Source organism: Syngnathus typhle, linkage group LG7, assembly GCF_033458585.1.
Source record: "Syngnathus typhle isolate RoL2023-S1 ecotype Sweden linkage group LG7, RoL_Styp_1.0, whole genome shotgun sequence".
Classification (NCBI taxonomy): Eukaryota; Metazoa; Chordata; class Actinopteri; order Syngnathiformes; family Syngnathidae; genus Syngnathus; species Syngnathus typhle.
The window spans coordinates 7227143-7299231 of record NC_083744.1 but is presented as its reverse complement, the minus strand read 5'-3'; the positions used below and the strand labels follow the sequence as shown (position 1 = coordinate 7299231).

Genomic DNA, 72089 nt, shown 5'->3' with positions numbered 1-72089 from the left:
TTTACATTTTCAAATGATCACATACAAAATTCTTGGTAAATCAAAAGCCCCTTCACTGGTGAACTATTCTTGGAAACGGCCAGAGGACTCCTCATGAGGTCCTTAGGGGGTACCTGATGCCTGCGGGCACCATGTTGGTGACCCTGAATTAGATGACAGCTAGCTTGCTACCTCACCAGACACATCCAACCCAGTGCCAGTATGTGTGATTTAAATATCAGACGGTGCAGGCTAATAACAATGGCTCCATTATGCAAGCAGCTGTTCTGTTCAGACAGAGAGAGAGAGACAAATTCAAGCAATGGCACTGTAAATTGTTGCCTCCCCACGGTCTTACACCAATTACGCGGTGGCTGAAATGCCTTCCCTCTCCTCCGGTGACCTGGCGCGCTCATTGTCATGCTAAACTACTTTTCATCTGCTAACGACCCCAGTGTCTGAATATGTATGGCAAGGCCAGCGGCTATAATGGAAATGGCTTCCTTTTGCCTGATTGTCTACCATATCACTGCTCAGTCTCGCACACACACCAGCACCTGTACAGGTGTGCGTTGATGCCGAGCTCTCATTCGGCGATGGCATCAGCTAACAAATACGAGCGTAACAGAGCCGCTCTGATATGCAAAGCGACCACTTCACTGCACCTGGCATCCAGACGCTACTTGTCCTAATTTGCTCCCTGTTTAAATGAAATAGGAAAACACTCATACGGAACAATACTTTGTTTTGTCTGCCTGCCTTGATAATAATGACCCCCCACCCCGCCGCAATATTTTTCTGGGGATGTGGCCTTGTGTGTTTGTGATAAACAAAGGGTTGTGTTCATGCAGAGGAGTGGTTACAGCTGTGAGTGAAAACTCAACATGCATAATGATGACTATCCAACTGTTGCATTTAGGAAACCTCGATATGAACCTTGTACAGGCAATGTGTGAAACCTATTTCCCAAAATGATACTGAGCTCGCTGTTTTGAATATTGCTGGATTGTGATATAACAGTGAGGTGAATATGCACCGTACTGCTCGTTCATTAAGTTTCTCTGCCCATGACTTTGTAGACAGGCAGGGTGACATGATGAAGGAATGGGGTCAAAATACAAAAAGTCCTGCCTAGCTACAAAAACAGATATGCTCGAACCTCATTGAATAAAGTACATAAGCAGAAAAGTATATTGACATAGTAAATCAATAAAAGAAACATTTTAAGCATATATCTATACCTACACACCAAATCAATAAAGAAGACATAACTAGACATTTTTGATAGGGGGTAATGACAAAGGTTTTTATAACTTTATGATCTGATATGTATTTCTGAGCACTTTGAAATAACAAATGTTTTTGGATATATTGCCTGAATAGCTTAATGACCCTTAAGGAACTGTTTAATGCATGCCTGATGATTCTCGAAATCACGGACACTGCCCAAGTCGTCTAAAAATGTTCAGTACTTGATTTTATCTTATGTTTTGACTAATGCCAGTTTTCGATGACTACTGAACGTTCTGGACAGAGGGAAATATTTTGCCCAACAAAGAAAAGATATGATTGAAATCATGATTAAACTAAGAATACGATGACGTAAGCAAGTACATGGAGTATCAAAAGAACAAACAAACAAAAACATGTTAAGTGGTGAGTACAAACTTTGCATAGTCAGGGAACAATAATAAATTGATGATGTCACAGCCAAAAGCTCACATAATTCCGTACAAAATGACAAAATTGAAAGAATGATGAATGGATGAGGTGCGACAGTGTATGTGCAAGAATGGAGGAGAATGTTTCCAGGAAGGTCACTTGGAGATAAAACCAGCAGTTGCCAGAGGGAGACAGCCAAGAACCCGGCCAAAGATGATCGTCAAGGCTGAAAGACGGAAGGAAAACAACAGCCCCCACACATACGAATCGCCCATAATCAGCACCCAACCCCACGGAACCAGCTCTCACCGAACCAGCACCCACTCCCATGGAATCAAACTCTACTGCGAATCACCCCAAATACTCATCATCCATCAAACTCGGCCCACACCGGCATGTGCAACTGAATATAAGCTGACCAAAGAACCTTGAACGTTGCCTTTTCTGAATGGAGACTTTCTGCTCTTGAAAGGCCCAGCGCTGTATTGTACTTTCCTGAAAACAGAGCTTTCTTAACAAGAATTGTGATTGAACTCAACCAACCTGTGTAAGTCCAATTTCTGCTTCAGTGTCTTAGCATTTTCCTAAATCTGAAGAAATCAAACGAGCACGCAGTGAGTAAATTGGATAACAGGTGATTGGCAATGGCTTTTGCCGTGAGGCGCAGATAGCGCGTTCCCTAAATTATGGACAAAATCCAACAGTGACACAACACCAACGGCTAAATAGAGCTCAAGTGTTAGCACATACGTATTAACATTAGCTTCGCTTCTGATCATCGAGACATCCTAAAATGTTCAGCAAAGTTGTTGACAAGGTGTGTTTGTATTTGACAATGTGCCCATTTGCAAGTGACCAATCTGCTGATCTGCACATTTTCATGAAGTCTAATTTGGTGGCATTTGTGATGAACTGCTTCTACAGTTGAAAAGTTCACTTAACTCAGTTCGTGTAGTGAGGTTTGATGAATGACTTTATAAATCTGTTCAACTTTTGTGGCACTCCAACTTCATTATACACCACTGTTATCTTCTGTCAGCTTTAAAATGCAACTTCATCATTTCGGTAGGTTACATAAGATCCCTTTGTCACTGCATTAACTCAGCACTATCTAATACATGCAATAATTAATCACTGGCTGACAGTTCTAATTCCTGCTATGACTGTGTGTGTAATAGGTATGAAATTATTATGATGAGACATTCAATTTATGCACGAGAGGGTAGGGTTGGAAACAACCTTCACTGTCATGGCTGTTTGTGAGCTTGCATAGGCTTTAAAAAAAAGCAAGTGCAGAGAAATGACACATCGCCATGACAACAGAGGAGTAGGACACATGCCATTCCATTTGAAAGGAAGGGAAAGGTATGCTGCTTATTCATCCTGTAATATACAAAAATGGTACAAAAGTACTTACATTCAGTTTTTAATTAGAATTACAGCGAATGATAACAAGTAGATGACAGATGTAATGTGCTGACGAAAATGTGGAATTTGATAAAAGTATTAAGTTAAGTCTTTTGAGTATAAGCTAAAAGTAAAGACTCAAACATTTCTATCAGCACCAGAGTAAATATGCTTTTCTTCTTTTCATAGTGCTTGTATTGAAAAGGAAAAAAAAAAGCTGGTTAGCATTGGCTCAGGCTTTTATGTTATCAAAAGAGCATGTTCCCAAAGTGTTGCCAACATTGTGAACTGACAAAGGTAAGAAAAAATATATACTAAGAGAAAAAAATAACCTTCTCAAAGGGTGTGCTGGAACCTATCCCAGGTGACTTCAGGTAATTCCTGGACCCTACACATATGAATACTATAGAGTAAAGCATGACCCTTGTTTCAAAATATATCATACATGTTTAAGGATAATTGCTACAACATATTGAATGACTATGTGGTGCTGAAATATGATAGTACATGGTGTTTTGGTATCTGTCCGTCCGATCATTTATTTATTTGTGGTTACACTTTTTATGAGTTTTGGGGATGTGGGTAAAACAGTGCTCAGTAGCGCTTGTGTGCGTCTGGTATGACTTTCCCCCTCCGTCGCTGTCAAAGAACTTCATTCAAATCTGCTGTTATCCAGTATTGTTGTAATCATTCAAATTTGGCAGTGTGTCAAATTTACAACACATTGAATTTCACAGGGACTTCACCTTCCCACCAATCCTAACGAGTGCACGTGTGTTGGATATGTGTGTTGGGTACACGCGCTGAACATTCGCACTAATTCATTTTATCAGGCCGTGCCTAATTTACCGCAAACTCAAGTCCTTTCCTCGCTCGTTTTGTTCTTAATTTTTGATTCCACTTCAATGACCTCCTGAACAATTCTGCCTGAACTTTGATTACTTGTTGCTCATTTGCATATTTATTCTTTTAAGTCGATACATCCTTACTTTTTCCTCCTTTTGTATTGAAGTTGGACATAAATGAACAGCAGCAGCCATTGTGAGTCAGACAATTGGAGCTTTAGTGTGAGATCCTTGATACAATTTACCAAGTCTGTGCAAACTGATTTTTTTTGAGGAAAGAAAAATGTCAAGCCACATGTCATCAGGGCCTGCTGGCAAAAAGATTGCACACAGGCAAACTAGTGACACCCAGTGGATATTCACGAGTTATGTGGGGCTTGTGGAGGATTGTTACTACTACCACTGTCCAGCCAACCCATCTTCTGACCCTCTTCCTCTTCCAGCTGCCTTCTCTTAATGTTGATGATGAATTGTTAATTTGTTATTGTGTTGTGCAGAGTACAGTACATTGTTTATTTGATATAATACTTTATGGTGTCTTGTCTTATTTTGTTTACAGTATATTATAACTGAAACATCAAGTCAAAACTTTTCTTGTGTTTGTGGAATCTGAATTAAACTTGAGAATCCATCTGTTCTTATGAAGTAAGGGCACAGTTTGACAACATCACATGACCAAAGCTAGAAAAAACATGAGCGGTGATTTGTTTCTGTGAGGTCATTTTCAGTCAACAGAAAATGGCTAAATCGTCACCTACTGAAATGGCCAAGATGACGTGGATTTTGCTCATTAAATCATATTCCACAAAGGTAATATTAATCAAAATGCCGTGCCCAGACTACTAGGGGGTGAATCGAATATATTATTGTACAGAAATCTTTTGACTTGATTTCCACTTCAATATTTGTAAATTTGCCAATGGGCAACTTGATCCCCCCCCCCCCCTAAAACAAAGAACTAAAAAGGCTATGTACAGTACAATACTATTATTTTTATACTAATAATAATTATCAACATTAATTTCAGGAAATATTTGGGGGATATTAAGCATTCGCTGCAGGAATAAACAATTAACCAGCATACCAAAAAACAGATACACACAGACATTTTTGCAGGATCTTCTGTGATCATCAAACCGCAAGTGAAGAGTTAAATGCAGGCCTTGCGGTGTGGAAACAGATTGAATTCAAGATGACAAGAAAAAGATTGCAGGTCATGCCATCTTGCCTCAAAAAAGCGGGGGATACACAGACAAATTTGAGCGTTTGCAAAGAAATCCAGCTAAATTATTGGATGTGTCTGACAGATGACCCTGAGCAGCTATCTTGTGATGCCTTGATTGTGTTTCAATTCGTCTTTTTCCTTTGAAATATATGACATTGATTTATTGGAGTCCCACATAAGAGAACAAAATATTTTGTGAAATTAATAAGAGAAATAGTGCTCTGCTATAGTCAAAAACATGACCGAAAAATACAAGGCAATAACAGTTATATAGAAGGTACATACCGTAATTTTCGGACTATAAGTCGCGTTCTTTTTTCATCGTTTGGGTGGGGGGGCGGCTTATACTCAGGAGCGACTTATATACATATATATGTTTTTTTTTCACTTTTTTGGGCATTTTATGGCTGGTGCGACCTATACTCCGGTGCGACTTATAGTCCGAAAATTACGATACTTGTTTTCTTTGCAGATGTTTGTAACATTGTATGTCTAGAAATGTTGTTGTACGATTTGTGCTAATACAATACCATACCATACAATACAATAATATGATAATAAATTAGCACCAAAACACCAATGTTAGTTTCGTAAGCCTGTCCAAAACTTGCTAGGTTCAGATACCACTGTAGTGCTTTGCTGCCATCATGTGGCATACGTAGGCAACTACAAACTTTTTGTGGTATTCGGGGATTTTCAGTTCGGTTCACTTTGCCTGGATTCCTTGCAAATATTTTGACAAAAGGGAACTATGTGCAAAATGGCCACAAGGAACACAATCAGCTGTCACTCAGTGATAAACGACACCCTGGATGATTAAAGTGGCCTACCAGTGGTTAACCCGCCTTTGAAGACCATTGCTCCAGGGGAACCAGGCGACCCCAGAAACCAATTTGCCCTCCTATTGTGACACCTCACAATCTGGGCGATGACGTTAAAGCGGCTGCGAAGAGGTGGAGCATTCAAGAGGGAAATTTGTCCGCTCTGTTTTGCCAACATCAAGACTGAGGACAGAAAAAACAATTTGAAAGCCAAAAGAAAACGATTTAAATTTACAGCTAAACAGTAGGAGAGCAGCAGAAAGGGAAATAAAGGATGAAAGAGTGGATTTATTGGCTATGATTATGACTGTTTCGCATGTAGGCGGCGGTAGCTCGGACCTTGGAGACCAAAGAGGTGAAAGTTTAAATGCGGCGGTTGTAAACCAAAAATAGGAAACATTAATGGTGCCGTGTTATGCACTTATTTTCTCATGCAACTGAGACATGGCTCACCCCATTCCGTCTACTGCAGAACCAATGCTGAGTACAGATGTGATTAAAATGTCAACAAGGGAGGTGACTACATGTTGATCCCTGAGTTTAAAAAGGAAGTGCAAATTGCAAAGCTCAGGAAAGCTCCCATAAAAACCTAGAATGTATTTTCATTGATGGTGACAGCACTTCATCGGCAAGCTAATCTAAGACTGATATGGCTTGAGTGTTTAAAACCGAAATTACAGTAAGTGCTTAGGTGATTGTTGTATAGTTTTCGATGGCATCTAGCTGGAACTGCATTAAAGCGTTAAAACTCTTTTAACTTGATAACGTCGAACAACAACTGTATAACCGCTGACCATCGACGGTGCTGTGGTAGAGAGAGTGAGCAGCGCCAGGTTCCTGGGGGTGCACATCAGTGAGGATCTCTCCTGGTCCACCAACACCGCATCACTGGCGAAGAAGGCCCAGCGCCGCCTGTACTTCCTGCGGAAACTCAGGCGAGCGAGCGCTCCTCCGGCCGTCATGACTACATTTTACCGTGGCACCATCGAGAGCGTCCTCTCCAGCTGTATTGCTGTTTGGGGTGGCGGCTGCGCTGACTACAATTTGAAGGCCCTGCAGCGCATAGTGAACACGGCTGGTAAGATTATTGGTGCAAGGGTTTCAAACTCAAGGCCCGGGGGGCCATATCCGGCCCGCCACATTATTTTATGTGGCTCGCAAAGGCAAATCATGTGTGCCGACCCAATGTTTCTTATCAAAATATCAAAACTGTCAATTGTCTTCCTTTTAATAACAGTGAGATATAGCAATATCTTTTGTCACAATCCCACTTTCAAAATAAATGAGAAAATTATTGAATTGAAATTCTGTTGTGTGTATGTGATAGTATGAGGGGTCATCCATTTCCATTTAAGTCATTAATGGCCCCACGAGGGAAACCATAACTACGCTGTGGCCCTCAATAAAAATGAGTTTGACACCCCTGCTTTAACATATGCTCATAGCTTTATATGACCACAATTTGCAATGCCAGTCAAAATGGCTTTTAGCTCGTATCCATATCGCCCTTGCTTGTAACCCCGCTCTGATAGTGGCCATATGACTTAATTGTCCTCAGCTAAAAATTACAAGAGTAATTAAGTTAGTGCGACCTTCTCATGTGGAAAAAAAGTTGGTGGCAAATTACTGGTTAAAACTGCAACTCAGGCACAGCTGTCACCTCAATATTGTTTGTGCGGTTTTACAGACAATTGGCAAATATGGACCCCCATGGAGCCATTTACAAGCTTTTGCAAAAAGAATCTTCAAACTCAAGTGGATCACCTTGATAATCTTGATTTGTTACGTGAGGTGAATCGACCGGTCGATTGGGGCGAACGTGGAGCAGCGACAGCGTTAATGTGCCGCCGTTCCTGTTTTCAATTTCACACTCAATAACTTCCATGTGGCAGCGTTTAATTGGCACATCAACAGGGGACTGTTTGAATCTGGAGGTCTGCGTGAGCATATCGTCAATGCCAAGGCAACATTTTGTACGCAGACCCATGCACTGTGAGGCGGACGTGCTAACCAGTCGATCACCATGCTGCCCTTTAATCATATATTTTTATTTCCTTATTTACAATAACTTAATCAATGAAACTTTTAATAAGTTACTGAATCATTCACAATTTTTGGGATTTTTTTTTAAATTAAAGTACAGCTAACTAAATGAAACAAATGTCAACGTAATGAACAGAGGGGCTGTGTGCTTCAGTGCATGCATGTGCACGTCTTAGTGACTCACAATGCTCCCCCCCTCAAAGAAGTTCATAAGACACTTTAATGACAAAAGTGACTTCTTTTTATGATGCTTCGCCCTCTCAAGCACACTTAGTAAGCTCTTAAAAGCAACATCAATTGGCTTCAGAGAGCAGAACATCTTTTTAACAAAGTCCACATCTGGAAATGGAAACAACAAAGTCAAACCGCTCCAGACCCGTGACACCATATTTGGTTAAAAGTCTTGAAAAAAACTGAAGTTCTTGTGCTGGATGTATTGTGGATCACAGTGTTTTGTCATGCACCCATTTTAGGCTGAAGCCCTCAAAACACACAAAAAAACTCAAATCTCAAATCATCTTAACCGATAAAATGAATGGAAATGCCAATAATCTCTTTCTGCCCTCTTTCAGTAAGCAGCAGTAAGATAAGTTGTTATTCCGACAAAGATGAAGAATATACTATGTATATGACTGCAAGTATTGTCTGTCTGCATGTGTTGCTGCACTGTTTGTGTTTATCTGTTGTTTAAAGCCTTATAACATTGCTATATAGATATTGAGCCTGTCAATGGTGGTGGCAATGAAGACTTTTTTTATGACGACTGCTCACTATCTGACAGAGTTTTTATTCCGACACGAGTTGAATTCACTGCCACCATAAAATACTTGTACATATTTTTTGCTAACAAACAAACGAACTAATATTTCCTAAAACATACAAAAATTTGTAAACCAGGTCACCAATATCTCAAGGGAGGGTGTCGAATAAATGGAAGGTGGGTGAAAAATGGCCTCCAGACTGTACGTAGTTTGTGTGAGCAAAGAGTGATACACTGAAAATGTGTAGAGCTTTACTTTACAAAGGACCAACGATGTTAGCGGGGGTCGAAAGTGGCATGCGAGCCTCAGGGAGGATCAGCGCTGCCCCCATCCATCAACGTCAAGCACTTGACACCATTTTGGGGCCTTCTGCTCCAACTTGTATTATCATCATCATAGCAAATGACAAAAACACGTGCATCTTTGTCATGTGCTGTGTTTTTCAAATGCACGAAATGAAAATCTAATCAAAAAATAAATTCAAGAGCCAATTGGGATCTAATGTAAAGCCATCAGGACCAAAGTAATGTATTCTCTCGAGCATTCGTTTTCTGAATGAGGTGCAGATGTTTGATGCTCTTTGGAGAGAGTCCAGTCCGATGACTATTACAGTAATCAAGTCTACTGGCGATAGAAACATGGGGGGGGGGGCTTCTTCTGGTTTGCTTGGCATGGGCAAAGAGTTGGACAGCCTGCCATCTGTGTCAGACAGGAGGCTGGCGCACCATTCTCGGAATATCCAGAGTGCGCCACCATCTCCAGGCAGACAAGCAGATTCTGTGACAGGCTGTTGTTGGAAATTCTTCCACTCCCACGCCAAGTGACTTTATAATGAAGATAAGCGTTATAGAAAATGAAAAGATGAAAACAGAGCCTTGGATTAAGCACACAAAAACACATAACACGCACACATAACCATTCGCAGGCGGGTTCGAGTGGTGAGATGAAAGCAGGTGTCACATGGAATGATGTGCTACATGAACCATTACAAGAGAACGTCAACAAAGGAGGCCAACCGGGTCAGTTGAAGACATTAGGATCACTGGATTCATTCAGGTGTCAAAAGAACACACGCATGTGACAAATTATTTTCAGGGCCTTGAAAGTATGCAAATGTGTGTGGATATAAGCGCAAGAGCAGGAAGCCAATCAACTGAAATCCATTCCACCCTAATATGATTTATTACTGCTGCACGGCCAAACTGAAATCAACTTCATTTCCAGCAAATGCCACACGGCACAGGCCCCAAGATGTGTCGGGTTTCCTCTTTGCTGACAGCCGGCGTTGTTTACTCGCACCCCACGGGACAGTGGGATTTCGAGGAAGACTCCTGAAGTTAAAACGTGAATGAGGAATGTGAACGCAAACACCACCGTCAGCCTGTTATTTGTGTAACCTCAGCGGGGGGAGGCACGATGCAGAGACATTTGATATATGAATGAACAGAAATAGGTGTATTCATAATGTGTTTCAATAAAAGGCGCCAAGGTACGTCCAGCTGACCTGAACTGAAAACAATGACCGAAGCATCTGTTTGGAGGTGCACCACCAGATATGTCAATCCAAAGCAAGAAAGAAAAAACATTCATCCATTTCCACAAAAATAGATTTTACACAAATTTTTTCCTCAATCAAGGGGTCACCAGTTGCCCATCTCTGCTCGACAATATTCTGGTATCTTTTCAAATCAAAAATATTAAAACGAAGTCTACACCATTGCCAGGACTGAAATGTAAGAACTAGCAGCTCAGCTTGTTTGCACGTCATGCCCTCAAATAAAGCACCCACAAATAGTTGAGTGTCGGTTTCCTGTTATTATGCGGGACAAAAGGTTGCGAAACTCGGAAAATATCATGCGCCCGTCTCATCTGTGACACATGTAACCTAGGAAACAGGAAGTGGGGCGCAATTACAAAAACGCAACAACAGAGAAATACACCAGGGAGCCTCACAAAAAAAAAAAAAAAAAAAAAAAAAAGTTTTGTGTTTTATGTAAAAGGCTTGTTATTTTTACATCTGCATGATTGTGGTAGTGGTGACTCATAAATTGGTTTATCTTTTATGATGGTGGAAACAATTAAAACACATATATGCACAAATACACACATTGTTGATGATTGATGACTGGCCTCAGGCTGCCCCTCTGTCTGAACTTCCTGGTTTTAAAATCCCGTTTCCTGCGTGGGTCAATTTAGTGTTTAGCGATGTGATTAAGTCATCCAGATGAGGTCACAATGCACTCTGGGGTCTTCACGCAGGTAAGAGAGGTTAAAGTAGAGTCCTCGGGTGTCTGGCTTGCTTGGTTAGGGAGATGGGGTTACTGATGCATTGGCCCAGGAGAAATTAAAATTAAAACTTGTCTCCAAATTTCCACGTCTTGCCGGGCGTTGTTATGAATTATGGCAATCACAAGGAATACAACTAATCTCAATTGAGGCTAATTAGAATCAGGGAAGGTGGTTGACTTTTGAGATGCCACCATGTTAGATGATCTTGCGCTGAATATCACAGCACACCTTTGAGGGGGCGGATCAGATCCGGCTATGGATATAATGTTATCATCGGGCCGTGAGAAAGCACCGCTATTGGACCAGCTGGGAACGTTGCCGTTTGAACTTTCAGGGCGAGAACGTGCTCAAGCTCAATTCCAGACACGTGAAGGTTGCCTAGGAGGTTTTCAAAGCAGCAAAGGTTAAAGTCTATCAGTTCATAACAAGAGGCCCGTGTTTATGCCTCCTCAGAGAGAAACTCACATGCAATTATAAAAATACTTTCATGAGTATCTTGGGAGTCACTTATGGAAATTGTGCCTCTTTCTGTGGCGTCCTCCTGAAACATAATGCTACATCATATGGAGCCTGTTTGCGTGCTAATTGAGTTTTGTACTTTGACAAGCATATGGTCTTAATTTCAGTTGCGCTGCTCCCATCTAATGAGCAATCCCAGGTGGAAGGAAAATATAAAACTCTTTGGATTTACAAGCAGATCCAACTTGTCAGTAGTGACCTGGGATTCCGAAAGGTTAAACACGTAGACGAGCGCAAACTCCACCAAGGACCATTAGTACAGATGAAAAGCAGATACGAGGGTTTTCTTTATCTGGATTTACATCGCTATGTTGTCTTTCGATCCATTCGAGTTAGACCTCCTTTACATTGACGAGAACATTCTTTTAAGGAGCTAGGCTAAATGTTCAGACGAGTATCAGTTTCACTCTTTTCCTGTTATTATCCACTATATTCCACTGAACACGCATTAAGTATTTATTAATTAGGTTTTGTATTAAATATGAAATATCCTTTATCAACCATGGAGAAAGTCATTATTTTCATAACTCCTGTTTCAAAAGTGTTATTTTGAGCTACAGCTAAGTTTTGCACCGATGACTCACCTGACTAATGACTTATTTTTTGGACTGAAAACTAGTCCTCAATCAAATAATAATTAAAGTATGATAGCCATTCTTTGTTCGGAGCACGTTTACACAGGCATTCCTAAAATTTGAAGAAATCTTATCTAGAGGTCAGACTAAGGTTGAAGACATTCTGATTGCACCTGGTTGTCATTTCACATTAGCGCAGAGTTCCAAACAAATGTTCCAACTGGAAACAATGCAAATATAAATGGCAGCTGGGGGGAGAAACATGTAAAGGACAAAAAATGACAAAATATGTGAATATGAGCATCTGAGGGTCCCGAACCAAAACTATGCGGGGGGTTCCACTAAAGTCGACAATTTGGCGCCTCTAGAAATACCCTTTCCGTCTTTTAGGAGGCTTGTGTGCTCGTTGTGGTTTACTCTCTACAAATAATGTCGCCGCTTGTTGCCATTGTAACAAAGATAAACCCTCTGATGGTATTTGTGAATTGGCAAATTTGTGACCACAGACCGCAAATAAGCAGTGGTTTTCTGTCGACTCAAATTGCTTGCGCTAGCGAAAGTGAGCTACATTGAAGACGACTGGCCGACCAGCAGTTGCTGGATTTTGTTTACATTACTGCTGTTTGTTCATTTTATTCAACATATTTCAACTTTCCAAAAAGCAACTTTGGAAGCATGGCCTGCCACTGGAGATGTTGAGTCTGTTCTCTACAGGCAAGTATTGAATCAGTCCTATGAGGCTGTGATAATTATTTTTTTACCAGCCTGTGTGGAAGAGCGAGAGTAATGTGAAACACTCTTCCATATAGTTAACACAATGACCCACTACATTTAAAAGAGCCATGCGCAGTCCACAAAACATCAAGTAATGCGAATAAGTGCTTCCTGCTTCCCCGCCATGTGGTCCCTGGAGGTTAATAAGCACCACACTTGACTGACACTTACACTGCTAGCCTACGCTATTGCGTAGCGCCACTTGCACTCCACAGTGACTCATTGTACCAATCGCTCCCAATTTCCTGCTAGGCTGAAGCACAGCGAACTGTGTGCCATTTTCCACAGCCTCGTTAGAAACTAATGGAGATGAGGGGGTTTTTATGGGTCAAGTCTGGACCAGGTACCACAAATGCGTACACATTCAAGTCACCCACCTTGCCGTCTACTATGCTGGTCCCCAACAAAACCCCTTTAGAAAAAGGCTCAACTTTAATCCAAATGCTTTATTGTGGCGGGGTGTTTCCAATTAGCTGAAATTCGGCCTTACAGTCTTGGATTTCACTGAACCACATCAAGCTTGGATCATGACAATGGCACTACTCTACTTGAGTTGATGCTAAAGTTCCACAATAACAGTACATGTTGCCAATTCCGCACAATTTGTTTTCAAGTATTTAAGCGAGTCATGATATCTGTGAATAAGCACAACCAGAAAACCTGACTTCAAAACACACCTGATGTTGAAGATTTGGAAAAGGCAGTCAGGCTTTATGCATGACGAAAACTGACGGATTTAATGTCTCGCAGTCCCCACAGAGATTCTCGACGTTTTCCACTGTTTTCAGATCCACCATTTTCAGAATACAGTTTTGAGTAGTGAAGTAAAGAAATTTAGAACAAAGAATGGATGGGAAAAAAAATTAGGAATAAGGAGCATGGTTGTTAGATTTTAACAATTAAATAAAATGAAAGACCATAGTTTGGTCTAACCCTAACCCTCAGAAGCAGTAGTTTATCAAGAACTCCATCTTGTCTCCTTTCCTTTCTCGCATTGTCTCGTGCTCTTTCTGCTCCAGCGAGCGCACTCACGAGCTGAGGCCAATACACAGGACGCGGCCGGAATTCACTGCGATTTGTTTAGCGAGCGCAGAGAGCCGGCGCACCGAAAACGCACACTCCCGCCGTATCCCTTCCGCTCACGTTAACGTCGACATGCATGAGACATGTAAAGAAAACATGTCGGTTGACTGGACACGTGCCCATTACAATGTCGCCTGTCCCGCCTGCTTAAACTCTCCTTAAATCTTGTTTTTACTTTCTCGGCTGACCACACTTTCTCCCTCACAGGAAAGAAGGCCAACCGCAATTTATTCAAACCAGTCAAAACCTGATTCCATGTTCCTGAGAGACCTGTCGCAATGTTAGGGGGGAAGTCAGGCGACCTCAGTTGTGCACCCTCTCTGACTTTACAGCGCTTGAGGACCTCCAATATGACTTTTGAAAACCTTCCAAGAATAAACCTCCAAAGTGAGAATTCGCTCCTGCCATCTTTGACCACCTGATATTTAACAGCTCCAATGTTCGTCAAATGTTCAATTCCGCGCTCATATTTAATATATTCATGAGAATATTATTTATTCATTATATATCATTTTTAATCATGCTAATTGTGTTGTACGTTTGCTTTTTTCCTGCGTTTTGTTACTGCTCCCGATTTTTTAAAGAGCACTATAGATAAAGTTGAGAAATATACGATGCAGCAATTATTTATATAAAGTGTCCAAATTTCCAAGGCACCAAAATATGGTCTTTCAGTCTCTCTCCATGTGGTTTAAATCTCATATATGAACATATAATTTCACAGCAAATCTGTGTCACATCCCTGTTGGGTGGGCTAATATTTTATCTAAGGCTGTTTTTTTCATCTTCCAGCCTACTGCAGAATAAATGCAAACTGCACATTCTCCTTGTCTCTTCCACTCATGGACCAGGATTGCAATCCTACATGGTCTTAAAATTCTAGTCTAATCTACTACTCTGCTTCAGGAGTGGTTTTAGTCTTCAGTGTTCAATTTGAGTCCTGTTTCAAACAATGTGATCTCCTTGGAACATTTCTGTTGTTGATTTTTAAATGTGCGGGACTAGAGGCTGGTTTGGACATTGACCGAATCTTGGCATCTTTGATTTACGTGGTGGAGATCTCCATCCATTGCTGTACCTGCCTCAGCAAGTCATGTTATGTAAAAGTAGCCAAATCATTTGTTGTTAGCATCGTAATATCTCTTCGCCAACCTCTCTCCAATCGGATGCACCGTCTGATGTCTCAGTCATGCCGCTCCCGAACCACAAACACTGATCTTGGGGGTTGCGTACACCCTAATCCTGACCCTAACTGTAAAGTGGCTTTTCACACTCCACTTAGGAAGTTAGAGCAAAGGACCTGTTTTTAAAATAATGCACGTTAAAGCCTGCTATCTAGCTGAAAGTTTCCATCCATCCATTTTCAATACCACCTCTCCAAACGGGGGTGGTGGCCGTGCTGGAGCCTATCCCAGCAGTCATCGGGCAGTAGGCGGGGGACACCCTGAACTGGTTGCCAGCCAATGGCAGGGCACACAGAGACGAACAACCATCCGCAACTTCCGGGCAATTTGGAGTGCTCAATCAGCCTACAAGGCATGTTTTTCGGATGTGGGAGGAAACCAGAGTGCCCGGAGAAAACCCACGCAGGCACGGGGAGAACATGCAAACTTCACACAGGGAGGACCGGAGGTGGAATCGAACCCTCACCCTCCTAAATGTGAGGCAAACGTGCTAACCATTGCACCACTGTGCACGCTGAAACTTTCAATCGTGGAATATTAGTGGAAATAGAGATTGTTACTGTAGGATTGGATATATTTACGCAGCGAGAACAGCTGGTGAAGGCGGGACAGGTTGCCGTGATAAAACCACACAGCTGCCCTTCATCAACACTCGGACAGACACACAGAAATCCAACTGGACATGTAAGGAGGCTGTTAAATATGTTCAAAGTTGTCCCGCGGGTCCAATTAATACGTCGTCCTCCTCCTCGGTCCTCCTTCAGAAGCGTAGCCGATGTTATCAAGATGAGACCCACGTTGTGTTTATTTCAGCAGAGAGGAATGTGAGGGTCCGTTAGAACCGCAGATAGATGTCAGCACAACTATTTAGTCTGCACGCCCTGCCAAAAGAAATGAACGCCTCAGACTGGAGCTGCAGGAAAGTATCTTTACGACTGAGGCGTGTTTTTTGGCTGTGAAATTCAAATTCTTTCGTTTGCTGAACTTTTATGTGGATGAAGCGACTCTGGAGTTTTTCTAAGGTAGGAGGGAACGGGACATTTTCCTTAAAATAACATTTATTTTTATAAGTGAAGACAAGATAAGAGAGCAGTCCATTTCCTCAGGCAGACCTTGATTGGTTCTTTCCTCCTTGCTCCTGCAAACAGGAGATTAGGGAAAGTGTTCCGTCTTCTCTTTTGGGATTACCTGACAATTTAATAGCATTTTAATGACATTCCCAACATTTGGGGCTCTTTTTTTGGGTGCTGTCGATTTTCTTGGTACAAACATGAAGTTTAGCGGGCAGGAGGATACCTACAAACATGTCTCAAGAAGCCACATCTGAAAAGACATAGCAAGTCAGCTATTTTGCTTTGAAGTGTTAAAATTTTGTCCATATCCAAAATTCCAGAGGGAACTGTGCCATGGTTCCTTGAGATACAAGAGACCCAACTTATGAATATTTTTCAGATAGGAGCAGTTGTTCAGCTATTTTTTTATGCTTTGACTTATGAGCTCAAATTTGAGATACAAGTACGTTATAGTGGCAGTGAACTCAACAACTCATTGTTCCATTTACTTCCATTTGTAAAGATGGCTTTGAGTCACAAGCGTAGTCCCAAAACATTTAAACTCCTACCTCGAGACAGCACTGTATTTGTATTTGGTTACTTTCCAACATGGATTGAGTGTGTATTGGGGCATACATTAATATTATAAAGCAGCAGTATGCGAGTGTGAGCCAAGTTGTAAATAAATAAATGATCACACGCTTGCGCAGACACTCGGCCATCACTAACAAAGCCAAAGATGTGATAAATAAACAACATGTAAGGCTTCTGCTCCGTGCTTGGATGTGTTTACTCCGAGAAGGCCCTTTTTGTTTATGTGTATTTAATTGGGTGGCGTGGCTTTTCCGTTGGCTGCAGTGTGTGCTGATGTTGTGTGTTGAAGTAGTCGTTGTTGTGCCATGGTCAGATTGTTATGCCTGATATGGACTTCTGTACAGAATCCGGTTTGTTTTGGAGGTGTAGGGCAGTTTGTATGATTTTGCAGGATTGGAAGTGTAGAAATATGGAGTGGTTATTTATTTATTTATTTATTTATTTATTTATTTATTTATTTATTTATTTATTTATTTATTTATTTATTTATTTATTTATTTATTTATTTATTTATTTATTTATTTATTTATTTATTTATTTATTTATTTATTTATTTATTTATTTATTTATTTATTTATTTATTTATTCATTCAACTTTTCTACTTAGTTTTATCACTCAGCATTTATTTGGGTGTTTTATGTGTTTACTATTTTGTTATTAGTTTATTCTTATAAGTGTCTGTTTTTTACAGTATGTAGGTATAATTTTAACTGCGTACAGAGCTATGTATGAAATTATACTTGTTTTCAAAATGTTCTACAAATAAAGTTGTGTTACTTCATTTGCATTCGAAACCACTGATGTAACAAAGTATAACCGATGATTTGAAAAAATAGAAAAGTAAACGTTGACAAGTAAAACAATAATGCCAAATACAAATGAGTATAAAGGCCTCACTGAAAACAGGAATAAAATATTCATCCATCCATTTTTTTCAATTTTGTAAGAACCTTTTGAAAATGGAACTATATTCTTGTATCATTCTAACTTCTAACTAGTATTACTTTATGACTTGTGAACTTTGTTCTTGTAATACTATATATATTTTTAAGAATAAAACTGTACACTGATATTGTTACTGATATTCCCCAAAATATAATTGTAATCTTATAACGGACTTTTCTCCTCATGTTACAGCTTTTTCCTTGGAAGGTTATAACTTTTTTCACCTCATATTGTTACTTTATTTTAGGTAATAAAATATTGCTTTTTCTTGAGAACCAATGTCTTTATTCTCATATTGCAATGTAAAAAAAAAAAAAAGCCAACTATAATTTTTGTAACATTCCAAACTAATCAACCATTTATGCACTGTGCACAACATTCCTTTGCATTATTTGGCCTACTGGTGTTGTGAGTTTGTAAAATGTAGCCACTTTTAGTCCTTCAGTCTGCTTGAGATAAGGTCCATGATTGAACGCCTGACCTTGATAAATAGTTGCTCCAGCTTGTGCTTGATAGGTGGCACTGTATGTAATCAAGATAAACAAATGAGTGCTAAGCTACACTGCTATTTAAAATGTCCGAATGTTCATGTGTGGGAGCTGCCTGGGTGAGCAAGCATAGCCTTATGCTAGAGATTTTCCTGATTACAGCATGAAATGACTCACAGATTGTACTGCCTGCTCTCACACATACGCACGCACACACGATGACCTCCTGCTGCTGCGTGCGGATTTGTATGAAGAACCTTTCTCTAAACAACCGAGAGACATCCAGGCTTCTAATAAAACAAAGTTATTTGTGCACTCGCACCTCGTTTTGCAAAGCGTCTCGGCCAAGTGGAGACTATAAATTAACCTTCTGCATTGTATCAACGACCGACTGCTTGCAGAAGAGTGAGCTATGAGCCACTTACACAATCCAAACTCATTCATAAGAAGTGCAATTTTTGCCAATATAATATCCGTTAATCCCTCCGACAGGGAAATTATTTGGCCGCCCACCGACTCCTTTGCTGTGCAGATAACGAAGCCGTCCTCCTGAGGTGGTTATTGTGCTCTCCATGTGATAATCGGAACAATTTCTGCAAGAATGATCACTTTGAGTGGGATATTTGTAGAGGTGCAACAATGAACAGTTTAGCATATTTATCAAAAATGATTTTTGATACTCATTACTTTATTAATCGTTTAGAGGCCTTGTTTATACTAGAGCAAGAGGGTAAAATGAGCTGTACTTTTTGTTTTGGGGACTTTTGAGCAAAACACACAAACATGCTATGGGAAACACTTGAGAGCTATTTTGAAATATATTTAAAACAAAGCATAATGTCTTCATTATGGCTTGCATAGTCAGCGGTTTTTGTCCCTCGCTTTCTTGCTTTGCACGAAGCCCTCCGAAGCCTAATTGGATGAAAGAACTCCTCGCTGGGCTGTCACAGAGCTTTCACTCGGGATTTTTAAACAACTTGACAGCTGCTATGGGAACGAGTGTCCCAGAGATCCACAAACATCTCTCAATTAATTTACAACAGCAACCATAACATTACTACACACAAACGAGGTAATGAGATCCATGCAAGAGCCTTATTATCATTTTACACAGAGATCCTGCAAAACTCAAAGTACAGTATCTGCAGGAACATCTGATATTCATTTACGTTTGCCTTTTACACGCGACCCGGGATAGGAGAACAAACAGTGTGTGCACACTAACACAGCGTCCTGTGATCAGATAGATGAGATCAGCTCGTTAGAGAAAATACTTTTCGAGACAAGCGCTGTCGACACAGGAGGATGACATAAGTGAGTGTCAGATGTTACAAGTACCACATTACACATTCCATTCTTTCCTTCATAGTGAACAGGACGAAGAGAGGGCCATTTTTATCTTATTCTCAAACGCTGTACTTATAATTCAAACAGAGGCACAAACTTGATGACTTCGGTGGTCGTAAACAGAAAAAAAGAAAAAAACAACTATGTATTTTTTAACCCGCAGAAATGATAATTCATTAATGTCACCACTAGGCTGTTTCAGGGATTTGTTTGTGCATCGTGGCACAAATCCAGACCAAAAGAGAACGCTGGACAAAGCGACATCTATTTCCCCTGCACATAGTATGTGTCATCCATGCTGTTCATAACTTGCAGATTTATTGTGTGTGTGAGAATGTGTGTGTGCTATTTCAGGGGAAGTCCGCACCCTGGCTCAATCCCCCAGCGGGGAGGGAGGGCTCCGTTTTAACCCATTAACCCATAACCCCTTTCCTCTAAGGTAGCAAAACCTTAAAACGACCACAACTACAATGGCTTCTTCCCACTTCAAAGTGCATTGTCAGGCATCCCAAAAGCAATGAACTCTCAACATATTAACAGCACCCCTGTGTGAATCTTGCTCTTTGAAACTTCCCCAATTGGTGGCCAAAATGAAAAAAAAAAAACGTGTCTATTCCAACTCTGGGTGTGTACATGTGGGCAGGCGCGCCAAAGACATCAATGTTTATTTAGAAATCAGCCTAGGGACAAAGGCCGCACACTCCTGTCTGCCAGACGTGAGGCCAAGTCGTCCCACCCTGCAGAAGGAAAATGACGGTTTCCGAAAAAGATAGTGAGGCATCATTCGGATTGCAAGATGTTTCAAAGTTAGAGAACGTACATAGCGATCTATTGGAGTAAACTGAAATCAATCGGGAATTTATGAAATGAAAAGATTATCTCCTAATAGGAAACCTAAATTTGGATGGGGAAATACAGTTTAACATATTTCTGAATTTGGGAGTTAACATAAAAGATTGCAGATATGTACATTGTCTTTACAGGTAGACTTCAGTTCATGTGTGGATAAGCGAATGGATGAACTAGAAGAAAAAAAAAAACAGCTGGACTTCCACATCTGCTTCATCTTCAATGGGGCTGTGCTCATTCAGTGACTAATTCGGAAAATCCGTTCCACAAAAATCATATCCATAATATTGATGCATTCCTTTCGTTTTTGATGTACGAAACTGGAGATGAGAATTGCGTCTTAACCCAGGTTGTGTCTTTATTGGCAGTTAGGAGACGGCCTCCTCAGGGAGTTTTTTTTTTTCTTCTCGCTATTAACCCATTCAGCTCTTCATGGTACTGTCTTAAAAGACAAAGTGCAGTCATACAAAAACAGTTTTTCAGAAAATAACGACCTCAAAAGTTACAAATACTCGGCTGTATAGGTAGCCATTAATGGTCACAAAAATCCCTCATGACTTCAATAAATCTCATCACAGAATACCCCAGTCCACTGATTCTTCAGTCTCATAAAACGTCAAAGAATTGTGCAAGAATTTATATGATCTATAAAAAAAAAAAAAAATCAGTAAATTCTGAGACAAGTGATTATTTCGTGAAGCTTCGAGAGAGACTTTTTTTGTTATTAAAATTTGACATGAAATGCCGTTTGTGTTTTTTCATGAGGTCTGAAGAGGCATCACACATATCTAGGCATCTTTCTACAAACGCACAGATGCTGAGGGGCCCTTCCCACTGAGCTGAGGGCCCCAATTAGAAGTGAGTGGTATGTCCCTCTAGGGGCGAGCCTGCAGCTCAACACATACAAACACATGCACACACACACGATCCGAGTGCAATAGGAGTTCAAGAGCGCTGGATTCAAGGGGAGTGGACACATTTTGTGCTCAACGTATCAGAAAGGAATCACTTGTGTGTTTCGGAGTTGGAAGGAAGGAGAGTCAACTGTCGCTGCTGCTGTTTCTCTCTTTTTTTTTTTCAATTTTGACTTTTGAGCTTGTGCGCGAGGGGAGCAAGCATAGTGGCGGTGTGTTTAGGTGCAGCACAGACGGGCATGTGTCGTGTGTGAGAGAGGCAAAGTTGAGCGCAGGTAAGATGCAAGCTTGATGATGTTATTCTAATGCATGTGTAGTTTTAAAATCACTTTTTACTGCATCTTATTAGATTTTTAATTTTATTACATCACATTTGTTTTAAGATCACTTTTAGAAACTTTTCAACCAACTTTTGAAGGGTCAAATATCAACTCTTGGTTGTCATTGCTGTCATCTTTTAGTTGTTACAAATTGTTACAAAATTTGTTATCCAAAACCCAAAGAAAACAAATACATTGCTTGTGTGTTTCTAATAAATGTGTTTTGTCTCATTATCCCAAACTCCACAATAACAACCTTTTTTGTTTGTTTTGAGGGAAAAAAGTTGTCTAAAAGTTGCCTTTTTGGCTCATCAACATGCAAGTTTACTTTGTCCACTGCATTACAATCAAGCAGTTAATCCTTTAGATGGTGCCATTTTAAATCAATCTTTTTATTGGTCTCAATATATTCACTTTGGAGGTTAACTAATGTAAATTATTCCACATGTTTTGGAGTATTTTGTCAGAGCAAAACACACACGGGGGCATGATTTAGATATGGGGGGCCATGGGATCGGATATCTTGAGATTGGTATCAAGTCTCTTCTAAATTAGATAAAAGTCCAAAATGTACTGGCCGTCTGTCTGCCATTGCAAGTTCAGCGTAAACACCCCCTAATTTACATATTACGTAAATATTCTGCATTAGAGCAATGTCTATCTGCAAAATAATTGCCTATGGTGACCAGTGGCGTGTTTTTTTTTTTTTTTAACTATGCACTTGACAATATAAACCTTATATCTTCAAGTGACAGCACGTTTACTACAGGTTTATTTTTACGAGTGTGCAGTGCAGGGCTTCTGTTTTCACGTTTTTTTTAGCATGCATATCCGCTCCAAAATACTGCTCACAGTCACCCTGTGTCAAACATTCCACTTTGCGAGGAGCAACTGTTGAATATTCACTGTGCAGTGGCGCACAAAAGCAAAGGAGACACAGTTGTATGGCTTTTGTCTGTAGGCTCCGCTTTCCACTTGCTTCAAGGTTTTTCTGCAACTCCCTTACAAGGAGCTGGAGAACGATGGGGGAGAGGTGAAGGTTGGGGATTGTCAAAGGAGTACAGAACGTGAATTTCTTAAGATACGTTTGAGGGCTTTGACGAATTGCCAAAAGAAAGGCGACTCCAAAAATGACATCATTGCCGGGTCATCCCCGCATGGCGCCTGCGTATTCTAAAATGAGGACGTGCTGACAGGTAACATCATGTTCTGTCCTAATCCATTTTCTATTAAACTTCTGGAATGGGAAAGACGAGCTGGCTCTAGTCATAATATATTAAATTTTCTCCAGTCTGGCCCACAGCAGTGGTGCATTTTTTTTTTCCCTTGGTCGGGCACTATCCCTAAAAGTCCAGCCTCGTTGTACAGAGAGGGCACATGTACGGCAGTTGTGAAGTTTGCACAGTCCACAGTGACGAGGTGCCAATTGCTCACTGGCAGACATTCTGTCTGGCTTGGACTGACCTGTGGAAATATAGCGCAGGATGCACCTTTCTGAGGCCACTTGAACAAAAATCTCTTCACTCAACTGGGGTCAAAACAAGTCTGACCTGGTGAAAACATGTTCACAGGATGTGCAGCACTGTAACTGTAATGAATGGCAAATTCTACATGCGTCTCTATCAATACCAGTTTACAGTACTTACAGTACCGACAACATAATGTAAAATAAAATCTGAAAAATGGTCCCTTATTACATTATTATGGCCTAGTTGAACACCAGTGAACACCTGAAATGACCCCTCTCAAAAAGAGGCAGTTTTGCAATGCAGTGCACAAACCACATACAAAAATATATATTGTGGGTGTGGCCTTGGATCGAAAGGACAAAAGAAGCGGACAATGGTTGTATAGCTTCGGCTGGTGTTACTGTGCAGACGGACAAGTGAGAGCACTTAGAGCTGTCACATAGCACTTTCACACCTCGCTGCTCCCATCTGCTCACCTTAGAACAGGATTAGGTTACGCACATATGCTCGTACATGTGGACTCATACAAACTCAACGCGGCGCAGCCGGGGTTACGGCCTAACCGCCGTGTGTCGAGTTACTTGCTTTGTTGTCCCGCATCGTCAAAGCCTTTTGGCATTTACATCTGCGTCTCGATTACGCGACCACGTCTGTGTTTTCAATATAACTTTGTTTCCACTTTGGGTTGGTTCCGTCTCCACTGATAAACACCAGATCCAGTAACCTTCCATATTTCTATTCGAGCCCACAGTCACTGACCCGACACTGTATCACTTTCATATAAAGTCCGCCTAGCATGGACAGAGTTATGGATTAAACTGCCACATGATACCCAATGAGACTGTTAACAAAGACTTGAGGTTTGCCTGAAGTATTCTTTGTTGATTTAATTCCACCAAGTTTGAGTATTTTAGTTCTTCCTTGCTATAAAAATCAGCAAAGGCCAGATTGTCAGATGTTTCTAAAGACTATCGTGAGCGATTGTTCTGTGGTGTGAGACATGTTAACAGTCCTCCCCATTCTGCTATGAAAACAGTAGAGGACAACAATCTTAATTGTTAACCTGTTTAATATTCCCAATTGCAAATTCTTGTGCGAGATACACGCATACTGACAACTGGGCCAAATTTGGGCATTTTCCCATGAAATATGGTGATCAAAGTCATTTAAGGCCTCCTAAAAATTATCGTGCATGATTATCCTGTGTGGTAAGAGTGACGTTACCTCCCAAACCTGCTCAGAAAATTGATAGATACAACAATCATGAATGTTAAAACTGTTAAAATCCTTCTTCGTCTGGTCAGCGTAGTGTAGTGTGGGTCTCTCCCGATTTAATAATTACTTAGAAATCTGTGAGGGACATGAAATGCAGACTGGCCGCAACTTGGAGATTGGGAATTCAGTCTGTATTCCTTGGTGTTGCCTAAAGATTTTGTTTTCCCTTCCAAAAGAGAATGAATTCTACTGGAACGTCCTCTCATGGGGGCATAATTTGATTTTGGACACAGATTGTCCGGTGAAGTCGTTTATTTCAAAGTGATGTACTGAAATAAGTGATGCAAAACATGCAACACCGTGACTGCACTTCATAAATCCACACCACAAAAAGATTATTCCATGATCAAAAGAGTCTGTGGAACTTTTTTTCCTAGATTTTAATAGAAGGTAAACCGGCTGTGGGAAATTCAAACTTCCCTGATGGCAGTGAGCCTTGTTGAAGTTTCCATAGAAAACTTATCCACTTCAATATTTCACTACACTTCCACTATAGCTGGTGACTTCAAAGATCCCGTGACACTGAGATGTCCACACTTTGCAATTATTTTGGTGACATAGTTTTTCATTCACGCTGATTAGCAAAATACAGAAGGATGTCATGCAATTAATTGCAAAGATATGCACGCACGCAAGTCGTGTTTGAGGTTAGCATCTCAAATAAATGACATTGTGTGTACTGCCTTGATGTTTGACTCAGGGAAAATGTTGTTGCACATGTTTCCAGTATATTTTTGCGTGATTGTGTGTAATGAGCGTTCCGTGGCCGCTCTCAGACAGAATGTGAGTTGCGCGTTTATGGCGATATACAGAAAATTCCCTTCAATCTGTACATTACAGAACACACAAAAAATATACATGCCCATGGCATGTTACCATGGCATGCATGGTACTTTTTTAGAAAAAAAAAACTTACATGCGCTGACTTTGGCAGTTGAAAAAGTTATGCCCGCAAGAGCATGTTGTGCAACAGTGCTTTAAGATGGACCCAGTCCTTACACATTGGCGATATTTAATTGTAGATGTGGCTGTTCTAAACATGGTTATGGGCACTTGCTGGTTGGCTGTGCTTCTTTTTTAGTGTACCTGACAGACAGACTTTAAATTTACAGCAAGGGAATAAAAGCTACTAAAAAGCCTAAGGCCTCTCATATCTAGTTTTAGAATAAAAACACCAGTTGTGTGGCCTGGTGGCAGCCTCGTGTTTTCACTGAGACGTGAACTCAGACCGACGACTCACAGGGGAGTTGCATGCTTGCTTAAACGCAAGATTACCCAAAAAAAAAAACGAAAAAAAAACGGGTGACTGACCATTGCCAAGAAAAACAAAGAACGTCTCAAGAGTTACGAACAATTATCCATGTTGTTACGTTTGCTCGGTGGCCGGGAGTCGACAAATAGCCCGGCTAATGCACCTTGTCACGGCGAGATGGAGGGATTTGATAATGGCGTCCTCCACAGGGCACCTGGGTTGTTGCTAACTGCCTCATTACGGGTGGTCTGTGTGTAAGAATTCCCATGGCCACACCGCTTTGCCACCATCTGCTGTCTGACAACCTGCACGGGAAAAACGTCCTTCAGAAAAGTTTGCTTAATTGCCGGACTACATTTTGGGATCCCTATGCATGGACTGACGGGCGGCCAAAGTCGCCTCTCCTTGTTGATGTTACGGTAAACCAGAGTATGTGACCCATAATAACAGAGGTGGGCAATAGTTTCCATGATAAGTTTGATTGACCTTCATAAAGACTCTACTAAGACCAGTCAGAGCCTGTGGATGAGTCGAACTTTGTCCAGGTCTACATTATAAGGCGGCACCACATGAGTGTCTGGCTTTAAATCTGTCAGGGATGTCGTCAGGTTTGTTTACTGTTGCCCCCCTAATCCCATGTGCAGTCCGCTCTGCCAAAGACAACAGGGGGAACTCCAGGCCGAAGCTGCCAGGAAGCACTTGGGTTTGTTTAACTCGCATGGCACAGAGCTGTGTGCTTCTCTACCCCTGCTGTCACTCTTCATCTATTTTATTGACTCTCAAACTGGATAGCCTTGGTCTTTTCCTGCCAAATGACATCAGAGAGCTTTTTGTGCACCTTTATGTGAGAGCTGGCGTCTGCAATAAAGCTGCTACCCTCTTTTGGCGACACTGTTGTTTAAAGAATAAAGTTAGAATTTGTTTGTGGTATTCCCACTGAAGCGACATGACTTTTTAGACCTTTAAACCATGGCGTCACATTTGGGTGGCAAAAGCACAAGTGAACAAACCCTAAATGTCATTTACTGAGGCACACTGAAAACAGGAAACTGCTTGAATAATGATCTTAGCCCTCCTCTATTTAGTGCAATAACTTGACTGTGCAGAGTATCAGTCGTAAAGGCGATTTCAACAGACACGCTGATCAGAAATAGATGTGGTAAAAACCCAGATTAATTTGCTTGACATACATAAAAATGGAACGCCCAGACATTAGAATGAAGGCCAGCTATTTTGTATTGATAAATTACTCAGACAATCTGCAAGAAACATTTTTACCTACTTGTATGATAAGATCTTTGGTTCCTAGGCTGTACCTTTTGAATGGGTTACTCCGCCTCCACTGTAGGCAGTCTTGCAATTATCCCTGTAAATCTATTTACGGCATACCCGCGATTGATCCTCCTCACCCACAGGCTCTCCTGGAATTATTTCATTGTTTTCACTTCAGGTCAGTTACTTGTTACTTGCATTCTGCCACCCAAAATACACTTGTGTTCAATGTTTTTTGTCCTTTGGTACGAATCCTAACTTCATTCAGTATGTGCTACCAAATAGGCTGCTTTTGCATTTTCAAGCATCTGATTGGCTAAATAGCACTTGACAGCTTTCAGATGCGTTTTGGACAGAAAATATTTTTCGGGTCCCTAAGTTAAAAACAATTCGAAGTGCAAAGAGGTTCCATGAAAACCTGGCCGTCTCTATTACACTTGGGCAACCACTTTGCTGATAGGCCATCTGTTGGACACAGCTCTGTATCAAGTATGTAACCCCCGTAGGTGTTAACGTGCCTAAATTTGTCATCTAAAATAAACATCAGCTTGTTTATCGGAATCTTATTCTCACTGGTTTATTGCTTCAGTGGGCCTGATATCATAGGAGTCGCTCAGTGTAGGCGACTCAACATTCAAACAGTGCGGTCTGCAGCCAGTTACATTGGAAATAAATAAAAAGGCAATTGGAGTAACGGACACTCTTGCCAAGATCCCATTGCACATTATAATCTTTGTTTACGGGAGTGAATGAATAAATGCCCTCAGAATGTCATCTCCGTTGTAATTAGTTTGAGACAAGAATAGCAATATTTACAATGGCTCATGGCGGAAGCGGCATGCTTGCTTATAACACTACACATACAAGCGCGACATCACCGCTATTAGTCTGGCTTGACTTTGTTCAGGCTGTCATTGAGAGGCCAATTATGTTACAAGAGATGGGAGGCGGTAAGAAATCAGGGTGATGTAGTGATGAGCAGGAGGACAAAGGGGTGCCGGAGCGTTATGAATCACTTCACTGTTTGTCGGGTTAATTAGTAGCTCAGATTGCTGTGAAATGAGCTGGAACTCAAGTTTGATCAACCCGGCGGGTGCGTAATTAAACTTGGTAATTCAATACATTTAATACACGCAATCTGCAGCTGGAATATATCACTTCCTCCTTGAAGTGGAAAACAATTGCGCTTATAAAGGGTGGCAGTTGGAGAGGTCAATACTGAAATGCACAGAGTAAATTAGAACTAATCATTGAGCACTAATGTTGAATATATCGGTGGAATAACATTTGCGGATAAATGTTTGCACTGGCAAAAAAAAACCCAGATGAGTTGAAACTATAAATCAGTGCATAATATTGCCGTTTGCATATTGATCCACGCTGCTACAAAGTATATTGATTACTCACTCATTTTTAGTACATCGCTTGGTTCAACCATGAAGGCAATATTGAAAGAGTAATTATGACATGTGTTGTTATATTTCCATTGTCTCATAATTGTTTTGGTCTTTGGTCTGTCCCTTTTTTCGAAGACGCTCCCCAATTTTTTTCAAACATTTGACTTATCCTCAAATCCAACGTAATGTCCCGGAGGCCTCATTCCGTCCAATACCTGACGTGTCTGCGGACATAAAGGAAGGAACTGACAGCGTCATCAGTGACTGCTCTGAACTTTTGCCAAGTATCATTTAGGCAAAGCATTAAATGAGTTAGAAGATGAAGGAGTGCGAGAGTGACAGATAGCAAAGTGTAACTTATTTTGGGGGTTGACCTTTGTTTTGAGCAAACAGATTTAAAGGCAACACAAAAGGCAAGAGCTGAGAGATAGGATGGGCGAGGAGAAAGGGCGACATGCCTCCAGGGCACCATGGTGAAACCGCTCACTGGTCACAAACACAAGTGTGTGTACATATCCTGCACTGGACTTAGAATAGACATCCCCCTCACACACACACACACACACACACACGCACGCACACACGCACGCACACGCACACACACACACACACTTATGATTGCTCCTCCCTGGCTTCATCCTATGCATTGGTCTCTCTCCAGGGCAGCACAGAGGGGGAATCAGACCCATCCACGCGCCATGAAGAAAGGAGGCTCTCGCGATCCAAATCCAAATGAATATGGGGCTCAGCGCTGCATGTCTGGCAGCAATTATGGCACCAAAGACAGCAGGATTAGGGTGCTATCCCATCCAGGAGTCCAATTAGTGGGATTGATGTTCTTGGCCATCCTCCCACTTGGAGTGAGCATCAAACAAAGTGTCCCTCGAGTCAAACTGAGCCAGAGAGGTAAGAGTCGTGATTTGTGTGATAGTTTCCAGTGTTTATCCTAGGTGGCCACCTTTTACAATCACAATGTATTATTAGCTTTTCCCCTATTATTAAAAATAATTTATAGTGTGGTTATCTCATTTCTGAGGTTATAAGCGACTACAGATGCTGAATGGCAGAGAAATTAAAATGTGCTTTTTCCTATGGATTAACAGAATGGCGGCCACCTTTTTAAGAGACAGGAATATAGGAGGAATTCAACTTAACAAGAACTTTTAATACACAAGTAAAATTGTTAGTTTTAAAGGACTTTTCATGAGAATTCTTGAAGAGTCAAGCTGTTTAATGCCATTCCCAGTTGAACACTAAAACTAAAATCACATTAAACAAAAAGATTACATGTTGGGTATCTAAACCAATCACACAATTCTGTTAGCTTAATGCTAGCACACAACGTGAAATGCCATAGACAGGCTAACAAACGGGAATGTCCCCGGTGGCCAAGTCACACACACACACAGAATCACAATGAATTCATCATCAGGCACTAACGGATTCATGTTCATTGACTTGCAATGCATGACACGTATCCTCACTAGATTCTATATTTAGTTATTACATTATGTCATTTTAAAAAGTAAAAGGAGTATATTTCCAATAAAGGAAAGGAATAATCATGCTACCCCCATAACACAGTACAGTTTTGCTAAAAGTTATTTCAGTGGCTTGCGGCCAAGATACTTGTGTTTGTTTTCTTTTAATTTCTCACCTGGAAAACAAGTACTGAGAACATTCTGGAGCAAATTTTAGATTAGTCCCACTTGTCACAAAGTTCAATTTCCTGGTCTAAGGCAGTCTGGTTCGGTCCGTTGAGTGACTATCGGCCGTTACCTCTGCTGTGTGCTCCATGGGTGTTAGCTTTGAAACACCAGGGTAAAGCCAAATGATGGCTTGCCTTTCTATTCATTACAGACTTCAGCACAAATGCTACTTCAAAGTCTTATCGCTCGTGCTATGTATCACTGACAGAAAGCACACAAATGAATGTCTGTCTTGCTCATCAACCCAAATCCCCTCAGCGACCTGAAAGTAAAGTGAGGCTTACTTAATGCACTTAGTCATAGGCATCCAAAAGTCTCCATAGCTGCAGATTCATATTTATGTTCTGGCGACCATGAATAAAAGGCAAGTATCTGTGGGAATTATGATTACGCTTTGTTATGTTTACTCAGCAAGGTAGTCTTTAAAACTGCAGTAGGTTCGTCTTCTTAAGCCATTATAATGGAATCTGAATGCTCGCTATTCTGTATTTTGGCATCACTTGTTTCTGTTTTCTACGTGCTTAGCAGTTTTTGTGCTCAGGGGAATACCCTTTTAGCCCTCGGAGTGTGTGACAGTGGACAAAACTTCCTTGTTTGGTTATCTTGGTCAGACAGTGACCACAACATTGGTTCATCACTGCACATTCTTCAAACACCACATTGGAGCTAACCATCCATGAAAACTCAGCTTGAGTGAGGGAAGTTGATCAAAGCAGTAAATTATTCAGGGGTCAAAAACATCCTCAAATGACAGCGGGGCTATGACTGCACTTTTCCTGTCAGCCAGCTTTATAATAATCAACATTTTCAGTTATTTGCAGATGCACCTTGCTCTCTAAACTAACTGCCTCCCCGATTTGCCTCAAAGTTCTGAATCTGACTCAAAGTTCTGAATCTGACTCTTGGCTCTACCGTTCCTTGTAGTTTGCATGTTCTCGCCTGGGTTCAGTGAAGACTCTAAATTGGTCATAGTTGTGAATGTGAGTGTGAGTGTGAATGGTTGTTTGTCCATATGAGTCCTGCGATGGACTTGGGACCAGTCCAGGGCGTAGCCCGCCTCTCAACCAAAGTCATCTGTGGTCAGTTCCAGCTCACTTTTCACTACATGATGATAAGTGCTGCTGAAAACAAATGGATGGATGGATGACTTTACTAGTATTTAGAGATTGACTATCAAATCTTTTTGGACTCATGTACAAATTCCACAGCAGAAACCAAAATGAGGAAACCATGTTTTGTATCTTAAACGCTGAGTCCTCATTTCAGTTAGCCTTTAAACCAGAGCAAGAGTCAATAGGATGATGTTACACACTGGGACAATGTTGATGGGATTTAAATAATATGCTTAGTGAAAATGCTCAGTTGGCTGACTTTAGTCGAAACAGCCAATGGGTGCACGAGGAGCGTTTGGTTTATCCGGACTGTCTAAGCCAATTTGCTGGTGTGTTACAGGTTTGGTGTGTGTGTGTGTGTGTGTGTGTGAATGCTTAGCAAGAGGATCCAAATCAAGAGCTGCTGACTCTGACTGTGCTCTCCTCTTTGGGGAAAGGTGAGAGGCATGGTGCTAAAAAGTATCGGCTAAGCAGGCTGATTTAAAAGGACTCACTGTGCTGCATGTTTACAGAACAGATTAGTGTCCGCCGATGGGGCGAGCTGGCCTAATCTCCCTCTTTTGCCGTGAGTGTGAGGTGTGTGGACGGTGAAAGATATGAACAAGTAGGGGTGCTTTCTTGTATGGGTCGTTGTGTGTGCGAGGGCTTATGCACTGGAGGAGGTATTAAGAGGGATTGTGAGGAGTGGATGAGATGGAGAAGTTCAAATATTGAAGGTTGGTAACCTCTTCAATCCTTCACACCGAGGGGGTAATCACAGTGTCAATCCTTTCAGAATGACTCCCACAGGACTCCCCACACAGTGAGCTAGAGTTTATCCGAGGCACGGTGCTGCACTGATGCACTGGAAGACAAGCTTTTTCCATCAAGGACACGCTGCACAGAGTATAGTCAGCAGTCATCTCCATGGTACCCTTAATAAATTCTGTCATGAAGCTGCATTCCATTTGCTGCTCATCATCATCTCGCCCTTGCTCCATTTTATTAGTGGTTTCTTGAACAGATTGTCTGTAATACCCTTCAGGGATGTCTCAAAAATGGAACATAACTGATTTTGAAAGAAATATTTTTTTAAGCAGGGTTATGCACCTATTGATTTACATCCAGACTGCCAGAAAACAAAAATAACGAGTAGGAGAATAGAAACGGAACAAGCTAGCGTAACTCTTAGCGTATCGGATAACGACATTGTGCTTGCAAACACTTTTCTCACGAGTCATTTCCATTATGCCGTTTAACTTGTGAAATAGGCGATATGAACTCTAAAAAGAACCAGTTGCTCCTTTGTTCTTCAACAGTGCCATCTTCAGTCTCTAACGCAAGCCAGCTCGGTGTTGAAAACATCTAAGGATTTGCCACCTGTTTTCCAACTGTTTTACGAGAAGATCAGTGAAAACTATTAACATACCCCACACGACGGGAAACACATTCAGGATAATCTTTTAGAGACATCTGGTAACAGTCCTTTCCTGACTTGGAAGTCGGGGAGAAAAAGTTGCCCTGATTGTACGTGTGCACTTAGCTTCTGCTAGTTTGAAATTTCAATAAGTAGCTACATTGTACATATTCATAATCACTATTTTACTGGTGCATATACAAAGTCACCAATTTACAGTCTCATTTCTTCCTGGATTTCTTCAAACTTTATCGAATTATTTCCAATTGTGAAAACTAGAAATTATTTCTTGTTTTAGGGGAATGAAAGCAAAGGTGTTTCAGGATGGAGCCGAGACTGTTAAGTGTTCAACAGAAAACTGTTACTAAGATGCAACAATGGGAATGGAATGCGGAATAGCATAAAACCTTGCCTTTTCCCAATGGTATGATTGATGTCTTAGTAATAGAGTGAATGGCTGCGTTCCAAGAAGAAAGAACGGAAAATGCTGAAGGTCCTCCATTGTTTTCTTCTGTTTTTATTTTTAAACATGTCACAATCCTATTTGCCAATATCACCCTAGAAGTGTTTACATTCTTATTGACACAATCCAGTTTATGGTTTACTCTATACAGGCAAATATACCGCTCTAAAATACTTGAACTGTATCGCTTGGCATCAACATACTAATTTGTCACGCCTTCCTTTCACGGCTCATGAGAGCAAGATTTTGATGGCCAATGAATGATAGACACAAGATGGTTAAGATAGCCTAAGTTGTTTTAGACTCTTATCAGTTTACAGTACTTGAGATGACGCATTTGCTTTTCTTCGCTCCATCTGCACGGTGGGAATGTAAATCCTTGACTTGAGAGATGGCTTCAGGGTCAATGAACAGGCTGTGAAAATACCCTGATGCAAATATCCATAAACATACCCACAGAGGTAGTAGACTCTTTGCTATTGTATCTTTTTTGTAGTTTTTTTTTCCCGATCCGGTTTCTCAGTGAAGGTGTTGAACCACAGAGGATTAGACCGTTTCACTTCAAGCCAAGACACGTTTCTCTCGACAAGAGGAAATCCAGTGCTTGTTTTAGGGATTTTGCTCCGTTCAGAAAGAATCCAAGTAATATCCTGCTGAAATATTTGCGTAGAGACTTTGTGTACACATTTTTCATTTTTACCGCATGACCTTGAACGAATCTGTCACTCGTCTGTGTTTTTGCCATTTATCTCGAGCAGAGCTGCTGCAAGCAAACAGTGTTTCACTGTTTTTGGGACCCTCCGATGGCCTCCTGTCACACTCCCTGCTGTTGGATGAGGAGAGGGGTCGTCTTCTGCTGGGAGCCAGGGATCACATCTACCTGCTTGACCCTGACAACCTAGCCAAAGGTCCCAGAAAGGTACACAATAGCAGGAGAATGCGAATATGGATGAGAAGCCAAATTTGATTCGAGCATTAGAGCTATGCAGGCCATTTGGAAGGTTGACAGTTTGTTTAGGCCGACACATAAGCGTTTAGACCAGATGTAAGAACTCCTACTTCCACTTAACGAAGGGTCATCCATCTATTTTCTATAACACATCTTTATGAAGGTCGGGGGTAAAATGGAATATATCCCAGCTGACTCTGGGTGAAACACCCTGATCTGGACACCAGTGGATCTTAAATAGACAGTCACAACTGTGGGCACCTATTTACCGTCTCCAATGCTTTTTAGAGACAACTTTGGTGGCCACACATGCACAAGTAGATGAATACCTGTATCGTCTATCCTTGCATTGTCTCATTTTTTAAAATGTGACCATTTAAGGGCCATCTGGAACCCTGATACGGTAATCTTCCCAATCCTCTGACCTGCAAACTCTCCCCTTGGGTCACTGTCAGAGTCTTAATACCATCTGCTTATGGCAAGCATGCATGGTTAAGCACAGCCAGTGAACGTATGTCCTAACATTTCAAATGGAACATGCAATTACAATTGGATTGATTGATTCCTACTTTCTGTTCCAATGTATACAGTACGCGGCTACACTAAAATGCACTCAGTATTGTTTCAATAGCTGACTGAAAGCAGCTGTCAGCTTTGGGTTATTATACGTAAACACAAAATCACATACGTTCAATAAATACCCATTTGACACACACTTCAACACAAACACACGCATGCATTCTCCATATGTTTGAGTGTTAATGCCGCCCTGGTTGACCTGCGGGTGGAGCGGCCGTGTGTTTATTTGATCCTTATCTGGTTGTTTTAACTCTCCGTGCTGCTCTTTGAGTGTTGCCTCTTTGGTTACTGATACTGATGCTGGGAAGATTAGCACCGCACGGAACATATTCGAGCCCTTTAGGGACCACTTTGCGAACGGCTTTGGGTCTTTCTGTAATTAGAGACTTACCAAAAAGATGTTAGAGAACATTGCGAGCATTCCAGGTGTTTTGACCTTCTTTTTGAAAGGTAAGTTGTTCTCAAGTTATTATAAGGTCCTCATGTGATGTAGTAAAACAAGCTTATCGATCTTCATTCCTATTAAGTCCTTTCATGGGTTTACAACATTTTTGTGTATGAATTCCCCGCCGGCATTTTGACTCATGAGATGTTTTAACATTGAAGGCGGTATGTTTGCATGCCTATACGAGCCCGATGAAAACGTTTGGCGATAGCTCCCCTTGGTAGGCTTTGGGGCGAGGCAACACGCTAAGCACATAAGCCTGTTATAACACATGTGTGAACACGGCGAGGTGCACTGAAGGGAAAGCGTGTGTTGTGCGACGTCAGATTTACTGCAACCGCACATGGAGGTGATAGTTACCACGCTACAGTAAAAACGCCAAATTCCACAAATGTTGTGCCACAACAGGAGGGGAGAATGTCATCTTTTATTATGTCAAGATTTATCCAGTGATAAATCAGTTACGATCTACAAACATTGTTTTTCTTTTTAAAAGGCATGAAATAGGGTTGAAATATGAACTGAACCACCAAGCAATTGCTCGTAGTTTGAAAATCCCTTAAATCGGTTCACTTGTGAATTGACTGTAAATGCTAAAATAACTTTGCTGTCTCTCACTAGATTCACTGGCCTGCACCTCGAGATCGAGTAGAAGTATGCAAACTGGCAGGCAAAAATTTGAATGTAAGTCACTTAGTTTTCGCAATATCGCATTGATGTGTGGGAATATTTCCAAACATTTGCCTTGTTCCGTCTTTTTCTCCCTGGTCATGGCAGGAGTGCGCCAACTTTGTGAGGGTGCTCCACAACTACAACCTGACACATGTCTACGCCTGTGGGACAGGAGCCTTCAATCCCGTCTGTGCTTTCATTGAAATCGCCGGCTCAAGACAGGTAAGAGGAATCCAGGGAATCTTGGAGGATGGAGTTCTACCTCCAAAAGACTGAAGAATCTCATCTCAAATTTGGCACATCTTGCTCAGTTGAGCTGGCTATCACGAAAATATATATTCTTTACAGAGACATTAAAACATGCAGACAAGATACCAAACCGATATCTCCAACCTTTTTGTTGACAGGATGGAGTGTTCCATCTACTGCCTGCTACAGTGGAGTCTGGCAGATTGAAATGTCCTTTTGATCCAATGCAAACTTTCACCTCAGTCCTCACAGGTATGATGAGCCGGGGTTACAAAGTGAATGGTAAATTTCAAGAAGGCTTGAGTTAGATTTCTACAGGGATTTAAAGTAAGGAAGTGGAGAGGTTTTCCAATTTTCCATGGGAATTATTGGAGTGGGAATCAAGGTACCACTGCAATTTCATGGAATCTCATTGTTTCTGTCAGTATTATACTGAAATATTTGTACGTATATTCTATATTAAAAGACTACCTTCAATTTGGTAAATTCCTGGTTTGTTATCATAAATTACTGTTAAATTCCATGTAAAGTTTCAAACTTTGACTCTTCCCCTAATTTTGCGACTCTAATTTGTCCATCATCTCCTTTGGTCTAGAACACGGGTGTCAAACTAAAGGTTCGCGGGCCAGGTCCGGCTCGCCATATCATTTCATATGGCCCATGAAAACAAATCATGTCAACTTCCATGATCCTAAATCTGTAACAAAATTTCAAATTGGCATGTGATTAGATTAAGATTTTGCAATTTTTTTTGTTACCCAGTAATTTGAACAATATGTATCAGTAATTTTTACAGTAATTTGAACAAAAAGTTAAAAAAAAATGTCTCCGGTAAAAACAAGTATGACACCCCTGAATGTTAATGTTTTTTGAAAGATATCTGTTTGAGCTTTTTCTGTATTCAATCTAGACCAGTATCTGTACGCGGGCACCGCCTCGGACTTTTTGGGCAAAGACACGACGTTCACACGCTCACTCGGCCCGCCACCTGACCAGCACTACATCCGCACCGACATCTCTGAGGACTACTGGATCAATGGTACACACACATTCCATTGCAAACGTATTGCGTTTCTCTCGTCAAAATATCTCACACAAAGAGCTTCTCTGTGCCTGCAGAACAGTTATTGGCATTCCAGTGCAGAGGACAGAGCTCGCTTATTCATGTAGTGTGCCTTTTTTTTTTTTTTTTTACATGAACGCCATAGCTGAGCATGGCTGCCACACCTAGTGAGGAATTTACAGTTTGCAACACATAGTTCGCGCTGTTAACCGCATACAAACATGTCATGTGCTGACCTGTTCTCACGGTCCAACCATTTTCTATACCTCATTAGTGTCTGACTGAGCTGGAGCCTACCCAAGTAGACTTTGGGGTACAACCTGGACCAGTTGAAAAATTGTAAAATGGAAAAATCAGTTGTTTGCCGCTTGACAGTGGCACCTACATTCTCATCAGTCGTCTCTACACACAGCGATGACTTAATTGACTTTTGCGGCGCATACGTTTCCACTTTCAAGTGTGTTCCAGAGTGATGACTTGTTCTGCATCAGCATTTGTCACCCGTATCAAAATCCTTGCACATGGCCTCCACATTGGTTGAAGCTTCTCTGGTTCCCGCTCTGTCTGGCTGGAATAGACCAGTATACATTGAAATGTGGTGACAGGAATGAAGGGAGCTCATCTTCTGGTGATGACTTTCTTTCCTCGCGTGCCAGCGGAATAACTTTTAATCACAGAACTAACAATAACCTTCTGTTGTCGAACGCATTAACAGCCATATGTTAAGTCGTTCCAGTTGGGGAGTCACTCCGACATTGTTGGCTCAGCTTGCAGCGGTTGAGCTAATGTTGACGTAACGTCACTCCGACACTGAACTTGCCTCACCCAACGCGACACGACATTGCGTCATGGTGGTTCGTAGTTGTCCATCCAAGCGAGACTCATTTTTATGTCATTTATCTTACAGATCCATCAGTCAGTACTATTCATCTAACCATTTGTATTTCTGTGAAAACTATTATTTACTGCACATTATCCAGAATAATAAGTCTTTCTTCTTTTGGTGTCTCTAGAGGCCAAGTTCATATCGGCACACTCCATCGCGGACACCTACAATCCAGACGATGACAAAATCTACTTTTTCTTCCGTGAGGTGTCGTGGGAAGGCAACGACAAGAGCGTCTTGTCCCGCGTGGCCCGCATTTGCAAGGTGAGTGAGACTGGATGAGACGGGGGAGGCGGGGGGGAGTGCATAGATGAGGAAAGAAAAATCATCTCACACACGGAGGGAAGGAGCCATACCTCCTGGTGTCATCTGATAGGATAAAGATCTCTGTGTCATCCACTTTAGATGGGCTTTATCTCCCATACAAGGAGGCCTTTTCTCTAGACGGTCTTGTTTTGCAGTCCTATGAAAGATAGACTTGCTGCCGCTGTCAGAGGCAGTAAATCATGTTTTAACCCCACTTGTGCTATGCAGGCACTCACAAAAGCAAACGGGGAGAAGTGACTGAGATCCTCCAACTGACTACTGTACTTTTGTTAATGATTGATTGAGACGTTTTCCGAATGTTGTGTTACTCTGGTGCCTTGACTTATTTTATGAGACGTTGCTTTGTTCATTATTTTTTGCTTTGTGTTGCGACACAAAATGGGTTCTTGACAAACATGGGCTCATCATCAGTTGTGAAAATATAGACCATTGTTGTCTAGTGCTGATATTTTCCATTTCTCAGTGCCAGCATTTTGCCAAATGTTGTTTTTTAAACCACGGGTCCTGAGAAAGTGAGTGCTAAGAAGAAGAAGCGGATCATTCAATTAAAGCTTGTAATCGTAGAAAAGAAATGGAGGTAAGCGCAGTCCGCACAGTGAAGCAGTACGAGTGTAATACTTCTATGACATGTATGCAGGAGGAGATGATCAATTCTTTAATACCAGCCAAGGGCATTAAAATAATTTCCAAGCTGAAGATGGAGAGTCTGTTTGAAGTGAGGAGAGCATGGAGAAAAATGTTCAGTGCAAAAGAAATGTATTAATTGTATTTCCTCACATCATCATTCGTGTATGTTTTTGGGGTCAAAGTGTCATCGTATTAGTTTTCATAGAAAGGAAATTTTACCACCTGTTTACATTATTGCCACAAAAGACAGGGTCCAACATATGAGACAGATTTAGAACGAGTAAAAATTAAGAAACTAAAGTTTATTATGCCTAATTTGTTTTAACTGCCTTTGTTTTTAAAATGTCTTGGTTTTAAAAGCTCAGTTGAGTTGAAAGTCTTTTTGGGGAACGATTCTTGAGGCCTTTTTGTTTTGAGGTTAGGGTTTCTGGAACATTTCAACTGATGATAACTGAATGCTAATTGTCCGACATCCCCATGTAAGTCATCAATTTCTTTACTGCAGAGGGATTACATTTTGACGGTTTAACTTTGCTTCCTATTAAACAGATGGTTTACAGCAACGTTGACTTAGGATGGGGAGTCCAGACAGATTCACAACTGATAACATTCATTTAAAACCTTGGCTGTGTGCTGGACCTGGGCCAAATGAGAGCAGCTACCAAGCGCTTGGCGCTCAAGATTCGATCGCTACATTTTTGTGGAGAGAGATTACGGTGTATTTATGACTTGAGATAAAGCTGTGAAACAGAAGAGAAGGAGGTTTGTCTGGGTTACAGTTGGTGTCCGCGCTGAAACTGAAAGCCACAAAACAAACGCATGACAAATGCTTTTATATTGTGGAAGGGCATTCGTGGCCAATCTAAGTTATATTATCAATCAGCAAATATGCCTGTTGTTTTTTATTTGCTCTAACAATATGGTACACAGCACTTATTTGTTCCAGCCTCATCTCCTGGACGTTATTAAATGAACAAGAATTTAATGGTAGTAGCTGCAAAACAAACACAGAATTCGGGTCATTTAATTAGCGTGTAAAAAGTCTACACTCAAGTTTGTCCAGCTGTCTTACTGTGCTTTTGTTGTAGTCATGACAGCGCTTGTGTTTTAGAATGACGTGGGTGGCCTAAGGAGTCTGACCAACAAATGGACCACCTTCCTCAAGGCCAGACTTGTGTGCTCCATACCTGGACCCGATGGAGTAGACACGCACTTTGATGAGCTACGTATGTCCCTGAAATTCTTTTTTGTGTGTGTGTGATGATTATCTAGCTGTCCAAAATAGATGCTTCAAACCAAAACTGCCCTTTTCCGATTCAAATTTGGTCGTTAAGAGCTCGTCAAAGCTCAACTTTCAAATGGTCAGTTTTAAGGAAACATGTTCTGGACTCGGATGTGCACATTTGCTAAGATTGGGTTTTTGGTATGTTCACAGCCCGCTGACAGAAATCTAATTTTAGGAGTAAGCTAAGATGAATATGCTGTCAAACTCCCTTTTCCCTGGTGAATTCTTAAAATGACCAACAAACCTTGATTTCGTGTACAGATAGCTAAAGCAAAAAATTTAATATTTGTAGCAATCTGTTGAGCTCCTCTGATTATGACTTTTTGGAGTGAATTACTCCAAAATGTCTGCTTGAAACCAAAATGGCCAACTTTTTTATAAATACTTTTGTGAGAGACATCTCCACCAAAGTTTGTGTGAATTATTTAAACTAATGTCGTAGGCTGATTGTTTTTTGTTTTCTTTTCCACAATCTTTCCAGAAAAAGGTTATGTAGGAGGCAAGTGCTTTAAGGACCTAGACTTTAAACATTTTTTTCAGGGTAGTTTTTGGGAATGCTGAAGTTTTATAAAAAGTCAAATCAAAGCCAAGAGAGTCCTATTTTATTTTTCTACATTAGGTACCCATGAAAGAAGTCAATTTCTGCGTCTCTTATGCTAAAAATTTTAGTCGGAATCCTGAGTTCCAGGGTTGCGCATCCCTTTTTTCACCCCATTAGTGACTCTTTGAAATGTTATGAAAACATTTCAGACGTGCAAATCCTTTGCAGCTCTTAATTCATCGAAATCTCATTTGCATTCCTCTGAGAGGAATAAAAGCAGTGCAAATGGCATTGAGGCTGACTATTCAATAAAATTGAATATAGTGCCTCAGTGGGAATAGGTGGTTATGAAAGGTGTAAATTTCAGGGAGCCGCTTGTCTTAAATACAAATAAGACCACGGTACTAAAAAGTAAATACTGTAACTATTAATCTTTGCTGGGTGAATTTACAGTACATTAACAGTGTGTCTTGCTTTTAGAGGACATTTTTATGCTTCCTACGAGGGATCCAAAGAACCCAACTGTGTATGGGGTCTTCACCACCTCCAGGTTTGTTTGTTCGTCATCCACGGCACCTGCAATCTCCTTGATTCTTATCAATTTTGTAACTCGGATGTCTTGTTGCGATCCGACCCTCAGCTCCATCTTTCGGGGCTCGGCCGTGTGCGTGTACAGCATGGCGGGCATCAGGGCTGCGTTCAACGGGCCCTACGCTCACAAGGAGGGACCAGACCACCGCTGGGTTGAGTACGAGGGAAGAATACCTTATCCACGTCCTGGAACGGTGAGTATGTCAATAACACCCAAGTGTTATGTTGCTTGTACTAAAGAACACACAAACAATTATTTTCCCGAAATGTATCACTGTAAACAGAAAAACTAGACAGAGTTGCCTCGTCATGGTTATTTAGTTTTTGTTAATAAATTAGCAGTTGATACTTATTTTTAATAAAATGTGATTTATGTTCTTATTGACTTGTCCGTAATTTCCAATAACATAACTTTTATTTATTTGACACTTTGACTCATCGATTGAACAGCCTTTTATTTCATTATAATCCTGCGCTAAATGTTTATTTTTATATTCATTACATTCAGTGCACGGTAGTCCCTGCAGCGATCAATATGAAAACTCAAATAAGATATTATATTACTATAATTGTATTACATATAATAATAATTTGCCTGGCATTTTCAGCTTGCTATTCTTCATATGGCCACTAGAGAGAGACAAACGCCCCAAAACGTTTTTCTTTTCTTTTCTTTACATACTTGCTGTACTCATACTGCAGAGCGTGACTGCATCCAATTGTCTATCTTTGCATTGTATATTATTTTGTAGTGTCCCAGTAAAACATATGACCCTCGGATCAAGACCACCAAAGATTTCCCTGATGATGTGCTCAGCTTCATCCGTTACCACCCGCTCATGTTCCGTTCCGTCTACCCACTGAGCGGCCGGCCCGTGTTCACGCGCGTCCGAGTGGACTACAGCCTCACCCAGATTGTGGTGGACAGAGTTTTAGCCGAGGACGGCCCATATGAGGTTCTCTTCTTGGGGACAGGTGAGTGGCACTTGTTACAAATACCGACCACTAGGGGGCAGTGCAACACCAGGAGAACATCAGCAGGTTTTCTTTTTTAAGAGTGCTTAAAACCAATGGATTTCATGTTTTAGTGCAAAAAACTTTGGCTACATTACAAAAAACGTTGGAATTTGTAAGGGTTTTCTTTCAAGTGATTGAAACTGTCTGTCTCTCACAGATGTTGGCACAGTTTTGAAGGTGGTGAGCATCACCAGAGACAAGTGGTCCACAGAGGAAGTGGTGCTTGAAGAGCTTCAAGTTTTCCAGGTTGGACGCAAGTGAAATGCACGCACACACACACGCAAAGTGATTTTGTAAACCACTTGACATTACAATGCCTGGTGTGCTGCAACAAACTATGAAAAATAATACTTTTCTTTAGAAAAATGAATGTTGATTACATTACTTTGTTTACAGGTTCCCACGCCAATTCTCAGTCTGGAGATTTCTTCAAAGCAGGTTAGACCTCATTCACTGTTTTACTGCTATCGGGGAGAAATCGTAATAGAGAGGTGGGGGGGGGGGGGGGGGGAGCTTCATGTCACTCCTACACTTACTTCACAACACATCTAATCAATCATCTCAATGGACAACACAACAACAACAAGTTAAGGGACAGGGGGGAAAAAAGTTCTCAATTGGGCTCATTTATATGGTGGAAAAGCAATTTATCAGGAACTTGTGCTTCCAAGCCGCAAATATTTTAGTCGAGGTCACTTGTGTTACTCTTGGAGACGCTCAAGCCGTACAATATGATGTTAAATTGTTCAACATTTAAAACATAAATATATGAACGTTTTCCGGGAATTGGTTTTCATACAAGCTAAGGGGAAAAACCTAAATCATGCTGTGATCAGTTCTTATGCTCATATGCAATTGGAAACGTTAAAATGTTAAAAAATGGTTTTGTGAGTTTCAAGTGTTTACACAAACCTTCAATAAGGATTCAATTAAAATAGATTACGCCTACAAATTGGAGCTAAATCAAAGTTTAAAAACCAACACTTCTTCAAGAATAACTGCAAATGGATTTGACTTCAGAGTTAAATACAATTGAACCATACACAAACGGTGATTCTTTCACATCCCACTCGGATGTAAAATAAAAGGTCAAGTCACAGTTTTTAAATGTTTTCAATAAAAAACCCAAAGCAAGAACTTAATAGGGAGCTGAGGGTCAAAGGCTGTTGTGGTTCATGTTTCTTGTCAGCATACTTGTGGCGTTCCCATTTTTCATCAGCAGTTGGTCTGCGGGTGCAAAACAAGTTGCTTTATTTGTTTTTTTATGCCCCCCGACCGACTTAGTTCTGTTTAATCTCGTCTGTAAAAACCTCGCTCTTCATCATGCTCATTCTACTTCCTCCCGTCTCTCTGTGAGTTTCGAGCTCTCTCGGCCGCCTCGCGCCTCATTATCTCAAAGGTCAGGGGTGTCACGAGACACTTCAACCCTAATCAAAGATGCCATTAATCTCTCAATGCATTTTGACCTGCGCGTGTCTGGGCGGTTGGGGGTTTGGTGGGGGTTCCTTGAGGAATCTGCTTACCTTTGGACAAGTTTGAGCAGATACCATACAATTTATACGATACAATAACTTCACTGTGTTCAGTTCAGACTCTAAAGTGTCACCAAAGTGTAGAACTAACGACTACTGCAGTCTAAAAACTGGGGGAATCCATGAATCATCAACATAATTATTTCATTCCAAAAAATACACAAACTACTAAACTCTATGACAAGAAAGCAGTGGTAGTCAATTTTCTGGCTTCTGTATGTTGTGCTCGGCTTTTAGCAACAGCTGTACGTTGGCTCCAGCGAGGGTCTGGCCCAACTGTCGCTAAGCAGATGTCACCTCTACGGCCAAGCCTGCGCCGAGTGCTGCCTGGCCCGAGACCCCCATTGTGCCTGGGATGGGCACACCTGCTCCAGATATGTCCCAGCAGCCAAGAGGTGAGTACTCGATATGGTAATATTTGTCCTCATTACTGGGCTGGTTACCAGTCAATGATCGGGTGCATATTCAAAGGATAGTTGTACCAATGAAAAATTAATCTCCCTATATTTCACAAACCAAAGTTGGCAAGTATAGAATCGAGTGATTATAGTGGGATCTTTTGTGAATTTTTGTGTGTTAATGTTTGTGTGTTAATTGAGTGATTATTTTTTTGCCTATGCTTGGTCTAAAAATGGAAAAGACTACCACATTTTTTCTTCAAGCCAGAAAGGTCCCATTTAAATTAAATTTGTTTTGTGCCATGTTTTTTTTCCACAAATTCTTTGAGTTAATCTTCTACCCAGAAAGGTGCCATTTAAATTAAAGGTATTTTGTGCCATGTCTTTGATTCACTTTTGTACTACAAAACTAAGCAACTCAATGAACATCTGCTGAGAATGGTGATTCCATCATTTTTGCCAGGGGTTAAAAGCAGGCAACAGTTTTGACAAAACAAAAAGTGTTTTTTCTGCCGTCCTGTGACCTCTATAGAGAATTACAAACAAATAGCTTAAATCTCAGGTTACTCAATTTATCCTCACTCAAAGATTCCACTATAGATTTCTTTAGATTAGTTTTTTTGAAAGATATTTTTTCCCCTAGGAGAGCCAGAAGACAAGACATCAAACATGGAGACCCCGCCAGTCAGTGTTGGGATACAGAGGACAGTATGTTGACAAGTCTTTTCTTCACTTCAATTTTGTATTAGAACACAACATACCTTCATATTGCATTTTCTTTCAGGTTTTGGCGTGGGACGTGTGGAGGAGCGAGTTCTCTTTGGTGTGCAGAGCAACTCGACGTTCCTCGAGTGCATCCCCAAATCTCAACAGGCTCAGATCGGCTGGTTCATTCGCAGGGCTGGATTGGAACAAAGGGAGCAGGTCAGTCTCAAATTCAACTTTTCTTACTATCCTATCGTGGAGCTTTGCAATTTAGAGCACGGAAGTTCACAGAATTAATAAACGCTTCAAAGCATCCAAAAACGTTAAATCTCAATTTAGTTGAAGTCTTATATCTGACTTATTGGAGGTCAGAGTCGTGAATGCCAACACAAATCACATTAGAGCAGATCCTACAGGAAGATGAAAGGAGCACTTAGTCTCAGGACACCAATCACTTCTCAAACAGATGAACAGCCAACTCCCAGTAGGCCGCTGCATCGTAAAAAGTAATAAAGGGAATAAATCGGGCAATCGGGAATGAACAAGTTCCTTAAATTGAGTCGTCATTGATTTTCACGAGTGCCTTGGGCTTGGAAGTGTCAAGTCACAAGGACAGATGAACATCTGCAGTTTATCACACCGTGATAGGAACTTACTCGTATGAATTGCTTTGTCATTCAGTGGCCATTATCTTCTCAGTATCAAACTTTAAGTAGTTATCCATCGATTCGAAACTTCAGAGATTTGCGAGAGGAGCGAGGGAGGTAGAGAAAGTTCAGGGCGAGAGGGATTATTTAAATTGAAAAATGTGTCCTTTTTTTTCAGTATTTAATATATGTGAATGTTTATTTTTTTTACAGTGTACTCTAGAATGCTCTTTTTCTTAAACACAATGAATTTTGGGGGATTTATGATGGACCCTTTCAAATGCATGCTCAGCTATCCACAGATTTGCATATTCATAACAGAGTGATCCACACAGTCACACACGTTTGCCGCTACCCTGGACACACAAGGGTGTTTTCAGTGTTTATGTGTGGGACCACGTGAGGATTTGTTACCTAATGTGCTAAAAACAACTAGCAGATTCGCCAACAGTTTTTACCCTACAGCGGTAGTCACATTAAATGCCGCTAAAAAAATGATTATGTTTGTGTATGTTCTTCTGTGTGGTTTTTAGCTTGTAATTCTTATTCTATTTATTTTATTTTTTATTTTTTTGCACTGATCGGTTGGCACTTTTTAAATTTCGTTGTACATGTGTGACAATGACAATAAAGATCTATCTATCTATCTATCTATCTATCTATCTATCTATCTATCTATCTATCTATCTATCTATCTATCTATCTATCTATCTATCTATCTATCTATCTATCTATCTATCTATCTATCTATCTATCTATCTATCTATCTATCTATCTATCTATCTATCTATCTATCTATCTATCTATCTATCTATCTATCTATCTATCTATCTATCTATCTATCTATCTATCTATCTATCTATCTATCTATCTATCTATCTATCTATCTATCTATCTATCTATCTATCTATCTATCTATCTATCTATCTATCTATCTATCTATCTATCTATCTATCTATCTATCTATCTATCTATCTATCTATCTATCTATCTATCTATCTATCTATCTATCTATCTATCTATTCATTTATATGTTTATATATTTATTTGTTTGTTAATTTAATTTTATTTAATTTAATTTAAATGAGGTCCTAGAAGTTGTTAAGTGGCGAAACTGAGTGGCTGCTCACTCACTGTACCACCCACAGTGCAGAACCAACTCCCCAATACTGAGTGATTTGAGTCAGTGTGACATGTGTCTATTAAGTAAGGTGTAAATCTTTGACCTTTAGTGTATTTGGATAAAGGCATGTGAGAGACCTTTTATTAAGACTCCTGGAAATTTTCTTAAATTATGGAAAACATTTAAACAAGCAATAAAACATGACTTTGACATTGATGAGTTTTGATGAAATACTGTTTGTCATTATACCTTGGTGAACATCGTCAAAAGTTGACAGAACATGAACAGGAGATTTGTGGCTTTAATGATGGGAAGCCACACAGTATGTCCCAGCTCAGGACATTCCATTCAAGTTGGCTTCATGTTAAATGCACACTTTCTGGTTGTAAATCTGCTTATTAACGGTTATTTGAGCAGAGTTTAAATGAAATAGCTGCCTATAAAACTCCTTTATTGCCCTTGAAAAACACACAATTATGACATAAATGTTTTTTACCAGTCTGCGATATAGTATGTAACATACTCTCAAACTGTTATGCAGATGCTCCAAGGCCTAAGGGGGTTGGGGGGCATGGATCCACTACCTTCCTTATCCAAATTTCTTTTATTTTTGTGGACCATCAGTAAGCAGTTGCGGCTACACACACAAAAAGAAAACTTGTGAAACACCTCAGGTCAAAGCACAAAACAAAGCATGAGGCATTTATAATGTGGCAGAGTCATGGGCAGAAGAGGAAAGAAGCCAATAAAGCATCAACAAAACAATGGGTGACATGGAACGCCCTGACCAATTCAGTGCACTTCCTATTTCAGGCTTCATTCCCACTTTCTGCAATTCTGGTTAAATTCAAGCTACGACTGGCATGTCTGGGCCAAGCACATAAAAGCTGCATTCTCATTTGGGATTTTACTACTGCCTTAAGAATTTTGTTCTCTTGGGTAAACAAACGTTGAGAGTTTGATACGGTTTCCATTCTGAGCTCAACCGTTGCGTCGTTTTTTTTCCTTACAGGTCAGGCCTGATGATCGCATCATACAAACAGAGCGAGGCCTCCTGATTCGCTCTTTGCACGCATCAGACATCGGCGTGTACGAATGTGAAGCTCAAGAGCACACTCCCTTTGCCCACACGCTCCGCCGGATCACCCTTAAGCTGGTCCCACACGGACAACTGGAACGAAAGCCCAAGGCCGCCGAGGACACGATGATGGAGCTACAGCATGGCCACCGTTACAAAGACTACCTGAGGCTCTTGGGCTCCCCCGTGGGTTCCCTAGAGGAGTACTGCGACTCCCTTTGGCTCGAGAAGAGGCCGGCGAAAACCCGCGTCCGAGCCTTGGGAGTTGGCAAGTGGAAACACATGCAAGAAATGAAGAAGAGTAGGAACAGGAGGCATCACAGAGAAAAGGAAAGAGGGACTGACAAACTGTAGTGAACAGTAGACGATGGAGAGGACTGTAAAAAATGGCGGGACGGATCAATCGTCAAGCAAAAGAAGTTCACAGACTATATTTAGTGGGTAGTTTTTTGTACTTTTTTTGGAAAAGGTCTGATGTAAAATGTTTCAAAATGCAGACCAACTGATTAATCGACGAAATGTAATTTATACAAACCTCCCCGAATTGGTACGCGAGTTTAAACAGTTATTCTTTTAGTCGCAAGGCAATCTTGGAACAAAACAAAACATCTTTATGGTTTGAAATGTGTAGAAAATAGCATTATTTGGTAGCCAAACCTAAGACCCAGCAAATGGAAGTCCTCAGTTAACGAATGAATTACATTCCGACGGTAGTGAGGCAACTTTGTAGAAAATGCTGTGAAATTTTGATGTTTCCTTTGAAAGCGGTAAAAAAAAGTAGCGCAATGTGTAGGACAAATAAAAAAAAACAAATCCCATTCTTCGAGTGGCAAAACAACCTAAATCCATATATTAGTCCTCATGTCTTGTAGTCTATCACTAACTTTTGCTTACGCAGTCGTGATAGCTGTTCTTGTTTGAAAAAAAATCCAGTGAAAAAAGTAAGAATGACTGTAAATGTAAATGACCTCCGCGAAATGTCGTGGCCGTTTCCTTTAGAAACCGAGGACCCCCTTAATTAAAGTGTGTTCCCTACTTATATGTTTATATTTTTAGCAAATGTTTCACAATCTAACTTGCTGATTTCAGCTTATTCTAATTGAATCACCAAAACTCTTCTGGTCTCAGGAGTATAATACAAGTCAATTTTGCCACAAAATGAACACCAAAACCAACGAGTTATCCATTGATTGTAACGCCCCATCCTTTCTTTGGCCACTGAGAGACTTTAAACTACTATCAAATTAGTGGATCATGAAAAGACGGTTTCCTCTTGGAGATAACAATGCATTCATGTTGAATGACTGTAAATAATTGTATAACTTATACAGAATATAGAGGCGCATCTCCAAACAGTGAACCTCCACTTTGCCGCGAAGGATAGTCAGCGAGTAATTAAAAACACACACAAAAAGGTGTAGAATTATCAAAAGATGCCACAAAATGGTAAATCATTTTTTTCAGCCAGATAAAATGAAGCTCCTCCCCTCAGGAAGTGCTTGATAGCGATATTTTTTATGAGAGACATGGCTAAGGCCTAAGCACAAAAACAATAAATAGATGAGTCAACAAATAACAGCGGCTAGGTTCCCCCTAAAATTTGGTAGTAGGTGAATTTATGAATGGGGAACCATAAATATGGGAGTTCACTGTAAATTAGAATATTATAAAAGTCAATTTATGTAATTGAAAAAGTGAAATAAAATTCACGCAGATGCATTAAAAATACTTTTCAGAACTTAAATTCCTTCCTAATTACCATGTTTAAAAATAACTCATTTTTTGGGACAATTATTTGCCGTTTTTGTTGTTAAATTGTAAGCTATAATCACAAAAGTGTAAAAAAAAAAAATTACCATCATCATGAAATAATGTAACATTATGTATGATTTCCACGTTTTGAATTGAACTGTTCAATTTATTAAGAACAAATTATGCTTACACTTTATTCTACTTCATTGTGATGCACCTATGTCAAATGTCCATTGTAGTCTAACTAGTGCTTTTATGATAAACATGTAGGCTGTGATGTCAAGGACAGCCGATATTATATTTTTGTACTGTCAGGTCACTTCTTTTTATGTTGTCGTTGAAATTATTTAAATAAACAAGTCTCGCGTGCATAAAACCTGAACGTCCTTGTCATCTGTAAATAAATGTAAGAGGCGTGCAGTTTCTAGAACACGCGCAGCTTGAGAATTGGTGGGTTGGCCTTTATCCAGGTCTCCTGATATAGCAATCGAGGTCCCCGGACGCTGTACGTCAGGATGATTCAAGACCAGCTGCTCTCTTATTTACGCGAGACAAAAAAAAAAAAAAGAAAGAAAAGTTGCTGTGTGTGTAAAAGCATGTGATTGTGCGGAGGCTTCCGAGAATAAAGCGATAAACATCTTCACAAGTTTTAGTCTTATGCAAACCTCAATAGTGTCACATTGTAGGAGTTATTTGTAAGATTAACACCTCGAGGCCCTTTTTGTGTCTAAAAAGCATCTTAAAACAAGGGCTCTATGAAGAACACGGTGATCCTCCACAGTGATTCTTCGCGTCGCTTTATGAATATTTTACACACTTTCTCCGTGGTCATTGTTTATTTATTGACGGCCCGCAAAGACCAAACATCTAGCAAAAACACAAACCACTCAACAATGTCCTCATTCTTCAGTAATTATTTTATAGTTTCCTTGAAGGGAGCTGCTACTCAGACAGAAGCAGCGGGAAAGGATGAAAAGCGGTCATTTGATGTGATTGCGGTAATGAGAGCGTTGGAGTGGCTAAAGACGCTCGTGTGTGTGTGTGTGTGGGGGGGGGGGGGGGGGTTGCAGAACACTTGCACAAAGATGGAGGCAGGTTGCAAATATCAAAATTCCTTTCGGTCAGTTTCAAGCTTGAGTTACAAATTGAATTTGTTCTGTGACCTGTTCTCAAACTAAAACATTTGCAAAGTGAGATAATGTTTCACGTTGAAAGAAATGGAAAATCTGTTTCAGAATCAGACCATTATGTTATATTTGTTGTGTGATTAAAAAAGAAATTGTAGTGAAATACGGCAACGCTGTAAGTAAAAACAATTTATGATAATGAAATAACATTTCGCTCGCAAATCATTGTGCAGCGTCAGCCTTTTTAGGTACGGATATGTTTACTTGAGCTGTGGTTACTGCTAGCCTTAACTCAGACCCCATCTACCACAACCCAGTGCAGATTTTACATTTCATTGTGGAATGTAGCGGCCATTTTGGGCAATAAGCAAAAATACCTGAAGCATGGCGCCAATGATGTTTATGTGGAGTGATAAAAAGCACCAAGTTCTGAGCCCTCCTTGGCCAGACCAAGATTGTTCACAAACCAAAATTACTAGGTCACAGTTTTTCCAAGGGGATCATGCAAATACTTTTTGGGTTGGTGATTGGCCACGAGAATAGATCAGGCCCTGCGCTGAGCAGATCTGGGCAAACACAATTTGAATATCCTTGCAAATGATACCAGTAACCAGACGCTCAAACAGCATGTCAAAAGGATTGAGAGCGGAATTGAGACGTCAACAGAGTATTTACAGCTGTGCCGATGTACGTGTTTGTCAAGTGGTAATAGTGAACCTTTTGGCTTGGGTGGAGGCAGTCAGAATTGCGTCGTAGCTGTCACGCCTGGCCGGTATTGATGGTAGCCCGAGGATAGCGGCCGACTAGTGGTATGTGTGAACGAGCTCCAAACAGTTGTTTCCCGACAAGTAACGACCACCTCTTCCTGATTTACCGACGTATGTGACCACTCCTCTTCTCAGCATTTGTGACAGGAAGAATATATAGGAGATCCTAAACCAGGTATGTCCAAGGTCTGACTGCGGGCTATTTCGCTTTTGACTTTGGGTGGTATAGAAATAATAATAAGTCTGTTTAAGATGCTCTGGGGAAAAGAAAATCACTTCGGTCAAGAGGAGTCGTTTCAAATGTTCTTACTGCAGTAATTAAAGACCATAATAGTGGGGGCAGTGGAAGGCTAAGTAGATGACCTCTATCCTGCGAGCTCAACTCTATTTTGCCTTGCAAATTTATTTTTTAAAATATCTGCTGACTTAATTATGGCTCGTTCGCACAGTGTTTTGTCATTGCGGCAATGTTACATCCAATTGGAGAGGTGGCAGCGGAATGATTTTAGATTGAGAGCAGCAAGAGATTTTGGCAGCAGCATGGTCAATGACATGGATACATAAAGGAAAAACTTTTTTTGTTGTTGTTCCACGCAGTGTCCTGCCCTCAGAAACACAAGAAAAACAACATGCTTCTCAGCAGATGGCTGGGATTCATTACAGGCAGAGTAAATAGCAGAGAAGCACTCACTACTTTTGAGTGCATGCTCCTTGAAACGTGAGATTTTAGAGTTTAATAAACATGCTTCGGTTGCATCACATTTTCTCTTTTTTGTGAGCAAACGCTGGGCTTTGTGATGTAACTACGAAAAGCATCAGGCTACCACTTGTTTTGGTATCTTAGCAACCAGAGTCGAACATTGACACACTTGCTGTCATTGTCTGCGCATGGATATGTTTTATATATAATTTTAGCATTTTTCATAAACTAATAAAGGAGAATATTCAGTATGTGTCCTCAGTGTAATAAAACCCAATACCGAGGCCTGGAATTATCTTCCTAAATTCAATATTTATAAATTGACCCAAAGGTCTGTTTCCACACACTGATCACAGTTGCATGGTCAGTTTGGACTTGTGTTAGAAAACAGCCTGTGGTTATATTTTGTCTGCGTCAAAGCTTTATCAATACACAACATACATTCTTGGCATTTTCACTGGATATAAATATTATCGCACTATGTTACGCGCTGAACGAGTGTTGGTCTAATTTAGATTTGAGACGGTTCTTATTAGATGGTGAATGTATGCTGGATTAACTGGGAAGAGGTGTTATTTGACATTCCACGATTTAAATAATATTGGCGTCCTTTTGTTGATGGAGGCGTTTAAGAAGAGCTTGGAGTCAGCCTCGAACTTTAGTACTTTGGCTGTTTTTAAAGTGTCAACTTCACGATTTTCTTTTGACAAAGAGAAGACTAATGTTCTGGTTCCCTTTCAAAGTATAAATTTGAAAAACCATCAAATAGGCATCCATTTCTCTTTTCAACATATCGCTTAGATTAACCACTTATCCAGAACTAATGTATTCCAAGTGGCGTAAAAAATATGAGAGTAATAAAAGAAACACAAGCAAAATCTCATAGAGTACTCTCAAGAGGAAACCGATGTATGCTATATTTGAGTCTCATAACACACTGGGGTAACTAAACATTAATGTATCAAATGATTCAGTGCAGTTCAACACCACAAGCACATTGTAAACATGATAAAGAACGACCTATCAATCATAAATCAAGAACATGCTATTTGTTCTGGTGGAGTTTTTTGACACAGGTCTTGCGCTGGACCTTATTTTTTCAAACCATGGAACCTTCCCAAACAATGTTGACACGAGATTGAATACATGCTGGAGTCAGTGGGAGTCTTAATGCATCACAGATTACAACATTGCTTGCGTCCAATGCCAGAAGAGATCATATTCAACACAACGTTTGTTATGTACGAGCGTGTGAATATGCATTCCTCATGTTTCCGAGACTTTCATGCACACAAATGACTGTTGAATAGAGTTTTGTTGGCTTTTACCTATTTTAGCTCTATCGTGCTATTTTGATTTATGGGTTTATTGGATCCTAGAATTAAACAGGGAAGAAATGTTTCTGCAATTTTTTTTCCCACTTTTGTTAACTCAGTTTTGTATGAGTTCATGCTTTAATTTACTGGATATTATTTTGCAGCATAACAGCCGCAGCATGATGTGTGTGTTTGAAGCACTAACCGAGGCCAGCAAGTCATCATAGTCGGTCTGTTTCATTATTATGCAGTCATTGTTCTTTCAATGGCTGTTAGGCAGGCACTCGTTTCTTTGTTTTTCGCCATAAAACGCACAATGTACTTTTATTTTGTTGACGTGCCACAGCCTCAAGCCAAACATGTTGCACAAAGTCTGTCCAAGTTTTAAGATGAGAACAGGCAACAGGAACAAAAACAAAAACAGCAGCGTATCCTTGCTGCCCTGAAAATGCAAACTACATTTTCCGATGCAGAACCAATGCCCCAAATTTTTCAAATGTCTGTGCTTTATTTCTATGATGCCTTTTTACTTTTACTCCATAGATTTACAGACAGATTCTTTATTCATTAAATTGAGAAACTAAGCTGTGTTTTAAAAAACTAAACAAAAAACAGTGATATGGACTAATGCAAACCGGGAAAAAAAAACAATCACAAAAGCGATTTAGAGGAGGAACATTTTCCCCATCTAATTTCTATTAACTGAAAAACAGTCTGGTTTTCCACTGTTTTTGGTGAAACAGCTGAAAAGGAAAAATTTATTTAACCCGGCCTGAAGGCAACCTGCTGAACACAGCATATCGCTACATGTAAAATTGATGGATGATTCGGGGATTTCACAATGGGGTACAATACCAGAAAGTACTAGAGCCGAAACAGCTGGAATTGTGAGACGACATACTGACAATGTCATTTCACCGATCCATCTTGCCCAGCTTCAAGCTGTTCAGGACCGGGAACAAATAAAAGCGTAATGTTCCACTTGTCTTGTCTGGTCTCCATATGAACTGACTGCAGACTTTTGAAACAATGGTCGGCCCAGATGTTACCAAAAGTGCAGTCTTATCAAAACTACCAAAAATCTCCCGCCGCCTTCCCATATAGTTTCTATTGAATATTTTGCAGAGGCACTCATTTGTTAAACAAACTATCTGACTTGACAGGTCAACACGCCTGGCTTCTCTGTCAAAGGAATTATCTTAATGACCTCTTGGTTTGTTAATGATTTAGTGTTATCGTACTTGACCAGATGCTAGATGACTGTGGAATAAATTCAGCTGAATTGAAGCTTTTGGTGCTGAACTACTAAATATCCAAGGTAAACAAAGTAAAAAGGCTTCTTGTTGAATAAAATGAAAAAAATAAAATAAAATCAGTTAATGAAATCAGTTAGATTTAGATTTTATCACCAGTTTCACAAACTATTATTGCCTGTCACAACACATTTTCCTTTATGCCTTGCTCTTTGTGCCGTGTCCAAATGTGCTCTCCAGTTGTAGTATGTATTCTTCATCAAAAATGCATACTGCACAGTCTTGCTTGACTGTGTTGGAACATAATAGAAAATGCTTTTTCAGTGCTAGTCCAAGTCAGTCTTAAACCTGAAAATAGTAAAAAAAGAAACATGAATCTTGCTAAAAAGTAACCTCTTTTGACATAGCTGTTATCATTCCGCTAAATATTTAGGTACCTTTTTCTTCCTTTCATGCAATGCATTTTCCTTGGATCATAAATTAATCTTTTTAAATATTTTTTTTATTTTGTGAATTTTTTTACTATAGTTCAGCTAATCTAATGTTAATGCTCAAATGTGCCATTGTGCATAGTGTTATATAGAGTGGCTTAGTACAATGTTAGCGAAGAATACCTCCGTCGTGTTTTGACGACCACGTTGTTGATTAGAATTTTAATGTTCATGTTACATGGAGAGCCAAGTATTTTTTTTTCGGTGGTACTTGGAATCCAAAATTTGCAAACCATTGCAGTGAACCATATGGCGTCCACCTATGAAGGCTTCACGTTGCTTCACGGTAAACAGAGTCCTGCTTTCTGATGTGAACTCAGACGACGGCGCCAGTGCATTTCTTTGTGAAAGACTAAACCTATCTCCCAATTTACCCCTCACTAGTTTAGTTGCCGGAATCCTAACTACGATAGCAAATTTGGGACTTATTTGAAGAGAGAAAAAAAAGATTAATATTAAGGAGTGGCAGCACAGTGAGTGCCACTAAGTCTTCACTTTTGGCAAGCGTGAAGGACGCGGCAGCGCTCATCAGGCTGGACCGCTCTCCCCGGGTGTGAGACGACCTCGCTTGCAGACATTTTATGGCTCCTTCCGCAATGCTTAATGCTGAATAATGGCCGAGAATAAGCAGGGAGTATATTTCACAGCGGACGTGGAGGTCACGTACGAGCAGTTGTGAATTTTATAGCGGTTCAAATTGCGAGGCGGGTTGGGGGGGGAGGCCGGGCGAGAGAGATGAAATGAAAGTACTAGCAATCTTCTTGATAAATGGCAGAACATTGTCAGGGAAATGTGTCATTTGCAAAGATTCATTGGTCTTGGCAAGTCTACCTGTTTGGACCACACCGAATGCGCCTTTTTATTTTTTTTCTTACTAAGCATGCCAAATGATTTTAAAGACTTCATTCAGTCTGGAACAAATTAATTCACTCTTTTTGATTTTAATACTCAATGATGTACAAGGCCTAAAACCCCCCAAAGCATTATAAATCTAGATTGTTGAATGTTGTCTCTAATAGCTTTTTACATATTTTAACATGGACACTAAACACACTCAAGCACTCAAGTACAAAATTATTCGTAGATTCATGATTTGAACAACTTCATTACGTTCATCCAAAGATATTCAGTGGAAATAATATTACAAATGGATGACAAATTACACTTCTGAATGGTGAGCACACAGAAACATGTTTGTGGTAGTCTTTCAACATGACCTTTAATGTTTTTTTTTTATGTTTTCATTTTGCTTTTGTGCCATCTGGTCAATAAAATGTGAGATCACATTCCGCATTATGCAAAGTTCCTGGTAATACGAAATATTTCTTGTTTGCATTATAGCGTCTGCTTTTGTGAGATAAAGGTGAGCGAGAATGATTGCAGAGAGGAAGGCCATCAGTCGGCTGCAAGTATTGTGAGGTTGACGCTATTATGCAGATGAGGGCGTTGAAAGTAGCATCACACCAGCCGGCGTGTCATTAAGTCTGTAATACCAATGGAGTTCAATATAGCAAAACCAGACACCATCCAGTTATTGCCTTTAATATGCTAAGCTTCTCCATCTGTGTATTATTATTGACAGGGGTTCTGCTCTACTCATTCCAAAAACACCCCATGTGTTATTTATTTTCTTCTCTACTTTAACTGCTTAATGTTGGCGAAGATGTTTTCCCATGTTGTCAAATAAAGTCAGCCAAAATACAATAAGGTGGCGCGGTAAATTACAACCACAATATAACATTTTGAAAAGAATCACACTGTGCTCTACTTATCCTTTTGTGTTATTCTGTTTCGAGTCAGTCCAACATTTGTCACTATTCCAAGCCAAATATTATCCGAGTTGAAATGAAAATAAATCCAATTACCACAGGTTCATCCTACTATTGGACCGAGTGTCTATGTGACATAAAAGGTAGCATGAATACACTCGTGCCGTTTTGTTATGATGAGATCAGAGGAACACGGTGGAAACCCATTACCCCAATTACCCAATTACATCAAATGATGGGTGATTATCAGACATCACCCACGCGAAAGCTGCAGTAGACCTGTTTAATAAAACTATACACCATTTTTTACCTTCAACATTCATTTGTGTGTTGTTTTTGACAGGCCCCGAACCTCGCAGCTGTAGTCTGATGTTAACAAAATTTTGGTTTTGATGATTTTGTCCTTTCCTTGGATTTGATTCCTTTTTGGTCTAATCCTGTTGGGGCGAGTTCCACCACACTCATTTTAAATCATACGGTAAGTTAAGATTATTTATTGCTGTGACAGTGTTAAAATAAGTTGGTATATTTTTCACCCAGGTTTTGGTGGAACCTTTGGAAGTCTTTCGGAGGTGTCAGGAGAATCAAAACCAGTAGTAATCAAACTGAAATCCACCTGACACCTCTGTCTTGTCATCAGAGATAAGAGTCCAAGGTGACCATTGATCCCAAGCGGATCACTTCATCTGACCTCAGTGTCTCCACCCCTCGTCTGTCCGCGTCCTTCCCCTCTTCAGCGCACACCACCTAAAACTCTCGGCCATCAGACGCCAGCGATAACGGGCAACTTCAGCCCGGTCCCACTGTTTGCTCGCTCTAAAAATAAGAGGTTAGGTTCCAAGTATGTTCAGCATGTCAATCGCAGCTTGTATTTAAGAGCATGCGTGTTTCTGCATTAGGGATAGGTGAGGGGCTATGGCGTGGATCAGCCTGAATTTACTAAAAGGTCACATTTTTGGAAGTGTGTATGGAAATTAATTAATTGAGCATGTGCAAAACAAATGATCACACCTGGATGACTTGCAAGGAACATCCAACCAAGCTTTGTGTCACAATGAAGTACGATGACGTAAAATAAGGCGATGAGGATTAAGAATCTTGTTGAAATATCAGAAACACAATTTAGCATGACGTTATCGGAACAGACGTGATCAATGTCAACAGAAAACCCAGAGTCCGGCATTCTGCGACAATCTCTCGTCCCAAGAGTCCTCAACTGTTCCACTGACTGTCGGCAATACATACAAGGGGAGGGGCTATTCTTAGATTCTGTCAAGCCTGTCTCCGGGGAGCCGTCGAGGGGTCTCCATTACATACACGCACATGCACGCAGGTGTCCTCAGACATCTCCATTTGATCTTTATGAAGCAGTGAAAGCCAATTGGAAAGCATGACGTTCCAAGTACGTGATCATGTTCCGCCACATGTGATAACTCAATTAATTGAGTGGTGTGCAGATTGGGTTGCTGCCAGCCAGCAGTTGTTGCACGTTAATATAGAGCGCCCTGGTAGAAAACAAAGAGCATGCGGTGTTTATGTGGCGCTGAGATCAGCCATTCCTTCACTCTAGAAAAGGAACATTTTATCTGTGTCACTAAACACATTTACAGACTTTAACGATGACATGATTACGTATAACACGGTTATATTTAAACAGCAAAAATGATCATGAGGTCAGTTTCAATGTTTGCTTGTGATGTCATGTTTTCAAAGTCACCAGGAACTTGAAATCATTTAAGTCATGACATCATTTTAAATCAGGCCTGTTCATAACCAAGAGAAGCAAAACCCATTGATTTGAAGCTTTTGTGTGACTATTCCCTCAAATCTCACTGTTTGGGGAGCCCCAATACACACTGTTGTTTTTAAAATTTGTTCTTTCAGTTGTTTTGAAAAACTTTAAAGAATGCAGTGATGCTTTATTGCTTGGCTTAGCATTGGGGAGATTGAGGGAAATGTTGTCCTGAGGGCACAATTACACAGAAGCAGGAGGAGGAAATAGTATTCCTGTGCAAGTAAATGATGTAATTGACCTTCTTTTCCATCCCGGTAACCTTAACGTCACAATAGCTTGACGGCCGAAACCCAACACTCCCTTTTAGATGTGAAGTCTAGGACTTTGATCATTTTGCTTTTTCTCGATCTCACTATACGTGTCCCCATTTGTTGCGGAGCCTGTAGCACCTGGCAGTTGGGGCCAGATTTGAACCCCCCCCACTGACCTCCATCACATGTAAATCCCGAGGTAGACGTCTTGAGCACATAGCACCTCATAACGAGGGCATCGACTTACAGACCACACGCAACATCGACGAGGGTAGAAATTCTGTCCACGTGTGTGGTGAGCTTGGGAGAAGGTTTGACTCCATGCAGCTGTCCTTACAGTTTTAGGATTCCAACATTCATCGAGACAATGGCAAATTGTTTCTATCCTATCGTGTGTTCTGAGAATGAAAACGCAACCTCAATTTAATATCCTAGATTTACACTGCAAGTCCAAGTGTCCAATTGAGATTCACTGCTTATGCTTGGTTGTCTCCATGTACGCTTCATGTGACATGCATCCCATCAGTGTTTTCACAATACCTAAACTCTGAATCGGATTACTATATATATACTATATATAAGTACCTCAATGCAAAAACTGAAACAATACCATAACAAATAATTTAGAAGATTTTTTTGTATCATTGTGACATATTTTTGCTATTTTGCTGGCAGTTACTTGATTAAATTGATTGTTCTTGGGTTTCCAGAAGCTGATAGCATTCTTCTATTCTAGGCTGCTTCAGAGCTGTCAAAGATTGGCTTTACTTGGAGGTGGGTTAGGCTCTTAATCGTCCAGATTATCTTTTTGTTTTGGGTAGGATCCAAAGTTGTACTTGGATATCTTCTAATACTGTACTCCATGCATGATAGGAAGGTTAGAGTTGGCTTTTGTTGCTCACTGATGGATTGTGCGCCTGCGGTCGTTTGCTCTGCAAGCAGAGCTCTAAAGCTATGTTTCTGGTGTTTAATGGTCTCCCATGAGCCTGCTCCCGTTTTTACTGGCCAGCTCGTGCGAGGGCGGAAAAGACAAATGTGATGATGCCTGAGGGGGAAAGGAATAGAGAAGGGGAAAGAAATAAAAAGGTACGGTGCGGGAGCTGAGTTTGTGGATTGAAGGAAGTATTGGACGCGTCGATAGGAAAAGAGGGTAAGACGGACGTTGACAAGTAGGTAAAAAGAAACAGAGACGCGGGACTTGTGGTGTAAGGTAACTCAGAGCGCTGGACTCTGTCTGACTTGCGCTGATGGATGGGCTGTTCCACAGGAGACGTCTGATGACTGGATGAAAAGGCTCGACTTTAACCACATGACATCCCCTTGAACCCAATATGCTCTCCAACACAGCGCTTGTCCACAAATGTAAGAGCATGGCCGAATGCACCGCTCATAAATCTGTCACTTTTACTTCAGTACTTTATCATTTTGCAAGCTCTTGCAGCACCTTCTTGAATTAATACTAAACATTAATTCCCTCCCAAAATAAATGAAATTTTGTTTCTTAAAAGTAAAAAGTGAAGGGAGAATAGGATATTGTCGTGGATTATTGTTGTGGATTTGTTTTGTTTGTAAATCAATTTGTGTGTTATCTAATCAATTTCCACAAGTGGAATGGATTGACATGCCATTTATCCATGACAACCTTCCAAAGTATATTTTTAAAGAGAAACAACAATTAATTGCCAAAGATAAATATGGAAACACAGTGGCGACATGGTGGAGTAAAGGTTAGCATGCTTTACAAGTCTGAGATTTAATTTGCCCTTAGTTGTTTTCAAACTGTGACATTAACAATTTAATATTTGCAAGACTTTAATGAAGCAAAAAAAAAAGTTATAGTTTTTTGTTTTTTTTAATTAAAAGTGGGACTTGGGGATAGAATTCAAGGCTGGTGACAATATAACCCAGCTTGTATGCTTTTAGTGGTTTCGGCAGATCCACCATCAAGTTCAGGGTCACACTCGCAGCCATTCATCACAAAACAGACTCCAGCATGGAAGTGCCACTTCTCTTCCCCAATTTAGCACAGCTGAGAATGCAATTCAGACATTTCACTCTGTAAAAACAGTTGTGTACCTAAAAGTACATAAAAAATGTACTTTTTACTTTAACTCCCTGTGTGATATCATATCTGTACTTTGTATTGTTAAAATGGGCTCATATCTGTACTCCTACTTAAGTATCTTTTGTAACGTGGGATGATTTTCCATCTGTGGTGGCAGAAAGTTGGTGACAGAGCTAATTTGGCAGTCTGGGTCTCACTAAAAGCTTCATTTGAGGCTTGCTGCAAAACCAGTGGGAAGTCGCGGTCGTACTTTACGACCTGGGTCGTCTGAAGGGATGGAGTCAGTTACAGGGCAGAGAGATGGGAACCTGCACGCAACCACCAGCACTGAAGACATATATAGAGGCTCTCCTCCACCTCCCCCACCGCCCACCACCCTTCCTCAGAGGTGAATGGGTCGTATAAAAAACACATTTTACAGCTTATATGACCTGCTTTCACACAGACTTCCAAAGCTTTTATTTAGGATGTGGTTGGGGCCACTCTCATATGGTCACCATTACGACTCAAATGTAATTGATGTATTTTTTTTATGTCAAATATTCTTATATAATCACGGAATAGTAATGCGGCCTATAGTGCATTTAATTCTGAATTTTCTTGACCTCAAATGTATTTTCAGATTGTGTTCACAAAATTATCTTTTTCAGAATTCATTCAAATTAAAGTTAGCTTATTTAGTAAGATTTTTCAACTACCCAGGGTCACAACATGCTGTATTGCACAGGTGTCAAACTGAGCCTGACAAAAAGTGAAAAGGGAAGAAAAAAAAGGTGGTTGTCGGGGTGGGAAGTGGGGTGCTGACAGCAACAGGATGCATGGACATTGTCACGGGGGTTGATTTGGGGCCCTCCCATAGTGTCGCACACTGCCACCATTGTCCCGAGACGAGGACTGACCGCTCGTTTGCTCTCGTTGACCAGGTACGGAGGCCAGGTCACCCAGTCCAGACACTCTAAAACCAAATCTTAATTTGAGGTAGGGCCTGAAATTGATTTATTTCAATCATTCACAGATTTACCTTGACTGACACGATTGGTCATCAATAAAAGGACAGTGATGACAATGAATGAAAGAATAAGTGAAATCAATACAATTAAAATGGCTATTTCTCACCATATGGCCTTAAAAAAAAAAAAAAAAAAAATTCCAGAACAGTCCCGTCTGTGAACCACTTCCAGGTACTAATTCTTGAATGTTGTACATGCGCCTAATAAAATACAATTGTTCTTAAGTCTGATTGCCAGTAGATGTTGAAGGAATGCTATTAAGATTGCTAAATGCAAGTGCCATATGTGCTACTTAGTGTATTTAAGAGTCTTGTGCCAATTACCTCCGGTGCGCTGAGAAAATATTTATTCATATTTAGCACTTTCTTTTGCTACCCTCTGTTTCGTAGTTTCGTCTCGCACTCCTACAGTGATGTTTTTTTTTCTCTTCGCTTAGTACCATGTGGAGTTCCTGGTGTGTAAATCAACACCTCGGCTGACACTCCACAGCACCAGGCTAATTGCTCATTTAACTGACACCAGCTTTACAGTAAATGAAAATTATAACCTCATGCAATAGTGAATCATGGGAAAACCAGGAACACACGCCTGAGATGCTCTGACAAACCCGTATGGTCGGTGCCACAAGCAGCTGGTGCCCCACTGTCCTGGAAACAATAAAGGCAAGAGAAAAGCTTGATTGTGGGAGTGATGGGAGCAGTTCAAGAATAATTTTGGCTTGGTGAAAAAGACAAAAACAAGCTAAAAGCTTATTGGCCTCTTCGGAGGACTGGTGGCTAATCACACATTCCTAAAACTTGGATCCATCCGTCCATTTCCAACACCGCTTATATGCCAAATATTTCATCTCACATTCAAAAGCCACTGCGTCAGAAAAGAAAGGCACACTGTAACACATGCTTGGAAATGCATATGGTGTTCCTCATGACAGTGGTTGTCAAATGTGTAGTATAGTCATTGCATATGGACCACCCAGTGTTAACGTTCAATCTCAACGATTTTTTTTTGTCATATTCATTTTCACACAGTGACGACGTAACATGTTGGTCACCCACCACTTTTCCGTAATATCAGACTCATAACTTGTTTGCAAGCCTTTCGGGAAACAACATTTTGAGGCACCACATATAATGATTCCTTGAAAATTTGGACATAGCTATAGAAGAATTCGGTAGGATTAGCCATTTTCATTTATTGCATTTTTAAAAGTGGAATTGAGGTCAGGTTTCTGACATTTCCCTTTAAAAAAAAGTCTCAGCACAATGGAATTAATGAAATCTTGACCACAAATTAAAATAGATTGTTTGGTATCACATCACTGAACCACAATTGAACAATTCAATTCTGTGTGGCCCGTAGAAGGTTCTATGGGACATGATTGCACAACCCGTTTTGACTCGGCATGATGTACGCTAGTTGTGCTTTTCTATTGTTCATCCTCTTTTGAGATGATCCAGTCGAAAATGATGAATATGTGCAATCGTCATCTGTTCTGGTGATTGTAATTTGTGTGGGAAGCTAAAGTGAGCTTGTGTCCTGGTCGCCAGTCCATTCCATTCTCAGCAGTTGTCATTGCGAAATTTATTGTACCACTGTTGGCATGCGAAATTAAAATCCACAAGCTTGCTAGTAAAATTGTGCTTTGGTCTCATTTAATGGGACACATAAAACATTTGAAATGTTAGGAAAACGATTTAAAAAATATACTAAATATAATAACTGAAGGGAAATATGGCATGTTATTATGCTGGCAAATCCTCATTTATTTTGAGTTACCCTGACCACAGAGGAAAAATAAATAAAATATACGTAGCTGGTAAAATGTCTCTTGATGTTCGTGTGTCTGCATGTTTGTCAACAAAGCAGTCGGGAGTACAGTAAACGTAAAATGTTTACGAGCTTCAAATCAAACCCAATAAAATTGGTCACAGTTGAAGACCAGTTTGTATATATTGTAGTTTGAATTTTCATGCGTCAAACTACAACAAGCAGCTCATCATCTCGCATGAAAAATTCCTATCCAGTACGTCATATCTTTGCCGTTTTCCGCTGTCGTATCGGACTGTCTGGTCAGGCGTCAGCATATCAAATCACCAGGATGAAGAGTGCGTATGTTCTGTTAACACACTCACGTGAATGAAACCATCTGCACGGCATTAGAGCGACAGTCTGTAGCCTTTTTCTGCGGATGTATGAAAACACACACCAGCCGGCCACTCTAATCTGACTCAGTCTGCTTTTGCTGTTTATTATTTCAAGCCGAAATGGAAACGTGCAGTAACTGGACTTGTGCTGGTCTGACAACTGCAATGACAATTCCACCGAATGTTGAAGATGAGGTGTCCGGCAGCACTGCCAACAATTAAGCTTATACCATAAAAAAATAAATGAAGATGTGAGGTACCTCAGCTACTGGTCTCTCTGCGGGAAACCTTAAGGGAGAAGTAAATGTGAAAGTCATCGTAACAATCTTTTTGCATATTGTTTTAGCCTAACTCCTGCCGAAATATTTTATCTCTGAGAACAAGTGCGCCTGGAGGACAGTGGAACACCAACAGCAGCCAAAGTTTATATTTGGACTGTACTTCCGAAATGTAAATGTTCTCAGCATGGGTAGCAGTTTCATAATAAGATTTTCAAAGTTTTTGGTGATAGGATTGGACACGATGCAATTGAAGTGTCTGTACATCTACTTTGACATCCACTCTATGAATCCTCTTCAACCACAGCTTCTCCGTTTGTTTTTTTCCCCAATTCCCACCCACACTTTTTCACTGTAGTATCGTGCATGTTCCTGCAGTCTTCTTCTATTCCGTCCCTACATGATCTGTGCACCCTTGAGATCATCTCTCTCTACACCAAAGCCAACACTTCTACTTCTCACAACTTGAACTAGAGGAGGTGTGCACCAGCATAATTGACAAGTGCAAATGAGCAATGCTAAGCAATTTCCGTGTTGCTGGAAATACAAATATACATGACCGGCCATCACACAGCTAAGACAAATTCTCAGATTGGTTGATGTACATTTTCAACCTTAACAGCCAACCTTCAATTTTGTAGACAAACTAAACCATCATGCTACATTTGGTGTATTCCAACACATTCCTCGTAAATATATCAAACTGCTTATGGACTATAATGTCGTAGAAAGAGCAACACTTTATATTGTACGTTTCATACACGAAACTATCTTTTACCCTGAAGTGGTTTCCATGCGTGTTATTATTCAGCGAGCGCCTGTTTTGTAACCTCGGATATCATGTTGCCACGGTGGCAAGTTTACACCTTTTTACAAGGCAGTACATTAAGTTATTGTATTGCTATGGCACTCGGGAACAGACACGATAACATTAGGAGAGAATTTGCCTCGAGGTGAGACAGCATGACTTAATCTCATAGTGAGATGTAAATATGTGGTAAATATGCGAGTAGTAACTAAGAGCAAGCGTGCTGGAGTGCGCTTTATGATGGCATGCAGCCCACTTAATGGATTGATGGAGTGCTCAATGTTTGCTCATAAACCTGCGGCTTTTATAGAGTCTGTATAGGCTCATAATACGAGAGAAAGTGTTCTTCTGGGAATTGAAACACTCACAACTCTTGGTGCGACTAGTCGTATCAGTTTTACAGCAATAGTAACTCAATAATGATGACTTTGGAACTTGACCAAAATTTACTGGAGAAGAAATCCTATTAACCCTCCCCATACATCTACAGTCCACTCAGAACTTAATGATATTGTTTCACTATTATTGCTCCTTTGTAAAGATGGCACCAAACACTAAAACTAGCACTACATCCCAGTTTTTTTATTCGCATTTAAGTGCATGTTAGAGAATATACATTGCTAATGTTTTACATTGCATCATTTTGGATATGCTTTATCCTAAAATCAAACTCTACAAAGAATAGTAGTTTTTGTCTTTAAATGAGAAAATGGCCCTGTAAACATTCTTAATGCATTCAGGCTTCATTATAAAGTAAAATATGAAAACGCACCTCGGCTGTTTTCAAATAATTTCAGTGGTGTCCAAGATCAACAAATAAAGTACACGCGTCAAATGGAAGGCCTTCCAGAAAAATGTACTGCATCATTATCAATCTTTTCACTTTGACTGGAAAAAAAAAGTCAGTGTGTCTGGCACAGTAAGAAAATATAAGCTGAAGCCAACGTGCTTGTGTGTCAGTGGGAGAGTGGGAGAAAATCTCAAGTTTAATAGTGCCGTCGAAAAAGGCGTAAGAGTTTGTCAGCTGCTTCGATGTGCTGAGAGTACTGATTGCTTGGATCACAATGACCTAATAAATAACACGTAATGCAAACTTCATGAGAGTGGACTAAAGGCTTGTCTACTTTCCAGAATCATAAAAAAGACATGTAATGGCATACACCTTTTCATAATGTTTGTAAACATAGGTACACGCCATCATAAGGTTGTTTTTGTTCTTTGACTTGAGAGGTTAAATTTCAAATACGAACACCATATATGGTGGCAGTATACTCAACTCACTTAACAGCAGTTTGTGGAGCTGATTAATTCGACTCCAACTTAAAGTTTACTAACAAAACATAAAGCAAAGATAATTACTTCATCACTTTAAGCCTTTAAGTATGCTAGATAAATGTCAACAGTTATGGGAAAAGGTCATTGATACGCGAGCACACAGCATCTATGTGGTCGGGGTATAACGCTTTCAGGCAACGGACATTTGAACACAACCGGTGCAGTACATTTAGTTAGACAATATAACAATAATCACAGGCATATATTTGTTATCCTCTGCAAAGAATAACTAATACGAGCTCATTGAATCACAGAGATTTTGAAACTGTTCTTTTGTGTATGACTGTATTGTACTGCCCGACGACTGCTGGGATAGGCTCCAGCACGCCCGCGAGCCGCGACCCCCATGGGGATAAGCGGTAAAGAAAATAGATGGGTGTATTATACTTCCCCCTAGTGGCCAAGAAATGCACGACAGAAGCCGCTGTGATGATGAACATTTATCACAATTAAACTTATAAACAAAGTGTTTTTGCGGTGTAGAAGCCATTCATTTAACTCGTAAAGATAATTTGACATTTGAGTGTTTTGAGTCCCGAGCATAGTCATGGTTTTTCTCAAGGCACCACTGCATTGAAAATAAGCTAGTCATTTTGAACTTTGCAAAATGAAAAAGAAACAAAGACCCATAGTCATTGTTGTGTGAATATGGACTCAATCAATGCATCTTTAAAAATATATAATGTGGAGAAGCACTCCCATTTATTCCCCGTCTTTTGCAGTGTTATGGAAGGCGAGTGTAGGAGCTAATTGGGCCTTAAGATGCTAAGTAGAAACGTGCTGTCGGCCAGCTTCCAGCGCAGTCTGCCACTAGCATGCACAGTTAAGTGGTTGTTGAGGTTACACTGCCATCGAACAATCCTTCTTGGTCAATGTCTGCACATATTTGTCTCTCACTGGAGCCTCTTTGTTGGAGAAGCAGACGCTATCTGGTCTCTACCAATGTGGTACTGCTTAGCTGGAAGAAATTCCTGAGATTGGAGTGATGAAGTTTTGTGCACTATTGCTCCCTTCATACGACATTACAGTGAATCTATCAGCCTATAAGTATGTATATTTTAATTCTATTTATCTGAATATATATATCTATTCAAATAAATAGAATTTATATATATATATATATATGTGTGTGTGTGTAAGAGTTATTAATATATTTGTTACATGTTAATATAAAGTTATAAATATATATAATATATAATAATCTATTGCAAGTCATGTTGCATCAGATTCACAATTGATAGAAAAATGTGAATATTAAGCCATTATTTTAAGTCAAGCCATGGTGTTTGTTGGTGTTGTGTCATTAGCCCTTCTGTTAAATTGCTGATGAGCACATTTGCACTCTATAAGGAGCCTTTGATGGCTTGAAATACATCCCATTAATCTTAGTTTGTTTCTGGGTTGCTACATTTAAAAAAATTTGAACCACTGTCCTTATATTGTTCTTGTCCATGTGGTTGTCCTTAATCCCACTATTTCTGGATCATCCTTCATCCATGTTGCAACAATGCTTACCATCTGGAGGCTATTATTTCCTCTTCATCCTGTAGCTTCCATCATAATTTTTACCTGTTTCAACAGTTTACCAAGAGCCATGCGTAAGTTTAGTTGACATCATTGATGAACATGCCTGTGCACGCTATCACACTGACCAAACATTCAGTCCATAGTGGCACTTGAACATGTGAATCTTTATCCATCTGAATGATGCTGAAGGACAAAGCCTACAAGCCATCATTTGGTACTTGCTTAACTTGCCAAATAATCTGTCTCGGCCCTCACTTAAGAAATCCCAATTAGTCAAACGAGTCATTAATTTTTAGCAGGGTGTTATTAAGATAAAGTTAATGAAGGTAAGGCTAATTAAGTCACGATGAATTGATGTTTCTGGGGAACCATTAGCACGTTATCTACTGCTGTTATCACACACTTGTCCGCTTTTACTGAAATACTTCAAAACTTTGTGTTGGTGACTTTGATGAAAGTTAATTTATCCATCTTCAAAACACTTTTACACATAATGGCTCTTCTTGATTAGTTTTTTTTTAAGTTTTAGTGCTATGCAGATTATTATGCAAAGATACATAATGCCTGCCCCTGACGTTTCTATGATGTTCCCAGAAAGTGAAGCAACAAAACACCCGAGAACACCAAAACTCGCATCGTGACAAGTTCTGCTGCGAATAGTATGGAATTCAGATTAAACCCTTATTCGTCATCTAATTAGAGGCCATCAAAATGTCTCCAGATGAGTGAACGGTTTGTTTCTGCCCTATGACATCACATGGAACAACACAACACAAACTTCTTACAGCAGCATAATTCATAAAAATCTATAAAGAACTATATTAAAGGGATGTACTAGTTGAACTATAAATCTGTCCAATATGGCAGTAAAAATGGTTGCAGTTGACAAGGCATGCAGAACAAGTAAATTCTCATAAAGTAGACAGGGATAGTTATTGCAATTATATCTTTTGCAAACTATTATGTCAATCTGAAATGAGCGTTGACAAGGCCACATTACAAGTTATGGGCCAGAACCAGATTCTAACCATACGTTGACCATGACATAAATATCCCAGTCTTGCAATTACAATTCTAAAATACATTTTAAAATGCAGGTATTTTTCCTTCCAACACACTCTGTAGGTACATTAGTAAACATTGAGTAAATCATTTTCTAAATTCCAACATCCTGATGCTGAGACATTTTTTTAGAGACATGCAGAATTTGTGAAAACAGGATTTTCCAAGTACCGTTTTTTTCCATGTATAATGCGCAAAATTTAACTAATTTATTGTCCTAAAATCTTCCTGAGGGAGAGCAGGAATTAGGCCGATGATATGATTGGATTTTTTTTTGTGTTGCGCTAAATAATCAATCACTTGTGGTCAACAGCTTCTCGACGAAAAGAGAACGAGAACTCGCATAATTGGGATGCTATTGACAAAAAAAAGTTGCTGGAGCTTTCACAACTTTTTTTTCATTTAGCGGTAGCCTAGCGTAACACAATGCATCACATACCACAGAGAGACAGACGGAACTTAAGATAGTTTAGTGATGTCCGTTTGGGGTAATTACTCAATTTCGCAATGTAGCAAACATTATGTTCTTTATTATGTGTTGTCCTTTATTCACATTGAATCAGTTCAGAATGTCCTTATTAGCCAGTGTCACGTCTGAAAGAACAACAAAAATATTCATCTGTGGTGAGTGGTGTGTAAACTAGAAACAATGCTTTGTGGAGCGGAAAAACTATTGCAGATGGGTGCCTTGGAATATAACTGAATATGGACCAATAAGAACTTTAATCAACTACATGAACTCATTTTTATTGACTCAGATATCCATATGGCTATCGAGATCGATGTCAAGGATGTACTCCTTGTATATAACTTTACTTTGATTTTGGCTTTGTTGTTTTTATTTACCAGTAGCTTGTAAACGAATTGCTTGTGCCTGTAACACCGACATTTGTTTTTGCAGGATTTTTTTCTAATCCTTACAGTACAAAACAAAAAACAAAAAAATGAAATTCAATAAACTATTATGATGTTTCCTTGTCATGCAACAAATAACAAAAGGCTTATATGAAGTACATTCGATTTCAACTGATTTTCAACTTTGATGTAGTTCCTGCAAGTCCGAATGAGAATTATTCTGGAGGATGTGATCGATTTGATTTTGATGGATTGCATCATGATGCAGTTCCCTGAATCAAATAGACTTGCCAGGAGATTTGGTACTTTTATTTGTGGTGATCATGAGCGGTTGGGTCAGAGCTGTGGAGTGTGGGTCATACACCAGAATAGAAAAGCTCCGGATGTCGGTGTGGTTGACTTTGCTTTCTTTTGTTTGGGTTTGAGTGCAAAGCAGCAGTATTATTACAATGTGTCTGCTCAGTGGAAACAAAGGTTCCCTTCATGTTTGTTCACCCGTAGGTCACTTAAGACTCTTTGGGTGCCATAATGAGGCACCCAAGCAAAACAAGCTAAATGCTTTGATGTAGAGATTTGGAAAGGGAATTGTAAGTGAGACTGGAGGAGTGTAGTTTGAGAAGTTTTAGGCAACTTCTCATTTTCAACATCTTTAGATGAACCACCCAAAGTACATCAAAATAAATCGCTTTTTCTGATTTTTGGACTATGAGTTGAGTTTTTTTTTTTTTTTTATCCTACATGGGGGACTGCAGTTCCTACATAGACAATAGGGACATCGCTGTGGTTGTTTGAGTTCAGGCCCAAACAACTGTTGCTGTGATCTGATCTTTCAACTTTGTCTCAACTAGAGGAAGTGTGTTATACGGGTCAATGTGGGCTGAAAAATAACTGCTTTCTAGTCTAATTTCAGTCAAAACATGCCTCTCGCCTCAGGTAATGCAGGTCATATCCATCCCCCACTCTTCACCGCTACCAACCCTACGAGGCTCAGTACAATTCGTCGAGGATATATTTCCCAAATTGGAGTTAAAAGGGGCTTTGAATGCTTTCCCAATGCTTACTTTGATGTCTACCGTTTTTCTCTTTAAATCCTAAAATGTATCTTGTCAAACATATGTTGGGAAAAGTGAACCTCAGATTTAACTTTCATGACGAGTTATTGCACAACACATGGTCAGTTCAGCACCTCCGTTTTTGTTTTTTGTATGAAAGTAAAGTTTGTTCAAAATTTCATTCTGAATCATGGATTTTCATTTTTCGTTGAGGTGTTTATGAACATAATGAAAGACTTTATTTTGTCTTTTATGCAGTCATTTTATGTCTGGTCTGTGTTTTTATTCCGTGCAGTGTTCATACCCGAACTCAAGCGGACAGCGACCAACGTCTACATTTGGTCCCAGGTCAATAGTTCAGATTAAGGCATTCACACTTGACCCAAATAATGTCCTAGCACAGCTATCATATTGTTTAACTATGCGAACAAAGTCTTAGTGATATAAGTAGTAAAACAAAACAGTGTGGTGGCTATTTGACGCTTGGGCTGCCCGAGCTTTCCTTTGGCTTTGTTTTGTCCAGTTACACATGACGGAACAAGGGTGCACAAATATTAGTGGGTCTATATGTGAGTCAAGGTTGTGGGTGAGGGTATAAATCTTGACGGAAGACTGCAGCAACATACATCCCCTTCTGTTTTGACCTTGCCTCAACACCGGGAGCCGCATTAAAAAAGATGACCGTGAATCGATGGATCATGGCCGTGAGACTCCACGGCTCTCGACAAGGTCAATCTTCTCCATCATTAGCTGTCGAAACATATAACGTTTAAAGGCTCTGTGGGTGCTGATTAGGTGCGATTACAATTCACGGAGAAGGACATTGAGTCGTTAGAAATTCGTACACATGAGACTATACATAATAAACATGTCAACAAATAATAAACATATGTGGTGACAGATTGCTTGATAAGAGAAAATGAACATTTCTTGCTATTGCAGATGTGCATGAAATTGTCTCTTAATCTTAGACTGAATTTGGAGTGACGTCAGATT

The 72089-nt window shown here is 40.2% G+C and overlaps 1 protein-coding gene across 2 annotated transcripts; it reads left to right on the top strand.

The window, feature by feature from the left end:
• Positions 1 to 16032: 16032 nt before the first annotated feature.
• sema3d (sema domain, immunoglobulin domain (Ig), short basic domain, secreted, (semaphorin) 3D) lies at positions 16033 to 49870 on the top strand. Of its 2 annotated transcripts, none has more exons than XM_061282643.1 (18): positions 16033 to 16189; positions 29004 to 29248; positions 33781 to 33941; positions 35617 to 35679; positions 35773 to 35889; positions 36075 to 36168; positions 36827 to 36955; positions 37993 to 38129; positions 39931 to 40045; positions 41126 to 41195; positions 41286 to 41430; positions 41989 to 42211; positions 42411 to 42499; positions 42650 to 42691; positions 44023 to 44180; positions 44827 to 44891; positions 44968 to 45107; positions 47671 to 49870. In XM_061282643.1, exons 2-18 carry the CDS (start codon positions 29041 to 29043, stop codon positions 48088 to 48090), a joined length of 2376 nt encoding a protein of 791 aa, XP_061138627.1. In that variant the 5' UTR covers positions 16033 to 16189; positions 29004 to 29040; the 3' UTR covers positions 48091 to 49870. The 2 variants fall into 2 exon arrangements, with proteins under 2 accessions (XP_061138627.1, XP_061138626.1); XM_061282642.1 differs by lacking the exon at positions 16033 to 16189 and adding an exon at positions 21361 to 21632.
• The last annotated feature ends 22219 nt before the right edge of the window (positions 49871 to 72089 follow it).

Excerpts from the sequence above, each read along its gene's own strand:
- sema3d (XM_061282643.1), top strand. The coding sequence starts at position 29,041 with ATGAAGAAAGGAGGCTCTCGCGATCCAAATCCAAATGAATATGGGGCT. Across the intron at positions 29,249-33,780 it reads AGTCAAACTGAGCCAGAGAG|AGCTGCTGCAAGCAAACAGT; the intron begins GTAAGAGTCGTG and ends TATCTCGAGCAG. Across the intron at positions 42,500-42,649 it reads AAGAGCTTCAAGTTTTCCAG|GTTCCCACGCCAATTCTCAG; the intron begins GTTGGACGCAAG and ends CTTTGTTTACAG.